Raw genomic sequence first — 72,089 nt, 5'->3', positions numbered from 1 at the left:
ATCCTTCCTAGAGTTTACCTTAAGCTTCCTTCCACTTGTTACAATTTGTGTTGTGTCTTTTAATTTTTGAATCATGTCAAGTTTTGTCTTAGTCATGTTATTCCATATATGTCATTACTTCTAGTAGTACTTTTGTTGTTTTGATTGTTTCTTGCTTTGGTGTCATATAATTTTCTGAATTGATGTTGATCCTTTGTGCATTTTCTTTTTAGAATTGAGTTCATACTTGTATTCTAGACCTATACAAGTTCCAATACATCATTTTCTATTATGTCTTTGCTAGTTCATCATTCTGTTTTTTATTCCTATTAGGATTCCTCTGTTTCTGAAAAAAGTGCTTACTGTTTTTCCTTATTGCAACTGATTTACGTACTGTAAAATTCTGAAATTCTGGATTTGAGATATTGAAAGTGTTAGAAAAGAATAGAAAAAAGAATCATTCAAAAATACGAAGTACACAAAAAATGATAAATAAAATAAAAAAAGTGTACAATTCTGCCGAAAAAAATACGGTAATCTGGCAGCGATTTTGAAAAATTTATTTTTCTCAATTGGCTTACTGTTTTTAATTGATTCCAGTGCCATTTTTGAGTTAACATCTTGAAGTTTCTGTGGTATAAATTTCATAATCCAGTTCGCTCTACAACGTTCCAGTTAAATCAGTGAATATCAAACACAGTTTGCATTAAAAAAAAATTTCCAGTAGCTAAATTTTTTTTTTGTTTTCTTCATCTACTCTAGTGCTTTTCCTTAGGTATTCTTTTGTGTGCCTACTTTTCTCATTGAGTTCTTTATTTTCTTGATTGTCTTTCATTCTTACTCTTTGAGTTTGTCTTACATATAGTTTTCCTTTTGCAATTACCTTTCCTTGCTTATACCTTTTCTTGTTTGTCTTTATTGTTTCTTTGGTTTTGTGGTGGTTTGCTCTTAAGATTGGTGTGCTTGCTTTGACATATTTCATTTGAGGATTCCAAGGCCTCAAGATCAGATTGGAGCAAGAACATTATTTCTTTGAGAGTGATATCTTTTTCAGCCTTAAATTCACTTCGGCAGTTTCAAGTGCAAAGCTCACTGTTTTTGCTAATTTTTTTTAACTTGTTTGCTGTTTTGTGTGCTTGCTGTTTTTTAATTACAAATGGCTGGATCTTCAAGTGATGCATCCTACAAGCAGAATTCTCCTTCCAAAGCTTCCATTCTTGGTGAATTACATGAAGCTCAAAGAACAATTAGAAGGTTGGAGGAGAAATTGCATAAGATGGAGGTCCAACAAACTAGACCATCTCCTTCTATCCATGATGGACATCATTCTCATAGACCATCTTCAAGAGCTTCTTCAAATGATGTTGGCCGTGAAGATGAGCATAGGAGAAGGAGACCTCCACCCCAAGTCCATGGACAAAGACATCATCACCAAGGGGAAAGAATTCACTACGGCAATGGCTTCTACCATGATGCAAAGTCCAAGCTTCCTTCGGTCAAACTACCTTGTTTTAATGGTTCTAGTGATCCAAATGTGTATTTAGATTGGGAGGCTAAGTGTGAACAAATTTTTGAGATCCATGAGATCCAAGATGAGCATAAGCTCAAGCTAGCCACCCTAGAGTTTAGTGATTATGCCATGAAATGGTGGCATGGGATTGTAAAGGACATTATCTATCACAAGGGTCCTCCCGTGGACTCTTGGAACTCTTTAAAGGATCATATGCGCGCTAGGTTTGTGCCCCCACATTTTAGGAAAGACCTCATGTTGAGACTCCAACGGTTTCAACAAGGCACGCTAAATGTGGATGAATATTATAAGGAGCTTGAGACGCTTGTGCTTAAAATTGAATTAGAAGAAAGTGAAGAAGCCATGGTTGCTAGGTTTGTGAGTGGTCTTAGGAAGGATATCCAAGACATTGTTGAGTTACAAGAGTATTCATCATTGGGCTCTTTAGTTCATCTTGCAATGAAGGTGGAAGCCCAACTTGCTAAGAAAAACTCTTTTAAAAATGCTTCCAATAATGGATACTACTCCAAGTCTTGGAGAAACAAAACTTCTTTTTCAAAACATCCTTCCAAAGATTCTTCTTTCAAACCCAAGGAATCTAAGCCATCAACATCTAGACCTAAGTCTCCCACTAGAACATCTAACACTAAATGCTTTAAATGTATGGGTTATGGTCATATTGCTGCAAATTGTCCTTCAAAACGAAGTATGTACATGCATGAGGGCATTGTAGTTAGTGAGCATGATTCGGATTCTTCAAAGCATTCATTGCATTCTCATACATCTAGTGAGGAAGAGAGTGAATGTCCACTTGAAGGGGACTTGTTAGTTGTGAGAAGACTTCTTGGACAAGTTTCACAACCTTTTGATGAAAGTCAAAGGGAAAATATTTTCCATACAAGATGTCTTATTCAAAACAACATTTGTTCCTTGATAGTGGATGGGGGTAGTTGTGCAAATGTGGCTAGTACAAGAGTAGTAGATAAGCTTGGATTGCCTACTATCTCTCATACAAAGCCCTATAAGTTACAATGGCTTAGTGAAGTAGGAGAAATAATTGTTAATAAACAAGTCCTCATCCATTTCTCCATTGGAAAATACAAAGATGAGGTATTATGTGATGTTATGCCCATGGAAGCCACTCATGTTCTTTTGGGAAGGCCTTGGCAATTTGATAGAAAAGTTTTACATGATGGCTTTACCAACAAATTATCTTTTGAATTCCATGGTCACAAGGTTACTTTAAAATCTCTCTCTCCAAGAGAAGTCCATGAGGACCAAGTTATCATGAAGAAAAAGAGGGAGAGTGAAAAAGATAAAAAAGATAAAAAAGATAAGAGTTCTAAGCCTACACTCCTTGTGTCTAGGCGTGACATTGAAAGGGAAATAGTGGCTCATCATCCTCTTTTTTTAGCCATCCCTAGAACTCTTAGCATAGAAACACTTGTTGATAGTCCTCATTGCTTGGGAAATTTGGTAGAAGAGTTCAAAGATGTATTTCAAGATCCTCCAAATGGACTTCCACCTTTGAGAGGGATTGAGCACCAAATTGATTTGATACCGGGCTCTTCTTTACCAAATCGTCCCGCATATAGGACCAATCCAAGTGAAACCAAGGAAATTCGCCAACAAGTTGAGGCTTTGATTGAAAAAGGGTGGGTGCAAGATAGCATGAGTCCTTGTGCTATGCCTATCATCTTAGTGCCAAAAAAGGATGGCACATGGCGAATGTGTTCGGATTGTAGGGCCATAAATAACATAACCATTAAGTATAGGCATCCCATACCTAGACTAGATGATTTGTTGGATGAATTACATGGTTCAAAAATCTTTTCAAAGATTGATCTTAAAAGCGGCTACAATCAAATCCGTATCAAACCGGGTGATGAATGGAAGACGGCTTTTAAGACCAACTTTGGTTTATATGAGTGGTTAGTTATGCCTTTTGGTTTAACTAATGCACCAAGTACCTTCATGCGCCTCATGCATCATGTTCTTAGACCTTTCATTGGTAAGTTTGTTGTGGTTTACTTTGATGACATTCTCATTTATAGCTTATCTTTGAATGACCATAGGTTGCATGTTAGGCAAGTTTTGGAAACCCTTAGGAAGGAACATTTGTATGCTAACCTTGCTAAATGTATGTTTGCTCTTGATCATATAGAATTCCTAGGGTTTGTTGTGAGTTATAAAGGGGTCCATGTGGACAAAACCAAGGTGGTGGCCATTCAAAATTGGCCTACACCGAAATCTTTGAATGAGGTCCGAAGTTTTCATGGGCTTGCTTCTTTCTATAGAAGATTTGTCCCAAACTTTGGTACCATTGCCGCACCACTCAATGACATAGTGAAAAAGGATGTGGTCTTTCATTGGGGAGAAGCACAACAAAATGCTTTTGATACTTTGAAAGAAAAATTGACTAATGCTCCCATCTTGGCCCTTCCTAATTTCACTAAGACATTTGAGATTGAGTGTGATGCTTCAAGCATAGGTATTGGGGCTGTTCTCCTTCAAGAGGGCCACCCCATAGCCTATTTTAGTGAGAAATTGAAGGGAAGTCATCTCAACTATTCCACCTATGATAAGGAATTATATGCACTTGTTAGGGCTTTGTTTACTTGGCAACACTATCTTTTTCCCAAAGAGTTTGTGATACATAGTGATCATGAATCTCTTAAATATTTGAAAAGCCAAAACAAACTTAACAAGAGGCATGCTAAGTGGGTGGAATTCATTGAGCAATTTCCTTATGTGATCAAACACAAGCAAGGCAAAATAAATATTGTGGCGGATGCTCTTTCTAGAAGATACACCTTGCTAAATCTTTTAACCTCTCAATATCTTGGTTTTGATCACATTAAGGAACTTTATCATGATGACCTTGATTTTTCTCTCCTCTATCAAGAGTGTCTTAAGGGAGGACACAAAGATTTTTTTATTCAAGATGGCTTTCTTTTTAAGGGAAAACGTCTTTGTGTTCCCCAATGCTCTATTAGATTATCTCTTGTTAGAGAAGCTCATGAGGGGGGCTTAATGGGACATTTTGGGGTTGCTAAAACTTTGGATGTGTTGCATGAACATTTCTTTTGGCCTCATATGCATAAACATGTTCATAGTTTGTGTGATAAATGCATAGCTTGCCGCAAAGCTAAATCTAAAATGCATCCCCATGGTCTTTATACTCCTCTTCCTATCCCTTCAATGCCTTGGGTAGATATATCTATGGATTTCATCTTAGGCTTACCCAAGACATCAAAGGGAAAGGACTCCATTTTTGTGGTAGTGGATCGTTTTTCAAAGATGGCTCACTTTATTCCTTGCCACAAAGTGGATGATGCATGCCACATTGCAAACCTCTTCTTCCAAGAAGTGGTTCGCTTGCATGGGATTCCTAGGTCTATAGTGTCCGATAGAGATCCTAAGTTCTTGAGTCACTTTTGGAAGACCTTGTGGGGCAAGCTTGGAACTAAGCTTTTATTTTCTACCACTTGCCACCCACAAACCGATGGTCAAACCGAGGTGGTGAATAGAACTTTGGGACAACTATTGAGATGCTTTATTTCGGGGAATCCTAGAATGTGGGAGAATTTACTACCCCATGTTGAGTTTGCATATAACCGAGTAGTAAATTCTACCACCTCCCATTCTCCTTTTGAGGTGGTCTATGGGTTTAATCCCCTAACACCTCTTGATCTTCTTCCTATTCCCCTTCTTGACGATGTCTTGTGCAAAGATGGGGATGAAAAGGCTTCTTTTGTGAAAACTTTGCATAAAGACATCAAGAAGAGAATTGAGAAGAAGGTTGGCAAGTATGCTGAACTTGCCAATAAGAGGAGAAAAACATTGTTGTTTGATGAGGGCGATTGGGTTTGGCTTCACTTGAGGAAGGATCGTTTTCCTACTCAAAGGAAGTCCAAACTAATGCCTCGAGGGGATGGACCTTTCCAAGTCCTCAAGAGGATTAATGACAATGCTTATGAGTTAGATATGCCTGATACATTCTTAGGTAGTCATACTTTTAATGTCAGCAATCTAACTCCTTTTTCTGTAGGTCTCCAGAATTCGTGGTCGAATTCTCTCCAACTCGGGGAGTATGATGGAGATCAAGCCCAAGAGAACATGGAGGCCACTCATCAAGCTCAAGAAGAGGTGGAGGCACAAATGGAGGACGCCCATGGAGGTCAAAGTCCACCTCAAAGGATTACAAGAAGCATGTTCAAAGCCTTGGGAGCTAGAGGACATTTATTTTCTCTTTTTGTAGTGTCTTTAGTTGAAGGTGCTTAGAGGGAAACCTTAGAAACCTCTTTTGTTATAGCATCTTTTAGGTTTTAAATAGGACCTTTAGGGGGGTGTATTAGTAGATAGGTGTAGGAGTAGAATAGGGGGTGCCAAAGTGAAGGAAGGGATCACACCTTCCTTGCTTAGGCAATTAGCGCCGGTTCTAGTGGCTTTTGGAGGGAATTTTTGAATTGTTTAGCTTTCATTTTTCAGCACCTTAGGCTATAAATAGAGGTGCCTTCCTTGTAAATTTCAGATTTGAATTTTATCTAAAGAAACTATACTCAAAATTGGAGTGAGCATTTGGAGAGCTTTGAGCTTCTTCTCTAGTCTTATCTTGAAGGACCATGGTTTCTTCAAGTGGCGGCTTCCACACTCATCTAGGAGCATCCATACTTCTAGTGGCGTGATCATCCAACCTATCTTCCATCTTCATGAGCATTCTCTTCTCCTTCCTTTCTTCTTCTTCAATTTGTTCATGTAGCTTTGAGTTTTGAGTTGTTTTTGTTTCGGTTCCTTTAAATTTCCAGCACCTATTTTCTGTTTGCTTCTTAATTCTGTTCGGTACTTTTGTTTTAAGTTCAATTCTGTTTGGTTTCTTCTTTTCCTTCTCCTTTGTTGATTCAATTTGACAATATTTGGTTCATCCAAATGAGTTTGGGATTTGGTACTTGTTATTGGTGAGTTCTTGATCTTAGAACCATGATCCAACTTCTAAGAAAGTGCCTCTATATTTTCCAGCTCAAGGTGATTCCTCAAAGTGTCAAGAATCTTGTTCTTTGTGGCTATTGGAATCACATCATGAACCCTGAAACTTGACCCGTGAACCCTGATCCCTGACCTCTAACCCCTGACCCCTGAACCTTGAACCCTGCACCCTGAACTCTAACTCCTGACCCCTGACCCCTGAACCTTGAACCCTGCACCCTGAACTCTAACTCCTGACCCCTGACCCCGGACCCATGATACCTGCACCAAACCAGACCAGACTAAACCAAACCAGAACGAACTGAACCGAACCGGATCGAACCAGACCGGACCGAACCATTCTGAACCGGACCAGACTGGACCGAACCATACCGGATCGAACCAAACCCAACCAGATTAGACCGAACCAAATTGGACCCTGTACCTTGAACCTCTAACCCTTAACCCTTAACCATGCACCTTGCACCATGCACTCTGCAATCTGAACCATGAACCCTGAACCCTGAACCATGAACCCTGAACCCTGAACCTTGAACCATGAACCCTGACTCGTGAACCCTGAACCCTGACCCGTGAACCTTGAACCCTGAACCCCACACCCTAAACCCTGCACCCTGAACCCTGCACTTTGAACCCTGACCCGTGAATCCTGAACCTTAAACCTGAACCTTGAAACCCTTGAATCTTGAATCTTGAAACCTGAACCTTGAACCCTGAACCCTGAACCCTAAACCTTGCACCCTGTATCATGCACCCTAACACCTAACCCCTGACCTCTAATCCCTGACCCCTGCACCCTGCACCCTGCACCTTGTACCCTAAACCCTGCACCTCGAACCCTGACCTCTGAACCGTGAACCCTGACCCCTGCACCCTGAACCCTGCACCTTGTATCATGCACCCTAACACCTAACCCCTGACCTCTAATCCCATTAGTCCCTAGACCCTCTAAACCCTACACCCTCTAGTCCCTAGACCCTAGACCCTCTAGACCCTAGACCCTCTAGACCCTAGACCCTCTGGTTTCGTTCGGACTACTCTGGTTTCGTTCGGTCCGGTCCGGTCCGGTTCTGTTGCGTCTGGTTCAGTTCAATCCAGTTCGGTTCGATTCAGTTCGGTCCGGTTTGGTTTGGTTCAATTCTATCCGGTCTGGTTCGGTTTGGGTCGGTTCTGTTCGATTTGGATCGGTTTGGTTTGGTTTGGTTTGGTTCGGTTAAGTTTGGTCTGGTTCGGTTTAGTTCGGTCTGGTCCGGTCTGGTTTGGTCTGGTTCGGTTGGGTTCGGTCCGGTTCGGTTTGGTTTCGTCTAGTTCGATTTGGTTTGCTTCTGTCTGATTCAGTCCGGTTCGGTTCGATTTGGCTCGGTCTGGTTCGGTCCGGTTCGGTTGGGTTCGGTTTGGTTTTGTTTGGTTTGGTTTGGTTTCGTCTAGTTCGGTTTGGTTCGGTTCGGTCTGATTCAGTCCGGTTCGGTCTGGTCCAGTTCGATTCGGTTCGGTCTGGTTCGGTTTGGTTCGGTCTGGTTCGCTTCGGTTTGGTTCGGTTTGAATCGGTTCAGTTAGGTTCGGATCAGTGTGGTTCGGTTTTGTTCAGTCTGGTCTGGTCTTGTTCGGTTCAGTTCGATCTGGTGCGATTTGGTTCGGTTCGGTTTGCTTTTGTGCGGTTTGGTTTGGTCTAGTTCGGTTTGGTTCAATTTGGTCCGGTTCGGTCTGGTCCGGTTCGGTTTAGTTTGGTTCGGTTCGGTCTGGTACGGTTCGGTTTGGTTCGATTCGGTTTGGTTTGGTCTAGTTCGGTTTGGTTTGGTTCGTTCGGGTTCGGTCTGGTTTGGTTTGGTTTGGTTTGATCTGAGTGATGTGGGACTAGTGAATGTAATAGAACAATCCTACATTTGTGTGTTAATGGAGGAAATTATATTTAAATTGTCCTTGGCCTTTACTTCTAAGCGATGTGGGACTATTGGATGTATTTGAACAACCCCAAATTTGTATGTTAATGGAAGAAATTATATTTAAATTGTCCCTGACCTCTAATCCTAAGCAATGTGGGACTAGTGAATGTATTGGAACAACCCCACATTTGTATGTTAATGGAGGAAATTATATTTAAATTGTCCTTGACCTCTAATCCTAAGCGATGTGGGACTTGTGAATGTATTAGAACAATCCTACATTTGTGTGTTAATGGAGGAAATTATATTTAAATTGTCCTTGGCCTTTACTCCTAAGCGATGTGGGACTATTGGATGTATTGGAACAACCTCACATTTGTATGTTAATGGAGGAAATCATATTTAAATTGTCTTTGACCTCTACTCCTAAACGATGTGGGACTAGTGAATGTATTAGAACAATCCTACATCTAATAGTCCCACATCGCTTAAGATTAGAGGCCAAGGACAATTTAAATATAATTTCCTCCATTAACATACAAATGTGGGGTTGTTCAAATACATCCAATAGTCCCACATCGCTTAGGAGTAGAGGCCAGGGACAATTTAAATATAATTTCCTCCATTAACACACAAATGTAGGATTGTTCTAATACATTCACAAGTCCCACATCACTCAGATCAAACCAAACCAAACCAAACCAGACCGAACCCGAACGAACCAAACCAAACCGAACTAGACCAAACCAAACCGAATCGAACCAAACCGAATCGTACCAGACCGAATCGAACCAAACTAAACCGAACCGGACCAGACCGAACCGGACCAAACTGAACCAAACCGAACTAGACCAAACCGAACTAGACCAAACCAAACCGCACAAGAGCAAACCGAACCGAACCAGATCGCTCCAGACCAGACTGAACAAAACCGAACCACACTGATCCGAACCTAACTGAACCGATTCAAACCGAACCAAACCAAACCGAACCAAACCAAACCAAACCAAACCCAAACGAACCGGACCGAACCAAATCGAACCGAATCGAACTGGACCAGACCGAACCGGACTGAATCAGACCGAACCGAACCAAACCGAACTAGACGAAACCAAACCGAACCGGACCGAACCCAACCGAACGAGACCAAACCAGACCGGACCAGACCGAACTAAACCTAACCAGACCAAACTTAACCGAACCAAACCGAACCAAACCAAACCGATCCGATCCAAATCGAACAGAACCGAAGCAAACCGAACCAGACCAGATAGAACCGAACCAAACCAAACAGGACCAAACTGAATCGAACCGAACAGGACTGAACCGAACCAGACGTAACGGAACCGGACCGGACCGGACCGAACGAAACCAGAGTGGTCCGAACGAAACCAGACCGAACCAGAAAGGACTAAACCAGACCAAACCGAACCAGACCGGACTGAACCGAACTGGACCAGACCGAAACAAATCGAACCGGACTAACCCTTAACCCTGATCCCTTAACTCTGATCCCTACAACCTGAACCCTGCACTCTGAACCCGGACTCGTGAACATTGAACCCTGAACCACGAACCCTGAACCCTGAACCATGAACCTTGACTCGTGAACCCTGAAACTTGACCTGTGAACCCTGACCCCTGAACCTTGAACCCTGCACCCTGAACTCTAACTCCTGACCCCTGACCCCGGACCCATGATACCTCAACCAAACCAGACCAGACTGAACCAAACCGAACCAGACCAGAACGAACTGAACCGAACCGGATCGAACCAGACCGGACCAGACTGGACCGAACCATACCAGATCGAACCAAACCCAACCAGATTGGACCGAACCAAATTGGACCCCGAACCTTGAACCTCTAACCCTTAACCCTTAACCATGCACCTTGCACCATGCACTCTGCAATCTGAACCATGAACCCTAAACCATGAACCATGAACCCTGAACCTTGAACCATGAACCCTGACTCGTGAACCCTGAACCCTGACCCGTGAACCTTGAACCCTGAACCCCACACCCTAAACCCTGCACCCTGAACCCTGCACTTTGAACCCTGACCTGTGAACCCTAAACCCTAAACCTGAACCTTGAAACCCTTGAATCTTGAAACCTGAACCTTGAACCCTGAACCCTGAACCCTGAACCCTGAACCCTGAACCCTAAACCTTGCACCCTGTATCATGCACCCTAACACCTAACCCCTGACCTCTAATCCTTGACCCCTGCACCCTGCACCTTGTACCCTAAACCCTGCACCTCGAACCCTGTCCTCTGAACCGTGAACCCTAACCCCTGCACCCTGAACCCTGCACCCTGTATCATGCACCCTAACACGTAACCCCTGACCTCTAATCCCTCTAGTCCCTACACCCTCTAGACCCTACACCCTCTAGTCCCTAGACCCTCTAGACCCTAGACCCTCTAGACCCTAGACCCTCTAGACCCTAGACCCTCTAGACCCTAGACCCTCTAGTCCCTAGAGCCTCTAGTCCCTAGACCCTCTAGACCCTAGACCCTCTAGACCCTAGACCCTCTGGTTTCGTTCGGACCACTCTGGTTTCGTTCGGTCTGGTCCGGTCCGGTTCTGTTGCGTCTGGTTCGGTTCAGTCCAGTTCGGTTCGATTCAGTTCGGTCCGGTTTGGTTTGGTTCAGTTCTATCCGGTCTAGTTCGGTTTGGGTCGGTTCTGTTCGATTTGGATCGGTTTGGTTTAGTTTGGTTCGGTTTGGTTCGGTTTAGTTCGGTCTGGTCCGGTCTGGTTTGGTCTGGTTCGGTTGGGTTCGGTCCGATTCGGTTTGGTTTCGTCTAGTTCAGTTTGGTTTGGTTCTGTCTGATTCAGTCCGGTTCGGTTCGATTTGGTTCGGTCTGGTTCGGTCCGGTTCGGTTGGGTTCGGTTTGGTTTTGTTTGGTTTGGTTTGGTTTCGTCTAGTTCGGTTTGGTTTGGTTCGGTCTGATTCAGTCCGGTTCGGTCTGGTCCAGTTCGATTCGGTTCGGTCTGGTTCGGTCTGGTTCGGTTTGGTTTGGTCTGGTTCGGTTTGGTTTGGTTCGGTTTGGTTTGGTTCGGTTTGAATCGGTTCAGTTAGGTTCGGATCAGTGTGGTTCGGTTTTGTTCAGTCTGGTCTGGTCTTGTTCGGTTCAGTTCGGTCTGGTGCGATCTGGTTCGATTCGGTTTGCTTTTGTGCGGTTTGGTTTGGTCAAGTTCGGTTTGGTTCAATTTGGTCCGGTTCGGTCTGGTCCGGTTCGCTTTAGTTTGGTTCGGTTCGGTCTGGTACGGTTCGGTTTGGTTCGATTCGGTTTGGTTTGGTCTAGTTCGGTTTGGTTTGGTTCGTTCGGGTTCGGTCTGGTTTGGTTTGGTTTGGTTTGATCTGAGTGATGTGGGACTAGTGAATGTAATAGAACAATCCTACATTTGTGTGTTAATGGAGGAAATTATATTTAAATTGTCCTTGGCCTTTACTTCTAAGCGATGTGGGACTATTGGATGTATTTGAACAACCCCACATTTGTATGTTAATGGAGGAAATTATATTTAAATTGTCCCTGACCTCTAATCCTAAGCAATGTGGGACTAGTGAATGTATTGGAACAACCCCACATTTGTATGTTAATGGAGGAAATTATATTTAAATTGTCCTTGACCTCTAATCCTAAGCGATGTGGGACTATTGGATGTATTTGAACAACCCCACATTTGTATGTTAATGGAGGAAATTATATTTAAATTGTCCCTGACCTCTAATCCTAAGCAATGTGGGACTAGTGAATGTATTGGAACAACCCCACATTTGTATGTTAATGGAGGAAATTATATTTAAATTGTCCTTGACCTCTAATCCTAAGCGATGTGGGACTTGTGAATGTATTAGAACAATCCTACATTTGTGTGTTAATGGAGGAAATTATATTTAAATTGTCCTTGGCCTTTACTTCTAAGCGATGTGGGACTATTGGATGTATTTGAACAACCCCACATTTGTATGTTAATGGAGGAAATTATATTTAAATTGTCCCTAACCTCTAATCCTAAGCAATGTGGGACTAGTGAATGTATTGGAACAACCCCACATTTGTATGTTAATGGAGGAAATTATATTTAAATTGTCCTTGACCTCTAATCCTAAGCGATGTGGGACTTGTGAATGTATTAGAACAATCCTACATTTGTGTGTTAATGGAGGAAATTATATTTAAATTGTCCTTGGCCTTTACTCCTAAGCGATGTGGGACTATTGGATGTATTGGAACAACCTCACATTTGTATGTTAATGGAGGAAATCATATTTAAATTGTCTTTGACCTCTACTCCTAAACGATGTGGGACTAGTGAATGTATTAGAACAATCCTACATCTAATAGTCCCACATCGGTTAAGATTAGAGGCCAAGGACAATTTATATATAATTTCCTCCATTAACATACAAATGTGGGGTTGTTCAAATACATCCAATAGTCCCACATCGCTTAGGAGTAGAGGCCAGGGACAATTTAAATATAATTTCCTCCATTAACACACAAATGTAGGATTGTTCTAATACATTCACAAGTCCCACATCACTCAGATCAAACCAAACCAAACCAAACCAGACCGAACCCTAACGAACCAAACCAAACCGAACTAGACCAAACCAAACCGAATCGAACCAAACCGAACCGTACCAGACCGAACCGAACCAAACTAAACCGAACCGGACCAGACCGAACCGGACCAAACTGAACCAAACCGAACTAGACCAAACCGAACCGCACAAGAGCAAACCGAACCGAACCAGATCGCACCAGACCGAACTAAATCGAACAAGACCAGACCAGACTGAACAAAACCGAACCACACTGATCCGAACCTAACTGAACCGATTCAAACCGAACCAAACCAAACCAAACCCAAACGAACCGGACCGAACCAAATCGAACCGAATCGAACTGGACCAGACCGAACCAGACTGAACCAGACCGAACCAAATCGAACCGAATCGAACTGGACCAGACCGAACCGGACTGAATCAGACCGAACCGAACCAAACCGAACTAGACGAAACAAAACCGAACCGGACCGAACCAAACCGAACGAGACCAAACCAGACCGGACCAGACCGAAGTAAACCGAACCAGACCAAACTTAACAGAACCAGACCAAACTTAACCGAACCAAACAAAACCGAACCGATCCAAATCGAACAGAACCGAACCAAACCGAACCAGACCGGATAGAACCGAATCGAACCAAACCAGACCAAACTGAATCGAACCGAACAGGATTGAATCGAACCAGACGTAACGGAACCGGACCGGACCGGACCGAACGAAACCAGAGTGGTCCGAACGAAACCAGACCGAACCAGAAAGGACTAAACCAGACCAAACCGAACCAGACCAGACTGAACCGAACTGGACCAGACCAAACCAAATCGAACCGGACTAACCCTTAACCCTGATCCCTTAACTCTGATCCCTGCAACCTGAACCCTGCACTCTGAACCCGGACTCGTGAACACTGAACCCTGAACCACGAACCCTGAACCATGAACCTTGACTCGTGAACCTTGAAACTTGACCCGTGAACCCTGACCCCTGACCTCTAACCCCTGACCCTTGAACTTTGAACCCTGCACCCTGAACTCTAACTCCTGACCCCTGACCCCGGACCCATGATACCTCAACCAAACCAGACCAGACTGAACCAAACCGAACCAGACCAGAACGAACTGAACCGAACCGGATCGAACCAGACCGGACCGAACCAGTCTAAACCCTAAACCCTAAACCCTAAACCCTAAACCATACCGGATCGAACCAAACCCAACCAGATTGGACCGAACCAAATTGGACCCTGAACCTTGAACCTCTAACCCTTAACCCTTAACCATGCACCTTGCACCATGCACTCTGCAATCTGAACCATGAACCCTGAACCATGAACCATGAACCCTGAACCCTGAACCTTGAACCTTGAACCATGAACCCTGACTCGTGAACCCTGAACCCTGAACCCTGAACCCTGACCCGTGAACCTTGAACCCTGAACCCCACACCCTAAACCCTACACCCTGAACCCTGCACTTTGAACCCTGACTCGTGAACCCTGAACCCTAAACCTGAACCTTGAAACCCTTGAATCTTGAAACCTGAACCTTGAACCCTGAACCCTGAACCCTGCACCCTAAACCTTGCACCCTGTATCATGCACCCTAACACCTAACCCCTGATCTCTAATCCCTGCACCCTGCACCTTGTACCCTAAACCCTGCACCTCGAACCCTGACCTTTGAACCCTGAACCCTGACCCCTGCACCCTGAACCCTACACCCTGTATCATGCACCCTAACACCTAACCCCTGACCTCTAATCCCTGACCCCTGCACCTTGCACCTCGAACCTTGACCTCTGACCCCTAAACCCTGACCCCTGAACCCTGAACCCTGCACCTTGCACCCTTGACCATGAACCCTGAACCTTGAACACTGCACCCTGCATCCTACATCCTAATCACTGACCCCTTAACCCGTACCCCCTGAACCCTGACCCTTAACCCTGAATCCTACATCCTAAACGCTGCACCCTGAAACCTGATCTCTGAACCCTAAGCTTTGAACCCTAAACCCTAAACCTGAACCTTGAAACCTGAACACTTGAAACTTGAAACCTGAACCTTGAACCCTGAAGCTGGAACCCTTAAACCAGGAACCCTGAACCTTAAACCCTTAAACCCCAAAACCCTTTGCTTTGAACCCTAAACCTTCAATCTTGAACCTTGAACCCTAAACCCTGAACCCTTGCACCTTGAAACATGAACCTTGAACCCTTAACCTTGCACCAGACAAGACTAAACCAAACCGAACCAGACAACAATGGACCGAACCAAAAAAGAAAGGACCGAACCAGACCAAACTGAACCAGACCGAACCGAACTGGACCGGACCGAACCAATCCGAACCTGACCAGATTAAATTGAACCAGACCCTTAACCTTGCACCCTGCACCTTGCACCCTGAACAATGAACCCTGAACACTGAACCGTGAACACTGAACCCTAAACTCTGAACCCTAAACCCTGAACAATAAACCCTAACTTGTGAACCCTGAACCCTAACCCATGAACCTTGAACCATGAACCCCACACCCTACACCCTGCACCCTGAACCCTGCACTATGAACACTAAACTGTGAACCCTGAACCCTGCACTTTGAACCCTGAACCTTGACCTTGCACCCTAAACCCTTCACCCTGCACCCTACACCCTGTACCCTATACCCTAACACCTTACCCCTGACCTCTGACCCCTAAACCTTGTACCTTGCACCCTAAACCCTGCACCCCGAACCCTGACCTTTGACCCTCGAACCCTGACCTTTGACCCTCGAACCCTGACCCTTGAACCCTGAACTTTGAACCCAGAAGCCTAAACCCTAAACCCTGGACCTTGAACACTGAACCTTGAACCCTGAACTATGCACCCTGCACCCTACACCCTGAACGCTGACCCCTTAATCTGTACCCCCTGAACCCTGACCCTTGACCCCTGAACCTACACCCTGAATAATGCACCCCGAAACCTGAACCCTGATCCCAGAACTTTGAACCCTAAACCCTAAACCTTGAGCATTGAACCCTGTACCCTTGAACCTTAAAACCTGAATCTTGAACCCTTAAACCCTGAACCCTGAACCTTAAATCCTAAAAGCCTAAGCTTTAAACCTTAAACCCTGAACCTTGAACCTTGAACCCTTAAACCTTAAAACATGAACCTTGAACCCTGAACCTTAAACCCTTAAACCCAAAAACCCTTATTATAATTAACTTAGTTAATTAGGTTAGTTATATATAGAGAGTTAAAACGACATGGTGTATAAAGGTACTACCAAGGGTATTACCACAGGTACTACCGAGGGTACTACCGAGGGTACTACCGAGGGTACTACCGTGGGTACTACCGTGGGTACTACCGAGGGTACTACCGTGGGTACTACCGAGCGTACTACCGTGGGCACTACCGTGGGTACTACCGAGGGTACTACCGTGGGTACTACCGCGGGTAATACCGTGGGTACTACCGTGGGTACTAAACCTTAAACCCTAAATCGGACCACACTTGACCGAACTGAACCAGACCCAACCAGACCAGACTAGACTAGTTCGAACAAAACTGGAGCCTAAACCCTGAACCCTCAATCCTTAACGCTCAACCCTTAACCCTTAACCCTTAACCTTGCACCCTGCACTCTGAACCCTGAACCACGCACCCTGAACCCTAAACCCTGCACGCTGCACCTTGCACTCTGTACCTTGCACCGTAACACCTGACCTCTGACCCCTGAACCCTACACCCTGCACAATAAACCCTGCTCCCCGAACCCTGACCTCTAACCCCCGACCCCTGAACCTTGAACTTTGAACCCTGAACCCTGAACCTTGAACTCTAAACCCTGCACCCTGCACCCTACACTCTGAACCCTGACCCTTGACCCCTGAACCCTGCACCCTGAATGCTGCACCCTGAAACCTGAACCCCAAACCCTGAGCTTTGAACACTAAACCCTGAACCCTGAAACCTGAACCTTGAAACCTGAACTTTGAACCCTGAACCTTGAACCCTTAAACCCTGAACCCTGAACCTTAAACCCTTAAACCCTTAGCTTTGAACCCTAAACCCTAAATCCTAAACCTTGAACCCTGAACCTTAAACCCTTAAACCTTGAACCCTGAACCTTAAACCCTTAAACCCAAAAACCCTTATTATAATTAGCTAGGTTAATTAGGTTAGTTATATATAGATAGTTAAAACGACATGGTGTATAAGGGTACTACAAAGGGTACTACCATGGGTACACCCGAGGGTTCTATCGTGGGTACTACCGAGGGTATTACCGTGGGCAGACCGAACAGAACCGGACCGGACCGAACAACACTTGACCGAACCAGAAAGGAACGAACCAGACCGGACCGAACCAAACCGAACCGGACTACACTAGACCGAACAAAACCAGGTAAGGAGGTATTGTGCTGAAAAAATTCACACTAGCACTTTCATATGTTATTTGCACCCAGGTAAGGAGGCACGTCCATAAACGAATCACAAAAAGAAGATACGGGGAAGAAAAGCCAAAACGTTTTGTTTTCGGAAAACCGGTTTTGTTCACTCTCAGTATAGGATTTACTACGCCTTAATCCTTGGGTATTTCGGTATGAAAATTTTACCAGACATTCGTCACTGTGTCTATTGAGTTTTGGCTGAGGTTTGAGCCCCAGATTCGTCCCACAAGATTGACAATAAATTTTTTATTCGTCACTGTGAGGGCTGGAGGGAAGGTTCGTTTGTGTGTGAAAATGTTTAATTTTTTTCGTGGGTGAATACTCATCTGTTTGACCTGAAATTTGTTGCGTTTTGTCCCAAATTCAGTGGAGATTCTTGGGTGGAATTTCAGGAAAACACTATTCTGGGAGAATTTTTCAAAAATTTTGTGCAAACCAAGGCTATCCTCTACCGAAAGTTGTGAAATTCCGGCCTAATTTCTGCAATTTCATTCTGGGTTCGTCTTGCGCTGAAAAAATTCACAGAAGCATTTTCATATGTTGTTTGCACCCAGGTAAGGAGGCACGTCCATAAAAGAATCACAAAAAGAAGATACGGGGAAGAAAAGTCAGGACGTTTTGTTTTCGGAAAACCGGTTTTGTTCACTAACGGTCTCGGACTTACTACGCATTACTCTTTGGGTATTTCGGTCTGAAATTTTTACCAGACATTCGTCACTGTGTCTGTTGAGTTTTGGGTGAGGTTTGAGCCCCAGATTTGTCCCACAAGATTGGTAATAAATTTTTTATTCGTCACTGCCAGGGGTGGAAGGAAGGTTCGTTTGCGTGTGAAACTGTTTGATTTTTTTCGTGAGTAAATACTCATTCGTTTGACCTGAAATTTGCTAGTTTTGTCCCAAATTCAGTTAAGATTTTTGGGTGGAATTTCAGGAAAAAACTATTCCGGGAGAATTTTTCAGAACTTTTGTGCAAACCAAGGCTATCCTCTACCGAAACTTGTGAAATTTTAGCCTAATTTCTGCAATTTCATTATGGATCCGTATTGTGCTGAAAAAATTCACAGAAGCACTTTCATATGTTGTTTGCACCCAGGTAAGGAGGCACGTCCATAAACGAATCACAAAAATAAGATACGGGGAAGAAAAGCATGACGTTTTGTTTTCGGAAAAGCGGTTTTGTTCACTCTCGGTCTGGGACTTACGACGCCTTACTCCTTGGGTATTTCGGTCTGAAATTTGTACCAGACATTCGTCACTGTGTCTGTTGAGTTTTGGCTGAGGTTTGAGCCCCAGATCCGTTCGACAAGATTGGCAATAAATTTTTTATTCGTCACTGCCATGGCTGGAAGGAAGGTTCGTTTCCGTGTGAAACTGTTTGATTTTTTTCGTGGGTGAATACTCATCCGTTTGACCTGAAATTTGTCGCATTTTGCCCCAAATTCAGTGGAAATTCTTGGGTGGAATTTCAGAGAAAACTATTCCGGGAGAATATTTCAGAAATTTTGTGCAAAGCAAGGCTATCCTCTACCGAAACTTGTGAAATTCCGGTCTACTTTATGCAATTTCATTCTAGGTCCGTATTGCACTCAAAAAATTCACAGAAGCACTTTCATTTGTTGTTTGCACCCAGGTAAGGAGGCACGTCCATAAATAAATCACAAAAAGAAGATACGGGAAAGAAAAGCCATGAGTTCTTGTTTTCGGAAAACCGGTTTTGTTCACTCTCGGCCTGGGACTTACTACGCCTTACTCCTTGGGTATTTTGGTCTGAAGTTTTTACCAGACATTCGTCACTGTGTCTGTTGAGTTTTGGCTGAGGTTCGAGCCTTAGATCCGTCCCATAAGATTGGCAATAAATTTTTTATTCGTCACTGCCAGGGCTGAAAGGAAGGTTCGTTTGTGTGTGAAACTGTTCGATTTTTTTCTGGGTGAATAGTCATCTGTTTGGCCTGAAATTTGTCGCGTTTTGTCCAAAATTCAGTAGAGATTCTTGGGTGGATTTTCAGGAAAAAACTATTCCGGGAGAATTTTTCAGAAATTTTTTGCAAACCAAGGTTATCCTCTACCGAAACTTGTGAAATTCCGGCCTAATTTGTGGAATTTCATTCTGGGTCCGTATTGCGCTGAAAAAATTCGCAGAAACACTTTCATATGTTGTTTGCACCCAGGTAAGGAGGCACGTCCATAAACGAATCACAAAAAGAAGATACGGGGAAGAAAAGCCAGGACGTTTTGTTTTTGGAAAACCGGTTTTGTTCACTCTCGGTCTGGGACTTACTACGCCTTACTCCTTGGGTGTTTTGGTATGAAATTTTTACCAGACATTCGTCACTATGTCTGTTGAGTTTTGGCTGAGGTTTGAGCCCCAGATTCGTTCCACAAGATTGAGAATAAATTTTTTATTCGTCACTGCCAGGGCTGAAAGGAAGGTTCGTTTGTGTGTGAAACTGTTTGATTTTTTTCGTGGGTGAATACTCATCTGTTTGACCTGAAATTTGTCGCCTTTTGTCTCAAATTCAATGGAGATTCTTGGGTTTAGGGGTTTAGGGGTGTACGGTTTAGGGCTTTAGGGTTTAAGGTTTAGGGTTTAGGGTTCATGGTTCATGGTCCAGGGTTATGGGTTCAGGGTTCAGAGTTCAGGGTTAAGGGTGCAGCGTTGAGGGTTAATGGTTAAGGTTTAAGAATTGATGGTTCAGGGTTCAGGGTTCAGGGTTCAGGGTTCCGTTCAGTTCGGACTAGTCTGGTTCGCTCTGGTTGGGTCTGGTTTTGTTCGGTCTAGTGTAGTTCGGTTCGGTCCGGTCTGGTTCGTTCCTTTCTGGTTCGGTCAAGTGTTGTTCGGTCCGGTCCGGTTCTGTTCGATCTGCCCACGGTAATACCCTCGGTAGTACCCACGATAGAACCCTCGGGTGTACCCACGGTAGTACCCTTTGTAGTACCCTTATACACCATGTCGTTTTAACTATCTATATATAACTAACCTAATTAACTAAGCTAATTATAATAAGGGTTTTTGGGTTTAAGGGTTTAAGGTTCAGGGTTCAAGGTTTAAGGGTTTAAGGTTCAGGGTTCAAGGTTTAGGATTTAGGGTTTAGGGTTGAAAGCTAAGGGTTTAAGGGTTTAAGGTTCAGGGTTCAAGGTTTAAGGGTTCAAGGTTCAGGGTTCAAGGTTCATGTTTCAAGGTTCAAGGGTTCATGGTTCAAGGTTCAGGGTTCATGGTTTAGTGTTCAAAGCTCAGGGTTCGGGGTTCAGGTTTCAGGGTGCAGCATTCAGGGTGCAGGGTTCAGGGGTCAAGGGTCAGGGTTCAGAGTGTAGGGTGCAGGGTGCAGGGTTTAGGGTTCAAGGTTCAGGGTTCAGGGTTCAGGGCTCAAAGTTCAAGGTTCAGGGGTCGGGGGTCGGGGGTTAGAGGTCAGGGTTCGGGGAGCAGGGTTTATTGTGCAGGGTGTAGGGTTATGGGGTCAGGGGTCAGGTGTTACGGTGCAGGGTACAGAGTGCAAGGTGCAGCGTGCAGGGTTCAGGGTTCAGGGTGCGTGGTTCAGGGTTCAGAGTGCAGGGTGCAAGGTTAAGGGTTAAGGGTTAAGGGTTAAGGGTTGAGCGTTAAGGATTGAGGGTTCAGGATTCAGGCTCCAGTTCTGTTCGAACTAGTCTAGTCTGGTCTGGTTGGGTCTGGTTCAGTTCGGTCAAGTGTGGTCCGATTTAGGGTTTAGGGTTTAGTACCCACGGTAGTACCCACGGTATTACCCGTGGTAGTACCCACGGTAGTACCCGCGGTAGTACCCACGGTAGTACCCACGGTAGTTGATGGAGGAGGGCCCAAGCTCACCACACGATGAAAGCCAAGCCTCCAAGACTAGACGGTCTAGCCTATGATGAGGAGCGTCTAGACTCAAAAAGGAGCGTCTAGCCCATGAAGAGGAGCGTCTAGCCCATGATGAGGAGCGGCTACATAAGGAGCGTCTAGGCCATGATGAGGATTCCTTCTAGACCATCTAGCTTCACATACACATGGGTCAAAGCTACGGTTTTGGGAAGAGAAGACCTTTGTAATTGTTACATAAAGGCCCATTAGGGGTGCTTAGTAATTAGAGTAGTGTAGAAAGCATATTTGTGTGAACATTCTAGAAAGACCATGGAGGGGGGGGGGGGTGAGCATAAAAACTAGACACACCCCTCCCCATGTGCTCATTTGTGCACCCATGTGCTTCACATTTACATTTCATTTGGCTAGCATTAGGGTTGCATTATGGTCCTCCTTAGCCTATAAAAGGAGGAGCCTACACCTTGTATTTTCAAGTTTATTGTGAGTAAAGTTATGCTGCCCATTTGTGCTCAACTTTGCTTCTCCCTAGAATCCTAGGCTCTAAACTTCAATTCCTTCATCTTTTCCCTTGAGCTGGCCGAACCACTCAATACCCATACCTATCATGCACCTACAAGATCAACACCACTCTTAGGAGGATCTTGCTCACTCTCATTCATTGCTTCCGCCCCATACTCTACATTGATTCAAGAAGAACTTCATGAAAATGCCATCATTTGGTATCATGAGCTTTGGTTCTTCAAGATGAGTAGCTCCTTGTCTTTTAAATTTTAGTTCTTCTTTATTTCATATTGTCATTTACTTTCCTTACTTGTCTTGCTGTTTTTTACATTTTAATTTGTTCTTGGTGTGCTTTGTGGAAGATCCAACCGAAGCACTCTTGTTCATTTGATCTTGAACAAGTTCTTGTGCAATTTGTGATAGGATTCCATACACCTTTGTGTTGCTATTTTCTTTTAGGCTTTTGAGTCTTTATTGCTTTCCTTATTTGGTTCATATTATGCTTTGAGTCTTTAATTTTCTGAATCTATACATGTTTTGTCAAGTCATGTTCATCCATATTGTCAACAATTCATAGTAGTCCTTTTATTTGGCTTAATTGTTTCTTGATTTTGGGTCTCTTTATTTGCTTGAATCTGCTGTTCTTTGCTCCTTTGGTGCCTTTTTAATTTTTAGTTTGAGTTCATATTGTGTTTATATCATACACAATTCTATTTCACAAATTTCCATTGTGTCTAAACTTTGGTATCTTGCTGTTTTTGTTTCCAGTTTTCAGGTTCCCCTGTTTTCACCTTCTCTGTTTTGGCTGTTTTAACCCAGAAAAATATTTCCACCCATAGGAAAATTTTTATTCTCTGGAAAATGCAAGTTTAAAGTGTTATAGAAAGGACAAAAAAAGAATTAGGTCAAAAGAAGCAACAGAAAAAAAATGATAAATCTTTTAAGATCAGAGTGCAAATCTGAAGCGCTCCAGCTGGCCTAACCGAACACCAATTTTGCAAAATTTATTAAAAAACAATGGTGCATCCGTTTTGAGTGAATCCAAATCCAGATTTTAGATAAGATCCTGAATATCTTGCATAACAAATTTCAGAGCCAAATTCTAAAAATACAGCTCAGCATAAATCGGGGAACAAACACGTTTTCTGGCCCACAACATTTTCCAGTGGTGCTGTTTTTTTATTTGGTCATCTAATCTAGTGCTTTTCTTTAGGAATTCTTTTGTGTGCCAACCTTTAATTGAGTACCTTTATTTGTTTGCTTTACTTAATTGACTCTCTTTCTAGTTGTCACAATCTAAATCCTTTTGGTGGTACTGTTTTATTCAATTAAATTTGTTTCTTGCTTTTGTTCTTTGACCTCTAATTTGGGTGCTGGAATTTAATTCTTCTTTGGTGCTTATGTGAATGGGAACTTGATTTGGTTAAGGTTTAGCCCTTTGCTAGGTGCTGGAAATTGGAGGATTAAAGGCCATCATTCTAAGGAGAAGACAAGGCCAAAGCCGAAACAAGCATTCTTGAGAAAACACTACAAACACTTGGAAGATCAACAAGCAAAGACAACAAGGAAGTGCACTAACCAAAAGAGGATCAACAAAGGGAGTTCTCTTATTTCCTTTGCAACTTGGTTTATTGTTAATTACCTTGTTAATTACGTTTAGACGGTGAGTGTGTCTTCAAGGGCTCAAAGTGTCCAAGAAGCCTCACCTAGGGCCGAATAGTATAGCATTCTTGATTAGTAATTGTTACTTGTTTGTAATTGCCTTTTCTTTTGCTTAGTTAAGTGACGCTTTGCATGGTTATTTTGTTAAGTTTGTGTTAAACCGACTAGCTTTGTTGATTAGTAGCTTGCATTGTTTTCTTGCATTGAAAAAAAAAATTGATTTCTCAACTTATTTGTGTTCTAAGTGTTTCACTAAGAGAAAGTCTTGTGTGAAGATATTGGAGGATAGTTTTTGGCAAGGAAAAGACTTGGTATTTAAGTAGTCCTTTGTGACTCACCTCCCTTACCTGGAAAACTACCTTCTTTAACTTTCCTAAACTTTCTCAAAGTAAAACACCTATATACACAAAGCTTTAGCCATGTCTTCTTCTTCTCATTCTACAAAGTCTATTGGAAGTGAATTAAAATCTTTAAAAACTCTTTTGAAAGAAGTTTCACAAACTGTGCAATCAATTGCATATAGACAATTGGAGAGTGAGACTAAACTTAATGTTTTGACTAAAGCAAAGGATGAGAAGTCTCACATTCTAAAAAAATTACCTTCTCATGCATATATCTCTAAAGATCATGATTCTTTTGGGGAGGGAAGCATTAGAGTAAATGATTATTATCAAGCACCCCCTAGAAGACATAGAGGAGATAGAAAAGAACAAGAAAACCCAAGAGAGGTTAGGGTAGACCAACCCCATTTCCATGGAAAAGAAAATATAGAAGCTTGCCTAGATTGGGAAATGAGGGTAGAAAAATTGTTTGCTTCCCATAAAGAAAGAAAGGAAAGAAAAATACAAAAGAAGAGAGGGGAAGTCGAAAGGGAAGCTAAAGAAAAAGAAGAAAAAGAAAAGCATGAGAAGACCCTTGAAGAACAAAAGGCGTGGGAGAAGAGTGTTCCTTCCCACAAGGTCATTCAACAAGACCAAAGATTTAAAAATACCTTTGAAAATATGTGTCTTGTTAAACAACCTCAAAGCCTTACCTTTTGTAAAGGAACACTTGCAAGCCTAAGTGAAAAAGAAGAGTCTTTAAAAGAAGCTTGCATAGATAAAAATGAAATAGATTATTTCTCATATGTGCTAGGATATCACCAAGTGAATGTCAAGTTTTTTATAAGCATCTACAAAAACAATTTTTTATGTGAAGTAGTGCCTAAAGAAACTTGTCATGTCTTATTGAGACAACCATTGCAAAGTGTACAAATCCTTATAAACAATGGTTGTCACAACGAGACTATCCTTACACATAAGAGAAAAAGTCTTCATGAAGGAGAACTCATGGGACAAATTAGAGTCGATAAAACTCTAGAGCTTTTAAAAGGAAAACTTTTGTCCCCCATGAGAAAAGAAGTTCAAAGACATTACCTTAGGTACAATTCTTGTTTTCAAAATACGCCCAAGGCAATGTCTCATAAACTCTATACTCCTTCACCTTTTGCAAATGATCCTTGGGAAGATATAAATTTCCTATTAAAACTCCCTAGGACAACAAAAGGTTGTGATTCAATCTTCATGGTTATGGATAAACTCTTCTCTAGAGAAGTGATACATCTTCATGGTTTATCTTCAAGCATAGTGTTGAATAGAGTTCCAAATTTCGCAAACCATGATTTGAGGATTTCCTTTGGAAAACTTGCAACTAAATTGCACACTTTAAATTCTTATCATCCTCAAACGCATGGTCAAAATATATTTGAAAATCTAGCTCTTTCTACTATGCCTAGAATAATCATGAAGTGCCCACACAACTCTAGAGGTGAGCAAACATACCATAAAGTAGTTCACAAAACTACTTATATTTCTACTTTTAAAGTTATGTGTGGGTTCAATCATCTTTCTCCTTTTAAGTTGTTACCATCTTCTATAGGATTTATGCCTAAAGAGAAAGTAACCACAAATGAACCTTTTAAAATACATAAGATGATTAGAGACCACACACAACCATTAAAAGATAAACTTTGTCCAAGGTTGCCAAAACCAAAAGAAAAGCAAAAATGGCAACCTAGTAAAATTAATTTGCAAACTAACACCTATGCCTTATTTGATTATTTCTATAGGTGGACGTTTGATCCAGGAGGACAAGCTTTGGCAAAGCAAAAGGTTGCTATCCGAGATCAAGTCTGTAGATCTGAGGATAGATCTTTTCCCGAAGGAGGAGATGATGGACACCATCTAGCCACAACCATCCCCCTAGTTGAAGAAAAAGCTTTGGATTTGAGGACAAATCCTTTTCAAGAGGGAGGGGATGATGGAGGAGGGCCCAAGCTCACCACACGATGAAAGCCAAGCCTCCAAGACTAGACGGTCTAGCCTATGATGAGGAGCGTCTAGACTCAAAAAGGAGCGTCTAGCCCATGAAGAGGAGCGTCTAGGCCATGATGAGGAGCGGCTACATAAGGAGCGTCTAGGCCATGATGAGGATTCCTTCTAGACCATCTAACTTCACATACACATGGGTCAAAGCTACGGTTTTGGGAAGAGAAGACCTTTGTAATTGTTACATAAAGGCCCATTAGGGGTGCTTAGTAATTAGAGTAGTGTAGAAAGCATATTTGTGTGAACATTCTAGAAAGACCATGGAGGGGGGGGGGGGTGAGCATAAAAACTAGACACACCCCTCCCCATGTGCTCATTTGTGCACCCATGTGCTTCACATTTACATTTCATTTGGCTAGCATTAGGGTTGCATTATGGTCCTCCTTAGCCTATAAAAGGAGGAGCCTACACCTTGTATTTTCAAGTTTATTGTGAGTAAAGTTATGCTGCCCATTTGTGCTCAACTTTGCTTCTCCCTAGAATCCTAGGCTCTAAACTTCAATTCCTTCATCTTTTCCCTTGAGCTGGCCGAACCACTCAATACCCATACCTATCATGCACCTACAAGATCAACACCACTCTTAGGAGGATCTTGCTCACTCTCATTCATTGCTTCCGCCCCATACTCTACATTGATTCAAGAAGAACTTCATGAAAATGCCATCAGTAGTACCCTCGGTAGTACCCACGGTAGTGCCCAAGGTAGTACGCTCGGTAGTACGCTCGGTAGTGCCCACGGTAGTACCCTCGGTAGTGCCCACGGTAGTACCCTCGGTAGTGCCCACGGTAGTACCTCAGTAGTGCCCACGGTAGTACCTCAGTAGTGCCCACGGTAGTACCCTCGGTAGTACCCTCGGTAGTACCCACGGTAGTACCCTCGGTAGTACCCTCGGTAGTACCCTCAGTAGTACCTGTGGTAGTACCCTTGGTAGTACCCTTATACACCATGTCGTTTTAACTATCTATATATAACTAACCTAATTAACTAAGTTAATTATAATAAGGGTTTTTGGGTTTAAGGGTTTAAGGTTCATGGTTAAAGGCTCATGTTTTAAGGTTCAAGGTTCAGGGTTTAGGGTTTAAAGCTTAGGGTTTTAGGATTTAAGGTTCAGGGTTCAGGGTTTAAGGGTTCAAGATTCAGGTTTTAAGGTTCAAGGGTACATGGTTCAATGCTCAAGGTTTAGGGTTTAGGGTTCAAAGTTCAGGGATCAGGGTTCAGGTTTCGGGGTGCAGCATTCAGGGTGTAGGTTCAGGGGTCAAGGGTCAGGGTTCGGGGGGTACAGATTAAGGGGTCAGCGTTCAGGGTGTAGGGTGCAGGGTGCATAGTTCAGGGTTCAAGGTTCAGTGTTCAAGGTCCAGGGTTTAGGGTTTAGGCTTCAGGGTTCAAAGTTCAGGGTTCAAGGGTCAGGGTTCGAGGGTCAAAGGTCAAGGTTCGGGGTGCAGGGTTTAGGGTGCAAGGTACAAGGTTTAGGGGTCAGAGGTCAGGGGTAAGGTGTTAGGGTATAGGGTACAGGGTGGAGGGTGGAGGGTGCAGGGTGAAGGGTTTAGGGTGCAAGGTCAAGGTTCAGGGTTCAAAGTGCAGGGTTCAGGGTTCAGGGTTCAGGGTGTTGGGTACAGGGTTAAGGGTTCAGGGTTCACAGTTTAGTGTTCATAGTGCAGGGTTCAGGGTGCAGGGTGTAGGGTGTGGGGTTCATGGTTCAGGATTCATGGGTTAGGGTTCAGGGTTCACAAGTTAGGGTTTATTGTTCAGGGTTTAGGCTTCAGGGTTCAGAGTTTAGGGTTCATGGTTCAGTGTTCACGGTTCAGTGTTCATTGTTCAGGGTTCAGGGTGCAAGGTGCAGGGTGCAGGGTGCAAGGTTAAGGGTTAAGGGTTAAGGGTTAGAGGTTCAGGGTTCAGGGTTCAGGGTCCGGTTTGGTTCGGTCCGATTTGGTTGGGTTTGGTTCGATCCGGTCTGGTTCAGTTTAATCTGGTCCGGTTCGGATTGGTTCGGTTCAGTCCAGTTCGGTTCGGTCTGGTTCAGTTTGGTCTGGTTCGGTCCTTTCTTTTTTGGTTCGGTCCATTGTTGTCTGGTTCGGTTTGGTTTAGTCTTGTCTGGTGCAAGGTTAAGGGTTCAAGGTTCATGTTTCAAGGTGCAAGGGTTCAGGGTTTAGGGTTCAAGGTTCAAGATTCAAGGTTTAGGGTTCAAAGCAAAGGGTTTTGGGGTTTAAGGGTTTAAGGTTCAGGGTTCATGGTTTAAGGGTTCCAGGTTCAGGGTTCAAGGTTCAGGTTTCATGTTTCAAGGGTTCAGGTTTCAAGGTTCAGGTTTAGGGTTTAGGGTTCAAAGCTTAGGGTTTAGAGATCAGGTTTCAGGGTGCAGCGTTTAGGATGTAGGATTCAGGGTTAAGGGTCAGGGTTCAGGGGGTACGGGTTAAGGGGTCAGTGATTAGGATGTAGGATGCAGGGTGCAGTGTTCAAGGTTCAGGGTTCGTGGTCAAGGGTGCAGGGTGCAGGGTTCAGGGTTAAGGGGTCAGAGGTCAGGGTTCGAGGTGCAGGGTTTAGGGTACAAGATGCAGGGTGCAGGGGTCAGGGATTAGAGGTCAGGGGTTAGGTGTTAGGGTGCATGAATAAAAAATTTATTGCCAATCTTGTGGGACGAATCTGGGGCTCAAACCATAGCCAAAACTCAATAGACACAGTGAGGAATGTCTGGTAAAAATTTCAGACAAAAATACCCAAGGAGTAAGGCGCAGTAAGTCCCAGACCGAGAGTGAACAAAACCGGTTTTCCGAAAACAAAACGTCCTGGCTTTTCTTCCCCGTATCTTCTTTCTGTGATCCGTTTATGGACGTTCCTCCTTGCCTGGGTGCAAACAACCTACGAAAGTGCTTGTGTGAATTTTTTCAGCGCAGGGCGGACCCAGAATGAAATTGCAGAAATTAGGCCCGAATTTCACAAGTTTCGGTAGAGGATAGCCTTGGTTTTTACAAAATTTCTGAAAAATTCTTCCGGAATGGTTTTTTCCTGAAATTCCACCCAAGAATCTCCACTGAATTTGGGACAAAACGGGACAAATTTCAGGTCAAACGGATGAGTATTCACCCAAAAAAGAATCAAACAGTTTCGCACACAAACGAACCTTCCTTTCAGCCCTGGCAGTGACGAATAAAAAATTTATTGCCAATCTTGTGGGACGAATCTGGGGCTCAAACCTCAGCCAAAACTCAATAGACACAGTGACGAATGTGTGGTAAAAATTTCAGACCAAAATACCCAAGCAGTAACGCGCAGTAAGTCCCAGACCGAGAGTGAACAAAATCGGTTTTCCGAAAACAAAACGTCCTGGCTTTTCTTCCCCGTATCTTCTTTCTGTAATCCGTTTATGGACGTTCCTCCTTGCCTGTGTGCAAACAACATACGAAAGTGCTTGTGTGAATTTTTTTCAGCGCAGTGCGGACCCAGAATGAAATTGCAGAAATTAGGCCGGAACTTCACAATTTCGGTAGAGGATAGCCTTGGTATTTACAAAATTTCTGAAAAATTCTTCCGGAATGGTTTTTTTCCTGAAATTCCACCCAGGAATATCCACTGAATTTGGGACAAAACGGGACAAATTTCAGGTCAAACGGATGAGTATTCACCACGAAAAGAATCAAACAGTTTCGCACACAAACGAACCTTCCTTTCAGCCCTGGCAGTGACGAATAAAAAATTTATTGCCAATCTTGTGGGACGAATCTGGGGCTCAAACCTCAGCCAAAACTCAATAGACACAGTGACGAATGTGTGGTAAAAATTTCAGACCAAAATACCCAAGGAGTAAGGCGCAGTAAGTCCCAGACCGAGAGTGAACAAAATCGGTTTTCCGAAAACAAAACGTCCTGGCTTTTCTTCCCCTATCTTCTTTCTGTGATCCGTTTATGGACGTTCCTCCTTTCCTGGATGCAAAGAACATACGAAAGTGCTTGTGTGAATTTTTTCAGCGCAGTGCGGACCCAGAATGAAATTGCAGAAATTAGGCCGGAATTTCACAAGTTTCGGTAGAGGATAGCCTTGGTGTTTACAAAATTTCTGAAAAATTCTTCCGGAATGGTTTTTTCCTGAAATTCCACCCAAGAATCTCCACTGAATTTGGGACAAAACGAGACTAATTTCAGGTCAAACGGATGAGTATTCACCCACGAAAAGAATCAAACAGTTTCGCACACAAACGAACCTTCCAATAAGCCCTGGCAGTGACGAATAAAAAATTTATTGCCAATCTTGTGGGACGAATCTGGGGCTCAAACCTCAGCCAAAACTCAAAAGACACAGTGACGAATGTCTGGTAAAAATTTCAGACCAAAATACCCAAGGAGTAAGGCGCAGTAAGTCCCAGACCGAGAGTGAACAAAACCGGTTTTCCGAAAACAAAACGTCCTGGCTTTTCTTCCCCGTATCTTCTTTCTGTGATCCGTTTATGGACGTTCCTCCTTGCCTGGGTGCAAACAACATACGAAAGTGCTTGTGTGAATTATTTCAGCGCAGTGCGGACCCAGAATGAAATTGCAGAAATTAGGCCGGAATTTCACAAGTTTCGGTAGAGGATAGCCTTGGTGTTTACAAAATTTCTGAAAAATTCTTCCGGAATGGTTTTTTCCTGAAATTCCACCCAAGAATCTCCACTGAATTTGGGACAAAACGGGACATATTCCAGGTCAAACGGATGAGTATTCACCCACGAAAAGAATCAAAGAGTTTCGCACACAAATGAAACTTCCATTCAGCCCTGGCAGTGACGAATAAAAAATTTAGTGCCAATCTTGTGGGACGAATCTGGGGCTCAAACCTCAGCCAAAACTCAATAGACACAGTGACGAATGTCTGGTAAAAATTTCAGACCAAAATACTAAAGGAGTAAGGCGCAGTATGTCCCAGACCGAGAGTGAACAAAACCTGTTTCCCGAAAACAAAACGTCCTGACTTTTCTTCCCCGTATCTTCTTTCTGTGATCCGTTTATGGACGTTCCTCCTTCCCTGGGGGCAAACAACATACGAAAGTGCTTGTGTGAATTTTTTTCAGCGCAGTGCGGACCCAGAATGAAATTGCAGAAATTAGGCCGGAACTTCACAATTTCGGTAGAGGATAGCCTTGGTGTTTACAAAATTTCTGAAAAATTCTTCCGGAATGGTTTTTTCCTGAAATTCCACCCAAGAATCTCCACTGAATTTGGGACAAAACGGGACATATTCCAGGTCAAACGGATGAGTATTCACCCACGAAAGGAATCAAACAGTTTCGCACACAAATGAAACTTCCATTCAGCCCTGGCAGTGACGAATAAAAAATTTATTGCCAATCTTGTGTGACGAATCTGTGGCTCAAACCTCAGCCAAAACTCAATAGACACAGTGACGAATGTCTGGTAAAAATTTCAGACCAAAATACCCAAGAAGTAAGGCGCAGTAAGTCCCAGACCGAGAGTGAACAAAACCGGTTTTCCGAAAACAAAACGTCCTAGCTTTTCTTCCCCGTATCTTCTTTCTGTGATCCGTTTATGGACGTTCCTCCTTGCCTGGGTGCAAACAACATACGAAAGTGCTTGTTTGAATTTTTTTCAGCGCATTGCGGACCCAGAATGAAATTGCAGAAATGAGGCCGGAACTTCACAATTTCGGTAGAGGATAGCCTTGGTGTTTACAAAATTTCTGAAAAATTCTTCCGGAATGGTTTTTTCCTGAAATTCCACCATAGAATCTCCATTGAATTTGGGAAAACCGGGACAAATTTCAGGTCAAATAGATGAGTATTCACCCACGAAAAGAATCAAACAGTGTCGCACACAAATGAAACTTCCAATAAGTCCTGGCAGTGACGAATAAAAAATTTATTTCTAATCTTGTGGGACGAATCTGGGCTCAAACCTCAGCCAAAACTCAATAGACACAGTGACAATGTCTGGTAAAAATTTCAGACCAAAATACCCAAGGAGTAAGGCGCAGTAAGTCCCAGACCGAGAGTGAACAAAACCGGTTTTTCGAAAACAAAACGTCCTGGCTTTTCTTCCCCGTATCTTCTTTCTGTGATCCGTTTATGGATGTTCCTCCTTGCCTGGGTGCAAACAACATACGAAAGTGCTTGCGTGAATTTTTCTCAGCGCAGTGCGGACCCAAAATGAAATTGCAGAAATTAGGCCGGAATTTCACAAGTTTCGGTAGAGGATAGCCTTGGTGTTTACAAAATTTCTGAAAAATTCTTCCGGAATGGTTTTTTCCTGAAATTCCACCCAAGAATCTCCATTGAATTTGGGAAAAAAAGGGAAAAATTTCAGGTCAAACGGATGAGTATTCACCCACGAAAAGAATCAAACAGTTTCGCACACAAACGAACCTTCCTTTCAGCCCTGGCAGTGACGAATAAAAAATTTATTGCCAATCTTGTGGGACGAATCTGGGGCTCAAACCTCAGCCAAAACTCAATAGACACAGTCACGAATGTCTGGTAAAAATTTCAGACCAAAATACCCAAGGAGTAAGGCGCAGTAAGTCCCAGACCGAGAGTGAACAAAACCGGTTTTCCAAAAACAAAACGTCCTGGCTTTTCTTCCCCGTATCTTCTTTCTGTGATCCGTTTATGGACGTTCCTGCTTGCCTGGGTGCAAACAACATACGAAAGTGCTTGTGTGAATTTTTCTCAGCGCAGTGCGGACCCAAAATGAAATTGCAGAAATTAGGCCGGAATTTCACAAGTTTCGGTAGAGGATAGCCTTGGTGTTTACAAAATTCTGAAAAATTGTTCCGGAATGATTTTTTCCTGAAATTCCACCCAAGAATCTCCACTGAATTTGGGAAAAAACGGGACAAATTTCAGGTCAAACGGATGAGTATTCACCCACGAAAAGAATCAAACAGTTTCGCACACAAATGAAACTTCCATTCAGCCCTGGCAGTGACGAATAAAAAATTTATTGCCAATCTTGTGGGACGAATCTGGGGCTCAAACCTCAGCCAAAACTCAATAGACACAGTCACGAATGTCTGGTAAAAATTTCATACCAAAATACCCAAGGAGTAAGGCGCAGTAAGTCCCAGACCGAAAGTGAACAAAACCGGTTTTCCGAAAACAAAACGTCCTGCCTTTTCTTCCCCGTATCTTCTTTCTGTGATCCGTTTATGGACGTTCCTGCTTGCCTGGGTGCAAACAACATACGAAAGTGCTTGTGTGAATTTTTTCAGCGCAGTACGGACCCATAATTAAATTGCAGTAATTAGGCCGGAACTTCACAAGTTTCGGTAGAGGATAGCCTTGGTTTTTACAAAATTTCTGAAAAATTCTTTCGGAATGGTTTTTTCCTGAAATTCCACCCAAGAATCCCCACTGAATTTGGGACAAAACGGGACAAATTTCAGGTGAAACGGATGAGTATTCACCCACGAAAAGAATCAAAGAGTTTCGCACACAAACGAACCTTCCTTTCAGCCCTGGCAGTGACGAATAAAAAATTTATTGCCAATCTTGTGGGACGAATCTGGGCTCAAACCTCAGCCAAAACTCAATAGACACAGTGACGAATGTGTGGTAAAAATTTCATACCAAAATACCCAAGGAGTAAGGCGCAGTAAGTCCCAGACCGAGAGTGAACAAAACCGGTTTTCCGAAAACAAAACGTCCTGGCTTTTCTTCCCCGTATCTTCTTTATGTGATCCATTTATGGACGTTCCTCCTTGCCTGGGTGCAAACAACATACGAAAGTGCTTGTGTGAATTTTTTTCAGCGCAGTTTGGACTCCAGAATGAAATTGGAGAAATTAGGCTGGAATTTCACAAGTTTCGGTAGAGGATAGCCTTGGTTTTTCCAAAATTTCTGAAAAATTCTTCCGGAATGGTTTGTTTCCTGAAATTCCACCCAAGAATCTCCACTAAATTTAGGACAAAACGGGACAAATTTCAGGTGAAACGGATGAGTATTCACCCACGAAAAAAATCAAACAGTTTCACACACAGACGAACCTTCCTTTCAGCCCTGGCAGTGACGAATAAAAAATTTATTGCCAATCTTGTGGGACGAATATGGGGCTCAAACCTCCGCCAAAACTCAATAGACACAGTGACGAGTGTCTGGTAAAAATTTCTGACCAAAATGCCCAAGGAGTAAGGCGCAGTAAGTCCCAGACCGAGAGTGAACAAAACCGGTTTTCCGAAAACAAAACGTCCTGGCTTTTCTTCCCCGTATCTTCTTTTTGTGGTTCGTTTATGGACGTTCATCCTTGCTTGGGTGCAAAAAACATACGAAAGTCCTTGTGTGAATTTTTGCAGCGCAGTACGGACCCAGAATGAAATTGCAGAAATTAGGCCGGAACTTCACAAGTTTCGGTAGAGGATAGCCTTGGTTTTTACAAAATTTCTGAAAAATTCTTCCGGAATGGTTTTTTCCTGAAATTCCACCCAAGAATCTCCACTGAATTTGAGACAAAACGGGACAAATTTCAGGTCAAACGGATGAGTATTCACCCACGAAAAGAATCAAACAGTTTCGCACACAAACGAACCTTCCTTTCAGCCCTGGCAGTGACGAATAAAAAATTTATTGCCAATCTTGTGGGACGAATCTGGGGCTCAAACCTCAGCCAAAACTCAATAGTCACAGTGACGAGTGTCTGGTAAAAATTTCAGACCAAAATACCCAGAGAGTGAGGCGCAGTAAGTCGCAGACCGAGAGTGAACAAAACCGGTTTTCCGAAAACAAAACGTCCTGGCTTTTCTTCCCCGTATCTTCTTTTTGTGGTTCGTTTATGGACGTTCATCCTTGCCTGGGTGCAAACAACATACGAAAGTGCTTGTGTGAATTTTTTTCAGCGCAGTACGGACCCCAGAATGAAATTGCAGAAATTAGGCCGGAATTTCACAAGTTTCGGTAGAGGATAGCCTTGGTTTTTACAAAATTTCTGAAAAATTCTTCCGGAATGCTTTTTTCCTGAAATTCCACCCAAGAATCTCCACTGAATTTGGGACAAAACGGGACAAATTTCAGGTCAAACGGATGAGTATTCACCCACGAAAAAAATGAAACAGTTTCACACACAGACGATCTTCCTTTCAGCCCTGGCAGTGACGAATAAAAAATTTATTGCCAATCTTGTGGGACGAATCTGGGGCTCAAACCTCAGCCAAAACTCAAAAGACACAGTGACGAGTGTCTGGTAAAAATTTCAGACCAAAATACCCAGGGAGTAAGGCACAGTAGGTACCAGACCGAGAGTGAAAAAACCGGTTTTCCGAAAACAAAACGTCCTGGCTTTTCTTCCCCGTATCTTCTTTTTGTGGTTCGTTTATGGACGTTCATCCTTGCCTGGGTGCAAACAACATACGAAAGTGCTTGTGTGAATTTTTTTCAGCGCAGTACGGATCCCAGAATGAAATTGCAGAAATTAGGCCGGAATTTCACAAGTTTCGGTAGAGGATAGCCTTGATTTTTACAAAATTTCTGAAAAATTCTTCCGTAATGGTTTTTTCCTGAAATTCCACCCAAGAATCTCCACTGAATTTGGGACAAAACGGGACAAATTTCAGGTCAAACGGATGAGTATTCACCCATGAAAAGAATCAAACAGTTTCGCACACAAACGAACCTTCCTTTCAGCCCTAGCAGTGACGAATAAAAAATTTATTGCCAATCTTGTGGGACGAATCTGGGGCTCAAACCTCAGCCAAAACTCAATAGACACTGTGACGAGTGTCTGGTAAAAATTTCAGCTCAAGATACCCAGGGAGTAAGGCGCAGTAAGTCCCAGACCGAGAGTGAACAAAATTGGTTTTCCGAAAACAAGCGTCCTGGCTTTTCTTCCCCGTATCTTCTTTTTGTGGTTCGTTTATGGACGTTCATCCTTGCCTGGGTGCAAACAACATACGAAAGTGTTTGTGTGAATTTTTTTCAGCGCAGTACGGACCCCAGAATGAAATTGCAGAAATTAGGCCAGAATTTCACAAGTTTCGCCCGCCTTGGTTTTTACAAAATTTCTGAAAAATTCTTCCGGAATGGTTTTTTCCTGAAATTCCACCCAAGAATCTCCACTGAATTTGGGCCAAAACGGGACAAATTTTAGGTCAAACGGATGAGTATTCACCCACGAAAAAATCAAACAGTTTCACACACAGACGAACCTTCCTTTCAGCCCTGGCAGTGACGAATAAAAAATTTATTGCCAATCTTGTGGGACGAATCTGGGGCTCAAACCTCCGCCAAAACTCAATAGACACAGTGACGAGTGTCTGGTAAAAATTTCAGACCAAAATACCCAGGGAGTAAGGCGCAGTAAGTCCCAGACCGAGAGTAAACAAAACCGGTTATCCGAAAACAAAACGTCCTGGCTTTTCTTCCCCGTATCTTCTTTTTGTGGTTCGTTTATGGACGTTCATCCTTGCCTGGGTGCAAACAACATACGAAAGTGTTTGTGTGAATTTTTTTCAGCGCAGTACGGACCCCAGAATGAAATTGCAGAAATTAGGCCAGAATTTCACAAGTTTCGCCCGCCTTGGTTTTTACAAAATTTCTGAAAAATTCTTCCGGAATGGTTTTTTCCTGAAATTCCACCCAAGAATCTCCACTGAATTTGGGCCAAAACAGGACAAATTTCAGGTCAAACGGATGAGTATTCGCCCACGAAAAAAATCAAACAGTTTCACACACAGACGACCTTCCTTTCAGCCCTGGCAGTGACGAATAAAAAATTTATTGCCAATCTTGTGGGACGAATCTGGGGCTCAAACCTCAGCCAAAACTCAATAGACACAGTGACGAGTGTCTGGTAAAAATTTCAGACCAAAATACCCAGGGAGTAAGGCGCAATAAGTCCCAGACCGAGAGTGAACAAAACCGGTTTTCCGAAAACAAAACGTCCTGGCTTTTCTTCCCCGTATCTTCTTTTTGTGGTTCGTTTATTGACGTTCCTCCTTGCCTGGGTGCAAACAACATAAGAAAGTGCTTGTGTGAATTTTTTTCAGCGCAGTACGGACCCCAGAATGAAATTGCAGAAATTAGGCCGGAATTTCACAAGTTTCGGTAGAGGATAGCCTTGGTTTTTACAAAATTTCTGAAAAATTCTTCCGGAATGGTTTTTTCCTGAAATTCCACCCAAGAATCTCCACTGAATTTGGGACAAAACGGGACAAATTTCAGGTCAAACGGATGAGTATTCACCCACGAAAAGAATCAAACAGTTTCGCACACAAACGAACCTTCCTTTCAGCCCTAGCAGTGACGAATAAAAAATTTATTGCCAATCTTGTGGGACGAATCTGGGGCTCAAACCTCAGCCAAAACTCAATAGACACAGTGACGAGTGTCTGGTAAAAATTTCAGATCAAAATACCCAGGGAGTAAGGCGCAGTAAGTCCCAGACCGAGAGTGAACAAAACTGGTTTTCCGAAAACAAAGCGTCCTGGCTTTTCTTCCCCGTATCTTCTTTTTGTGGTTCCTTTATGGACGTTCCTTCTTGCCTGGGTGCAAACAACATACGAAAGTGCTTGTGTGAATTTATTTCAGCGCAGTACGGACCCCAGAATGAAATTGCAGAAATTAGGCCAGAATTTCACAAGTTTCGCCCGCCTTGGTTTTTACAAAATTTCTGAAAAATTCTTCCGGAATGGTTTTTTCCTGAATTTCCACCCAAGAATCTCCACTGAATTTGGGACCAAACGGGACAAATTTCAGGTCAAACGGATGAGTATTCACCCACGAAAAGAATCAAACAGTTTCGCACACAAACGAACCTTCCTTTCAGCCCTAGCAGTGACGAATAAAAAATTTATTGCCAATCTTGTGGGACGAATCTGGGGCTCAAACCTCAGCCAAAACTCAATAGACACAGTGACGAGTGTCTGGTAAAAATTTTAGATAAAAATACCCAGGGAGTAAGGCGCAGTAAGTCCCAGACCGAGAGTGAACAAAACTGGTTTTCCGAAAACAAAGCGTCCTGGCTTTTCTTCCCCGTATCTTCTTTTTGTGGTTCCTTTATGGACGTTCCTTCTTGCCTGGGTGCAAACAACATACGAAAGTGCTTGTGTGAATTTTTTTCAGCGCAGTACGGACCCCAGAATGAAATTGCAGAAATTAGGCCAGAATTTCACAAGTTTCGCCCGCCTTGGTTTTTACAAAATTTCTGAAAAATTCTTCCGGAATGGTTTTTTCCTGAATTTCCACCCAAGAATCTCCACTGAATTTGGGAGAAAACGGGACAAATTTCAGGTCAAACGGATGAGTATTCACCCACGAAAAGAATCAAACAGTTTCGCACACACACGAACCTTCCTTTCAGCCCTAGCAGTGACGAATAAAAAATTTATTGCCAATCTTGTGGGACGAATCTGGGGCTCAAACCTCAGCCAAAACTCAATAGACACAGTGACGAGTGTCTGGTAAAAATTTCAGATCAAAATACCCAGGGAGTAAGGCGCAGTAAGTCCCAGACCGAGAGAGAACAAAACTGGTTTTCCGAAAACAAAGGGTCCTGGCTTTTCTTCCCCGTATCTTCTTTTTGTGGTTCGTTTATGGACGTTCCTCTTTGCCTGGGTGCAAACAACATACGAAAGTGCTTGTGTGAATTTTTTTCAGCGCAGTACGGACCCCAGAATGAAATTGCAGAAATTAGGCCGGAATTTCACAAGTTTCGCCCGCCTTGGTTTTTACAAAATTTCTGAAAAATTCTTCAGGAATGGTTTTTTCCTGAATTTCCAACCAAGAATCTCCACTGAATTTGGGACAAAACGGGACAAATTTCAGGTCAAACGGATGAGTATTCACCCACGAAAAAAATCAAACAGTTTCACACACAGATGACCTTCCTTTCAGCCCTGGCAGTGACGAATAAAAAATTTATTGCCAATCTTTGTGGGACGAATCTGGGGCTCAAACCTCAGCCAAAACTCAATAGACACAGTGACGAGTGTCTGGGAAAAGTTTCAGACCGAAATACCCAGGGAGTAAGGCGTAGTAAGTCCCAGACCGAGAGTGAACAAAACCGGTTTTCCGAATACAAAACGTCCTGGCTTTTCTTCCCCGTATCTTCTTTTTGTGGTTCGTTTATGGACGTTCATCCTTGCCTGGGTGCAAACAACATACGAAAGTGCTTGTGTGAATTTTTTTCAGCGCAGTACGGACCCCAGAATGAAATTGCAGAAATTAGGCCGGAATTTCACAAGTTTCGGTAGAGGATAGCCTTGGTTTTTACAAAATTTCTGAAAAATTCTTCCGGAATGCTTTTTTCCTGAAATTCCACCCAAGAATCTCCACTGAATTTGGGACAAAACGGGACAAATTTCAGGTCAAACGGATGAGTATTCACCCACGAAAAAAATGAAACAGTTTCACACACAGACGATCTTCCTTTCAGCCCTGGCAGTGACGAATAAAAAATTTATTGCCAATCTTGTGGGACGAATCTGGGGCTCAAACCTCAGCCAAAACTCAAAAGACACAGTGACGAGTGTCTGGTAAAAATTTCAGACCAAAATACCCAGGGAGTAAGGCACAGTAGGTACCAGACCGAGAGTGAAAAAACCGGTTTTCCGAAAACAAAACGTCCTGGCTTTTCTTCCCCGTATCTTCTTTTTGTGGTTCGTTTATGGACGTTCATCCTTGCCTGGGTGCAAACAACATACGAAAGTGCTTGTGTGAATTTTTTTCAGCGCAGTACGGACCCCAGAATGAAATTGCAGAAATTAGGCCGGAATTTCACAAGTTTCGGTAGAGGATAGCCTTGATTTTTACAAAATTTCTGAAAAATTCTTCCGTAATGGTTTTTTCCTGAAATTCCACCCAAGAATCTCCATTGAATTTGGGACAAAACGGGACAAATTTCAGGTCAAACGGATGAGTATTCACCCACGAAAAAAATCAAACAGTTTCACACACAGAAGAACCTTCCTTTCAGCCCTGGCAGTGACGAATGAAAAATTTATTGCCAATCTTGTGGGACGAATCTGGGGCTCAAACCTCAGCCAAAACTCAATAGACACAGTGACGAGCGTCTGGTAAAAATTTCAGACCAAAATACCCAGGGAGTAAGGTGCAGTAAGTCCCAGACAGAGAGTGAACAAAACCGGTTTTCAGAAAACAAAGCGTCCTGGCTTTTCTTCCCCGTATCTTCTTTTTGTGGTTCGTTTATGGACGTTCCTCCTTGCCTGGGTGCAAACAACATAGGAAAGTGCTTGTGTGAATTTTTTTCACGCAGTACGGACCCCAGAATGAAATTGCAAAAATTAGGCCGGAATTTCACAAGTTTCGGTAGAGGATAGCCTTGGTTTTTACAAAATTTCTGAAAAATTCTTCTGGAATGGTATTTTCCTGAAATTCCACCCAAGAATCTCCATTGAATTTGGGACAAAACGGGACAAATTTCAAGTCAAACGGATGAGTATTCACCCACGAAAAAAATCAAACAGTTTCACACACGGACGAACCTTCCTTTCAGACCTGGCAGTGACGAATAAAAAATTTATTGCCAATCTTGTGGGACGAATCAGGGGCTCAAACCTCAGCCAAAACTCAACAAACACAGTGACGAGTGTCTGGTAAAAATTTCAGACCAAAATACCCAGGGAGTAAGGCGCAGTAAGTCCCAGACCGAGAGTGAACAAAACCGGTTTTCATAAAACAAAACGTCCTGGCTTTTCTTCCCCGTATCTTCTTTTTGTGGTTCGTTTATGGACGTTCCACCTTGCCTGGGTGCAAACAACATACGAAAGTGCTTGTGTGAATTTTTTTCAGCGCAGTACGGACCCCAGAATTAAATTGCAGAAATTAGGCCGGAATTTCAGAAGTTTCGGTAGAGGATAGCCTTGGTTTTTACAAAATTTCTGAAAAATTCTTTCGGAATGGTTTTTTTCCTGAAATTCCACCCAAGAATCTCCACTGAATTTGGGACAAAACGGGACAAATCTCAGGTCACACGGATGAGTATTCACCCACGAAAAGAATCAAACAGTTTCGCACACGGACGAACCTTCCTTTCAGTCCTGGCAGTGACGAATAAAAAATTTATTGCCAATCTTGTGGGACGAATCTGGGGCTCAAACCTTAGCCAAAACTCAATAGACACAGTGACGATTGTCTGGTAAAAATTTCAGTCCAAAATACCCAGGGAGTAAGGCGCAGTAAGTCCCAGACCGAGAGTGAACAAAACCGGTTTTCAGAAAACAAAGCGTCCTGGCTTTTCTTCCCCGTATCTTCTTTTTGTGGTTCGTTTATGGACGTTCCTCCTTGCCTGGGTGCAAACAACATTCGATAGTGCTTGTGTGAATTTTTTTCAGCGCAGTACGGACCCAGAATGAAATTGCATAAATTAGGCCAAAATTTCACAAGTTTCGCCCGCCTTGGTTTTGACAAAATTTCTGAAAAATTTTTCTGGAATGGTTTTTTCCTGAAATTCCACCCAAGAATCTCCACTGAATTTGGGACAAAACGGGACAAATTTCAGGTCAAACGGATGAGTATTCACCCACGAAAAAAATCAAACAGTTTCACACACAGACGACATTCCTTTTAGCCCTGGCAGTGACGAATAAAAAATTTATTGCCAATCTTGTGGGACGAATCTGGGGCTCAAACCTCAGCCAAAACTCAATATACACAGTGACGAGTGTCTGGTAAAAATTTCAGACCAAAATACCCAGGGAGTAAGGCGCAGTAAGTCCCAGACCGAGAGTGAACAAAACCGGTTTTCCGAAAACAAAACGTCCTGGCTTTTCTTCCCCGTATCTTCTTTTTGTGGTTCGTTTATGGGCGTTCCTCCTTGCCTGGGTGCAAACAATATACGAAAGTGCTTGTGTGAATTATTTTCAGCGCAGTACGGACCCCAGAATGAAATTGCAGAAATTAGGTCGGAATTTCACAAGTTTCGGTAGAGGATAGCCTTGGTTTTTACAAAATTTCTGAAAAATTCTTCCGGAATGGTTTTTTTCCTGAAATTCCACCCAAGAATCTCCACTGAATTTGGGACAAAACGGGACAAATCTCAGGTCACACGGATGAGTATTCACCCACGAAAAGAATCAAACAGTTTCGGACACGGACGAACCTTCCTTTTAGCCCTGGCAGTGACGAATAAAAAATTTATTGCCAATCTTGTGGGACGAATCTGGGGCTCAAACCTTAGCCAAAACTCAATAGACACAGTGACGAGTGTCTGGTAAAAATTTCAGACCAAAATACCCAGGGAGTAAGGCGCAGTAAGTCCCAGACCGAGAGTGAACAAAACCGGTTTTCAGAAAACAAAGCGTCCTGGCTTTTCTTCCCCGTATCTTCTTTTTGTGGTTCGTTTATGGACGTTCCTCCTTGCCTGGGTGCAAACAACATACGAAAGTGCTTGTGTGAATTTTTTTCAGCGCAGTACGGACCCCAGAATGAAATTGCAGAAATTAGGCCGAAATTTCACAAGTTTCGCCCGCCTTGGTTTTTACAAAATTTCTGAAAAATTCTTCCGGAATGGTTTTTTCCTGAAATTCCACCCAAGAATCTCCACTGAATTTGGGACAAAACGGGACAAATTTCAGGTCAAACGGATGAGTATTCACCCACGAAAAAAATCAAACAGTTTCACACACAAACGAACCTTCCTTTCAGCCCTGGCAGTGACGAATAAAAAATTTATTGCCAATCTTGTCGGACAAATCTGGGGCTCAAACCTCTGCCAAAACTGAATAGACACAGTGACGAGTGTCTGGTAAAAATTTCATACCAAAATACCCAGGGAGTAAGGCGCAGTAAGTCCCAGACCGAGAGTGAACAAAACCGGTTTTCCGAAAACAAAATGTCCTGGCTTTTCTTCAATGTATCTTCTTTTTGTGGTTCGTTTATGGACGTTCCTCCTTGCCTGGGTGCAAACAACATACGAAAGTGCTTGTCTGAATTTTTTCAGCGAAGTACAGACCCCAGAATGAAATTGCAGAAATTAGGCCGGAATTTCACAAGTTTCGGTAGAGGATAGCCTTGGTTTTTACAAAATTTCTGAAAAATTCTTCCGAAATGGTTTTTTCCTGAAATTCCAGCCAAGAATCTCCACTAAATTTGGGACAAAACGGGACAAATTTCAGGTCAAACGGATGAGTTTTCACCCACGAAAAAAATCAAACAGTTTCACACACAGACGAACCTTCCTTTCAGCCCTGGCAGTGGCGAATAAAAACTTTATTGCCAATCTTGTGGGACGAATCTGGGGAGAAAACCTCTGCCAAAACTGAATAGACACAGTGACGAGTGTCTGGTAAAAATTTCATACCAAAATACCCAGGGAGTAAGGCGCAGTAAGTCCCAGACCGAGAGTGAACAAAACCGGTTTTCCGAAAACAAAACGTCCTGGCTTTTCTTCCCCGTATCTTCTTTTTGTGGTTCGTTTATGGACGTTCCTCCTTGCCTGGGTGCAAACAACATACGAAAGTGGTTGTGTGAATTTTTTTCAGCGCAGTACGGACCCCAGAATGAAATTGCAGAAATTAGGCCGAAATTTCACAAGTTTCGCCCGCCTTAGTTTTTACAAAAATTCTGAAAAATTCTTCCGGAATGGTTTTTTCCTGAAATTCCACCCAAGAATCTCCACTGAATTTGGGACAAAACGGGACAAATTTCAGGTCAAACGGATGAGCTTTCACCCACGAAAAAAATCAAACAGTTTCACACACAGACGAACCTTCCTTTCAGCCCTGGCAGTGACGAATAAAAAATTTATTGCCAATCTTGTGGGACGAATCTGGGGCTCAAACCTCTGCCAAAACTGAATAGACACAGTGACGAGTGTCTGGTAAAAATTTCATACCAAAATACCCAGGGAGTAAGGCGCAGTAAGTCCCAGACCGAGAGTGAACAAAACCGGTTTTCCGAAAGCAAAACGTCCTGGCTTTTCTTCCCCGTATCTTCTTTTTGTGGTTCGTTTATGGACGTTCCTCCTTGCCTGGGTGCAAACAACATACGAAAGTGCTTGTGTGAATTTTTTTCAGCGCAGTACGGATCCCAGAATGAAATTGCAGAAATTAGGCCGGAATTTCACAAGTTTCGCCCGCCTTGGTTTTTACAAAATTTCTGAAAAATTCTTCCGGAATGGTTTTTTCCTGAAATTCCACCCAAGAATCTCCACTGAATTTGGGACAAAACGGGACAAATTTTAGGTCAAACGGATGAGTATTCACCCACGAAAAAAATCAAACAGTTTCACACACGGACGAACCTTCCTTTCAGCCCTGGCAGTGACGAATAAAAAATTTATTGCCAATCTTGTGGGACGAATCTGGGGCTCAAACCTCAGCCAAAACTCAATATACACAGTGACGAGTGTCTGGTAAAAATTTCAGACCAAAATACCCAGGGAGTAAGGCGCAGTAAGTCCCAGACCGAGAGTGAACAAAACCGGTTTTCCGAAAACAAAACGTCCTGGCTTTTCTTCCCCGTATCTTCTTTTTGTGGTTCGTTTATGGGCGTTCCTCCTTGCCTGGGTGCAAACAATATACGAAAGTGCTTGTGTGAATTTTTTTCAGCGCAGTACGGACCCCAGAATGAAATTGCAGAAATTAGGCCGGAATTTCACAAGTTTCGGTAGAGGATAGCCTTGGTATTTACAAAATTTCTGAAAAATTCTTCCGGAATGGTTTTTTCCTGAAATTCCACCCAAGAATCTCCACTGAATTTGGGACAAAACGGGACAAATTTCAGGTCAAACGGATGAGTATTCACCCACGAAAAAAATCAAACAGTTTCACACACAGACGAACCTTCCTTTCAGCCCTGGCAGTGACGAATAAAAAATTTATTGCCAATCTTGTGGGACGAATCTGGGGCTCAAACCTCTGCCAAAACTGAATAGACACAGTGACGAGTGTCTGGTAAAAATTTCATACCAAAATACCCAGGGAGTAAGGCGCAGTAAGTCCCAGACCGAGAGTGAACAAAACCGGTTTTCCGAAAGCAAAACGTCCTGGCTTTTCTTCCCCGTATCTTCTTTTTGTGGTTCGTTTATGGACGTTCCTCCTTGCCTGGGTGCAAACAACATACGAAAGTTCTTGTGTGAATTTTTTTCAGCGCAGTACGGACCCAGAATGAAATTGCAGAAATTAGGCCGGAATTTCACAAGTTTCGGTAGAGGATAGCCTTGGTATTTACAAAATTTCTGAAAAATTCTTCCGGAATGGTTTTTTCCTGAAATTCCACCCAAGAATCTCCACTGAATTTGGGACAAAACGGGACAAATTTCAGGTCAAACGGATGAGTATTCACCCACGAAAAAAATCAAACAGTTTCACACACGGACGAACCTTCCTTTCAGCCCTGGCAGTGACGAATAAAAAATTTATTGCCAATCTTGTGGGACGAATCTGGGGCTCAAACCTCAGCCAAAACTCAATAAACACAGTGACGAGTGTCTGGTAAAAATTTCAGACCAAAATACCCAGGGAGTAAGGCGCAGTAAGTCCCAGACCGAGAGTGAACAAAACCGGTTTTCCGAAAACAAAACGTCCTGGTTTTTCTTCCACGTATCTTCTTTTTGTGGTTCGTTTATGGACGTTCCTCCTTGCCTGGGTGCAAACAACATACGAAAGTGCTTGTGTGAATTTTTTTCAGCGCAGTACGGACCCCAGAATGAAATTGCAGAAATTAGGCCGAAATTTCACAAGTTTCGCCCGCCTTAGTTTTTACAAAATTTCTGAAAAATTCTTCCGGAATGGTTTTTTCCTGAAATTCCACCCAAGAATCTCCACTGAATTTGGGACAAAACGGGACAAATTTCAGGTCAAACGGATGAGTATTCACCCACGAAAAAAATCAAACAGTTTCACACACAGACGAACCTTCCTTTCAGCCCTGGCAGTGACGAATAAAAAATTTATTGCCAATCTTGTGGGACAAATCTGGGGCTCAAACCTCTGCCAAAACTGAATAGACACATTGACGAGTGTCTGGTAAAAATTTCATACCAAAATACCCAGGTAGTAAGGCGCAGTAAGTCCCAGACCGAGAGTGAACAAAATCGGTTTTCCGAAAACAAAATGTCCTGGCTTTTCTTCACTGTATCTTCTTTTTGTGGTTCGTTTATGGACGTTCCTCCTTGCCTGGGTGCAAACAACATACGAAAGTGCTTGTATGAATTTTTTCAGCGAAGTACAGACCCCAGAATGAAATTGCAGAAATTAGGCCGGAATTTCACAAGTTTCGGTAGAGGATAGCCTTGGTTTTTACAAAATTTCTGAAAAATTCTTCCGAAATGGTTTTTTCCTGAAATTCCAGCCAAGAATCTCCACTAAATTTGGGACAAAACGGGACAAATTTCAGGTCAAACGGATGAGTTTTCACCCACGAAAAAAATCAAACAGTTTCACACACAGACGAACCTTCCTTTCAGCCCTGGCAGTGGCGAATAAAAACTTTATTGCCAATCTTGTGGGACGAATCTGGGGCTCAAACCTCTGCCAAAACTGAATAGACACAGTGACGAGCGTCTGGTAAAAATTTCATACCAAAATACCCAGGGAGTAAGGCGCAGTAAGTCCCAGACCGAGAGTGAACAAAACCGGTTTTCCGAAAACAAAACGTCCTGGCTTTTCTTCCCCGTATCTTCTTTTTGTGGTTCGTTTATGGACGTTCCTCCTTGCCTGGTTGCAAACAACATACGAAAGTGCTTGTGTGAATTTTTTTCAGCGCAGTACGGACCCCAGAATGAAATTGCAGAAATTAGGCCGAAATTTCACAAGTTTCGCCCGCCTTAGTTTTTACAAAAATTCTGAAAAATTCTTCCGGAATGGTTTTTTCCTGAAATTCCACCCAAGAATCTCCACTGAATTTGGGACAAAACGGGACAAATTTCAGGTCAAACGGATGAGCTTTCACCCACGAAAAAAATCAAACAGTTTCACACACAGACGAACCTTCCTTTCAGCCCTGGCAGTGACGAATAAAAAATTTATTGCCAATCTTGTGGGACGAATCTGGGGCTCAAACCTCTGCCAAAACTGAATAGACACAGTGACGAGTGTCTGGTAAAAATTTCATACCAAAATACCCAGGGAGTAAGGCGCAGTAAGTCCCAGACCGAGAGTGAACAAAACCGGTTTTCCGAAAGCAAAACGTCCTGGCTTTTCTTCCCCGTATCTTCTTTTTGTGGTTCGTTTATGGACGTTCCTCCTTGCCTGGGTGCAAACAACATACGAAAGTGCTTGTGTGAATTTTTTTCAGCGCTGTACGAACCCCAGAACGAAATTGTAGAAATTAGGCCGGAATTTCACAAGTTTCGGTAGAGGATAGCCTTGGTTTTTGCAAAATTTATGAAAAATTCTTCCGCAATGGTTTTTTCCTGAAATTCCACCCAAGAATCTCCACCGAATTTGGGACAAAACGGGACAAATTTCAGGTCAAACGGATGAGTATTCACCCACGAAAAAAATCAAACAGTTTCACACACAGACGAACCTTCCTTTCAGCCCTGGCAGTGACGAATAAAAAATTTATTGCCAATCTTGTGGGACGAATCTGGGGCTCAAACCTCAGCCAAAACTCAATAGACACAGTGACGAGTGTCTGGTAAAAATTTCAGACCAAAATACCCAAGGAGTAAGGCGCAGTAAGTCCCAGACCTAGAGTGAACAGAACCGGTTTTCCGAAAACAAAACGTCCTGGCTCTTCTTCCCCGTATCTTCTTTTTGTGATCCGTTTATGGACGTTCCTCCTTGCCTGGGTGCAAACAACATACGAAAGTGCTTGTGTGAATTTTTTTCAGCGCAGTACGGACCCAGAATGAAATTGCAGAAATTAGGCCGGAATTTCACAAGTTTCGGTAGAGGATAGCCTTGGTTTTATCAAAATTTCTGAAAAATTCTTCCGGAATGGTTTTTTCTGAAATTCCACCCAAGAATCTCCACCGAATTTGGGACAAAACGGGACAAATTTCAGGTCAAACGGATGAGTATTCACCCACGAAAAAAATCAAACAGTTTCACACACAGACGAACCTTCCTTTCAGCCCTGGCAGTGACGAATAAAAAATTTATTGCCAATCTTGTGGGACGAATCTGGGGCTCAAACCTCAGCCAAAACTCAATAGACACAGTGACGAATGTCTAGTAAAAATTTCAGACCAAAATACCCAAGGAGTAAGGCGCAGTAAGTCCCAGACCTAGAGTGAACAGAACCGGTTTTCCGAAAACAAAACGTCCTGGCTTTTCTTCCCCGTATCTTCTTTATGTGATCCATTTATGGACGTTCCTCCTTGCCTGGGTGCAAACAACATACGAAAGTTCTTGTGTGAATTTTTTTCAGCGCAGTACGGACCCAGAATGAAATTGCAGAAATTAGGCCGGAATTTCACAAGTTTCGGTAGAGGATAGCCTTGGTTTTTGCAAAATTTATGAAAAATTCTTCCGGAATGGTATTTTCCTGAAATTCCACCCAAGAATCTCCACTGAATTTGGGACAAAACGGGACAAATTTCAGGTCAAACGGATGAGTATTCACCCACGAAAAAAATCAAACAGTTTCACACACGGACGAACCTTCCTTTCAGCCGCGGCATAGACGAATGAAAAATTTATTGCCCATCTTGTGGGACGAATCTGGGGCTCAAACCTCAGCCAAAACTCAATAGACACAGTGACGAATGTCTGGTAAAAATTTCATACCAAAATACCCAAGGAGTAAGGCGCAGTAAGTCCCAGACCGAGAGTGAACAAAACCGGTTTTCCGAAAACAAAACGTCCTGGCTCTTCTTCCCCGTATCTTCTTTTTGTGATCCGTTTATGGACGTTCCTCCTTGCCTGGGTGCAAACAACATACGAAAGTGCTTGTGTGAATTTTTTTCAGCGCAGTACGGAACCAGAATGAAATTGCAGAAATTAGGCCGGAATTTCACAAGTTTCGGTAGAGGATAGCCTTGGTTTTTGCAAAATTTCTGAAAAATTCTTCCGGAATGGTTTTTTCCTGAAATTCCACCCAAGAATCTCCACCGAATTTGGGACAAAACGGGACAAATTTCAGGTCAAACGGATGAGTATTCACCCACGAAAAAAATCAAACAGTTTCACACACAGACGAACCTTCCTTTCAGCCCTGGCAGTGACGAATAAAAAATTTATTGCCAATCTTGTGGGACGAATCTGGGGCTCAAACCTCAGCCAAAACTCAATATACACAGTGACGAGTGTCTGGTAAAAATTTCAGACCAAAATACCCAGGGAGTAAGGCGCAGTAAGTCCCAGACCGAGAGTGAACAAAACCGGTTTTCCGAAAACAAAACGTCCTGGCTTTTCTTCCCCGTATCTTCTTTTTGTAGTTCGTTTATGGACGTTCCTCCTTGCCTGGGTGCAAACAACATACGAAAGTGCTTGTGTGAATTTTTTTCAGCGCTGTACGAACCCCAGAACGAAATTGTAGAAATTAGGACGGAATTTCACAAGTTACGGTAGAGGATAGCCTTGGTTTTTACAAAATTTCTGAAAAATTCTTCCGGAATGGTTTTTTCCTGAAATTTCACCCAAGAATCTCCACTGAATTTGGGACAAAACGGGACAAATTTCAGGTCAAACGGATGAGCTTTCACCCACGAAAAAAATCAAACAGTTTCACACACAGACGAACCTTCCTTTCAGCCCTGGCAGTGACGAATAAAAAATTTATTGCCAATCTTGTGGGACGAATCTGGGGCTCAAACCTCTGCCAAAACTGAATAGACACAGTGACGAGTGTCAGGTAAAAATTTCAGACCAAAATACCCAGGGAGTAAGGCGCAGTAAGTCCCAGACCGAGAGTGAACAGAACCGGTTTTCCGAAAATAAAACGTCCTGGCTCTTCTTCCCCGTATCTTCTTTTTGTGATTCGTTTATGGACGTTCCTCCTTGCCTGGGTGCAAACAACATACGAAAGTGCTTGTGTGAATTTTTTTCAGCGCAGTACGGACCCCAGAATGAAATTGCAGAAATTAGGCCGGAATTTCACAAGTTTCGGTAGAGGATAGCCTTGGTTTTTGCAAAATTTATGAAAAATTCATCCGCAATGGTTTTTCCCTGAAATTCCACCCAAGAATCTCCACCGAATTTGGGACAAAACGGGACATATTTCAGGTCAAACGGATGAGTATTCACCCACGAAAAAAATCAAACAGTTTCACACACAGACGAACCTTCCTTTCAGCCCTGGCAGTGACGAATAAAAAATTTATTGCCAATCTTGTGGGACGAATCTGGGGCTCAAACCTCAGCCAAAACTCAATAGACACAGTGACGAGTGTCTGGTAAAAATTTCAGACCAAAATACCCAAGGAGTAAGGCGCAGTAAGTCCCAGACCGAGAGTGAACAGAACCGGTTTTCCGAAAACAAAACGTCCTGGCTTTTCTTCCCCGTATCTTCTTTTTGTGATTCGTTTATGGACGTTCCTCCTTGCCTGGGTGCAAACAACATACGAAAGTTCTTGTGTGAATTTTTTTCAGCGCAGTACGGACCCAGAATGAAATTGCAGAAATTAGGCCGGAATTTCACAAGTTTCGGTAGAGGATAGCCTTGGTTTTTGCAAAATTTATGAAAAATTCTTCCGCAATGGTTTTTTCCTGAAATTCCACCCAAGAATCTCCACCGAATTTGGGACAAAACGGGACAAATTTCAGGTCAAACGGATGAGCATTCACCCACGAAAAAAATCAAACAGTTTCACACACAGACGAACCTTCCTTTCAGCCCTGGCAGTGACGAATAAAAAATTTATTGCCAATCTTGTGGGACGAATCTGGGGCTCAAACCTCAGCCAAAACTCAATAGACACAGTGACGAGTGTCAGGTAAAAATTTCAGACCAAAATACCCAAGGAGTAAGGCGCAGTAAGTCCCAGACCTAGAGTGAACAGAACCGGTTTTCCGAAAACAAAACGTCCTGGCTCTTCTTCCCCGTATCTTCTTTTTGTGATCCGTTTATGGACGTTCCTCCTTGCCTGGGTGCAAACAACATACGAAAGTGCTTGTGTGAATTTTTTTCAGCGCAGTACGGACCCAGAATGAAATTGCAGAAATTAGGCCGGAATTTCACAAGTTTCGGTAGAGGATAGCCTTGGTTTTATCAAAATTTCTGAAAAATTCTTCCGGAATGGTTTTTTCTGAAATTCCACCCAAGAATCTCCACCGAATTTGGGACAAAACGGGACAAATTTCAGGTCAAACGGATGAGTATTCACCCACGAAAAAAATCAAACAGTTTCACACACAGACGAACCTTCCTTTCAGCCCTGGCAGTGACGAATAAAAAATTTATTGCCAATCTTGTGGGACGAATCTGGGGCTCAAACCTCAGCCAAAACTCAATAGACACAGTGACGAATGTCTAGTAAAAATTTCAGACCAAAATACCCAAGGAGTAAGGCGCAGTAAGTCCCAGACCTAGAGTGAACAGAACCGGTTTTCCGAAAACAAAACGTCCTGGCTTTTCTTCCCCGTATCTTCTTTATGTGATCCATTTATGGACGTTCCTCCTTGCCTGGGTGCAAACAACATACGAAAGTTCTTGTGTGAATTTTTTTCAGCGCAGTACGGACCCAGAATGAAATTGCAGAAATTAGGCCGGAATTTCACAAGTTTCGGTAGAGGATAGCCTTGGTTTTTGCAAAATTTATGAAAAATTCTTCCGGAATGGTATTTTCCTGAAATTCCACCCAAGAATCTCCACTGAATTTGGGACAAAACGGGACAAATTTCAGGTCAAACGGATGAGTATTCACCCACGAAAAAAATCAAACAGTTTCACACACGGACGAACCTTCCTTTCAGCCGCGGCATAGACGAATGAAAAATTTATTGCCCATCTTGTGGGACGAATCTGGGGCTCAAACCTCAGCCAAAACTCAATAGACACAGTGACGAATGTCTGGTAAAAATTTCATACCAAAATACCCAAGGAGTAAGGCGCAGTAAGTCCCAGACCGAGAGTGAACAAAACCGGTTTTCCGAAAACAAAACGTCCTGGCTCTTCTTCCCCGTATCTTCTTTTTGTGATCCGTTTATGGACGTTCCTCCTTGCCTGGGTGCAAACAACATACGAAAGTGCTTGTGTGAATTTTTTTCAGCGCAGTACGGACCCAGAATGAAATTGCAGAAATTAGGCCGGAATTTCACAAGTTTCGGTAGAGGATAGCCTTGGTTTTTGCAAAATTTCTGAAAAATTCTTCCGGAATGGTTTTTTCCTGAAATTCCACCCAAGAATCTCCACCGAATTTGGGACAAAACGGGACAAATTTCAGGTCAAACGGATGAGTATTCACCCACGAAAAAAATCAAACAGTTTCACACACAGACGAACCTTCCTTTCAGCCCTGGCAGTGACGAATAAAAAATTTATTGCCAATCTTGTGGGACGAATCTGGGGCTCAAACCTCAGCCAAAACTCAATATACACAGTGACGAGTGTCTGGTAAAAATTTCAGACCAAAATACCCAGGGAGTAAGGCGCAGTAAGTCCCAGACCGAGAGTGAACAAAACCGGTTTTCCGAAAACAAAACGTCCTGGCTTTTCTTCCCCGTATCTTCTTTTTGTAGTTCGTTTATGGACGTTCCTCCTTGCCTGGGTGCAAACAACATACGAAAGTGCTTGTGTGAATTTTTTTCAGCGCTGTACGAACCCCAGAACGAAATTGTAGAAATTAGGACGGAATTTCACAAGTTACGGTAGAGGATAGCCTTGGTTTTTACAAAATTTCTGAAAAATTCTTCCGGAATGGTTTTTTCCTGAAATTTCACCCAAGAATCTCCACTGAATTTGGGACAAAACGGGACAAATTTCAGGTCAAACGGATGAGTATTCACCCACGAAAAAAATCAAACAGTTTCACACACAGAAGAACCTTCCTTTCAGCCCTGGCAGTGACGAATAAAAAATTTATTGCCAATCTTGTGGGACGAATCTGGGGCTCAAACTTCAGCCAACACTCAATAGACACAGTGACGAGTGTCTGGTAAAAATTTCAGACCAAAATACCCAAGGAGTAAAGCGCAGTAAGTCCCAGACCGAGAGTGAACAGAACCGGTTTTCCGAAAACAAAACGTCCTGGCTTTTCTTCCCCGTATCTTCTTTTTGTGATTCGTTTATGGACGTTCCTCCTTGCCTGGGTGCAAACAACATACGAAAGTGCTTGTGTGAATTTTTTTCAGCGCAGTACGGACCCAGAATGAAATTGCAGAAATTAGGCCGGAATTTCACAAGTTTCGGTAGAGGATAGCCTTGGTTTTTGCAAAATTTATGAAAAATTCTTCCGCAATGGTTTTTTCCTGAAATTCCACCCAAGAATCTCCACCGAATTTGGGACAAAACGGGACAAATTTCAGGTCAAACGGATGAGTATTCACCCACGAAAAAAATCAAACAGTTTCACAGACAGACGAACCTTCCTTTCAGCCCTGGCAGTGACGAATAAAAAATTTATTGCCAATCTTGTGGGACGAATCTGGGGCTCAAACCTCAGCCAAAACTCAATAGACACAGTGACGAGTGTCAGGTAAAAATTGCAGACCAAAATACCCAAGGAGTAAGGCCCAGTAAGTCCCAGACCGAGAGTGAACAGAACCGGTTTTCCGAAAACAAAACGTCCTGGCTTTTCTTCCCCGTATCTTCTTTTTGTGATTCGTTTATGGACGTTCCTCCTTGCCTGGGTGCAAACAACATACGAAAGTGCTTGTGTGAATTTTTTTCAGCGCAGTACGGACCCAGAATGAAATTGCAGAAATTAGGCCGGAATTTCACAAGTTTCGGTAGAGGATAGCCTTGGTTTTTGCAAAATTTATGAAAAATTCTTCCGCAATGGTTTTTTCCTGAAATTCCACCCAAGAATCTCCACCGAATTTGGGACAAAACGGGACAAATTTGAGGTCAAACGGATGAGTATTCACCCACGAAAAAAATCAAACAGTTTCACACACAGACGAACATTCCTTTCAGCCCTGGCAGTGACGAATAAAAAATTTATTGCCAATCTTGTGGGACGAATCTGGGGCTCAAACCTCAGCCAAAACTCAATAGACACAGTGACGAGTGTCTGGTAAAAATTTCAGACCAAAATACCCAAGGAGTAAAGCGCAGTAAGTCCCAGACCGAGAGTGAACAGAACCGGTTTTCCGAAAACAAAACGTCCTGGCTTTTCTTCCCCGTATCTTCTTTTTGTGATTCGTTTATGGACGTTCCTCCTTGCCTGGGTGCAAACAACATACGAAAGTGCTTGTGTGAATTTTTTTCAGCGCAGTACGGACCCAGAATGAAATTGCAGAAATTAGGCCGGAATTTCACAAGTTTCGGTAGAGGATAGCCTTGGTTTTTGCAAAACTTATGAAAAATTCTTCCGCAATGGTTTTTTCCTGAAATTCCACCCAAGAATCTCCACCGAATTTGGGACAAAACGGGACAAATTTCAGGTCAAACGGATGAGTATTCACCCACGAAAAAAATCAAACTGTTTCACACACAGACGAACCTTCCTTTCAGCCCTGGCAGTGATGAATAAAAAATTTATTGCCAATCTTGTGGGACGAATCTGGGGCTCAAACCTCAGCCAAAACTCAATAGACACAGTGACGAGTGTCAGGTAAAAATTGCAGACCAAAATACCCAAGGAGTAAGGCGCAGTAAGTCCCAGACCGAGAGTGAACAGAACCGGTTTTCCGAAAACAAAACGTCCTGGCTTTTCTTCCCCGTATCTTCTTTTTGTGATTCGTTTATGGACGTTCCTCCTTGCCTGGGTGCAAACAACATACGAAAGTGCTTGTGTGAATTTTTTTCAGCGCAGTACGGACCCAGAATGAAATTGCAGAAATTAGGCCGGAATTTCACAATTTCGGTAGAGGATAGCCTTGGTTTTATCAAAATTGCTGAAAAATTCTTCCGGAATGGTTTTTTCCTGAAATTCCACCCAAGAATCTCCACCGAATTTGGGACAAAACGGGACAAATTTCAGGTCAAACGGATGAGTATTCACCCACGAAAAAAATCAAACAGTTTCACACACAGACGAACCTTCCTTTCAGCCCTGGCAGTGACGAATAAAAAATTTATTGCCAATCTTGTGGGACGAATCTGGGGCTCAAACCTCAGCCAAAACTCAATAGACACAGTGACGAGTGTCTGGTAAAAATTTCAGACCAAAATACCCAAGGAGTAAGGCGCAGTAAGTCCCAGACCGAGAGTGAACAGAACCGGTTTTCCGAAAACAAAACGTCCTGGCTTTTCTTCCCCGTATCTTCTTTTTGTGATTCGTTTATGGACGTTCCTCCTTGCCTGGGTGCAAACAACATACGAAAGTGCTTGTGTGAATTTTTTTCAGCGCAGTACGGACCCAGAATGAAATTGCAGAAATTAGGCCGGAATTTCACAAGTTTCGGTAGAGGATAGCCTTGGTTTTTGCAAAATTTATGAAAAATTCTTCCGGAATGGTTTTTTCCTGAAATTCCACCCAAGAATCTCCACCGAATTTGGGACAAAACGGGACAAATTTCAGGTCAAACGGATGAGTATTCACCCACGAAAAAAATCAAACAGTTTCACACACAGACGAACCTTCCTTTCAGCCCTGGCAGTGACGAATAAAAAATTTATTGCCAATCTTGTGGGACGAATCTGGGGCTCAAACCTCAGCCAAAACTCAATAGACACAGTGACGAGTGTCTGGTAAAAATTTCAGACCAAAATACCCTAGGAGTAAGGCGCAGTAAGTCCCAGACCGAGAGTGAACAGAACCGGTTTTCCGAAAACAAAACGTCCTGGCTTTTCTTCCCCGTATCTTCTTTTTGTGAATCGTTTATGGACGTTCCTCCTTGCCTGGGTGCAAACAGCATACGAAAGTGCTTGTGTGAATTTTTTTCAGCGCAGTACGTGTTGGGTTTAATAGTGCCAAAGTTCAAGAGGGGGGGTGAATTGACCTTTTAACACTTCTTCGCAGAAACAGTGTTTAACCCAGTTTTACAGAAAATAAATTGATTTATGTGAAAATGAACAGATTTATTTCAGCACTGTTTTTCTGATTGAAACGATTTTAATACAGCAAGGTTAATCACAAGACTGTGCAGTGAGAATTTCCAGCAGCACACACAGATATCAGATTTGAAAAAATAGTGAAATACAAAAAACAGCAAGCTTCAATTTCAAGCAAGTGATTAAGGTTCAATTGATAGCATGCTAGTTAATTGAGTGACCTTTGCAAACAAGCTGTTCCAGTGGCTTTTAACAGACTATGAGTGTTCTTCTTGATGTCAAGAAATTTTCCAGAAATTAAGAACAATGAATCACAAAACAGCAAGCTTCAATTTTAAGCAATTGTTTAAGGTTCAATTAATAGCATTGACAGTTTCTTGAGCAGCCTATCACAGTCAATCTGTTCCAATGATTTTTAGCAGATTTTATATGTTCTTATCAGATTCAAACACCTTTTTCAGAGATCAAGAACAGTATGCACAGTGCCCAGAAAGAACAGATTTATTTTCAATTGAACAGATTTATTTCTTTGCTGTTTTATCAATTATGCAGAAACGAAATTGCAGAGAGAGAGAGAGAATGAACACAAGCAATTATACTGGTTCACTCAACCTGAGCTACATCCAGTCTTCACCAACAACAGGTGGAATTCACTAACACACAGTACAATCAAGTACACTTCCCACTGTTCTTGAAACCTACAAGAACTTAGGTACTCTTGCTGAAAAAACCTATTTCAGCACTCATACACACACATCCACTCTCCAAGAACACCTATCAAGAAGAGGATTCAACCAAACTATTACAAGTAATAAGAAGTGAAACGACTACACCTGATTGAGGTAACAAAGATCAGCCTTAAACCAGTAGGCAAGATTGCTAGAACAGTAGCTGCACCTCACACCAAGCTTTTGGAACCAAACCAAGAACAAGCACTTTTTGATTTTTGAAATCTTTGAAGAACAAATGCTAATCCTTGAAAACACTTAACTCTCTGCTGTCAAAACTTGTTTTTTGCAAAAGTATGAACTGTTTGAATCGATGTTAAACTCAGAAAACAAGTTTGCATTTTATAGAAAGCCAGCTTATAACAGAATTTTGAAAAACAGTTAAAGCTGTTATAAAATGAACAGATTGAAAATAAAATAAACTGATTTATTTTCAAAAGCAGTTAGAGAATCTGTTAAGTGAGGAGACTTAGTCAACCATTCTGGTGCTGAGATAAAACTGAAAAAACGTTTAAGTATGATATGGCACCAGAGGTAAAAAAGAATCTATTCATTTACAGATGAACAGATTTATTTTTCAAAACGAAAACAGAGGAAGATTAACTATTTGAAACTCAGTCGTTTTGAAAAGAAGAAGACTCAGTCAAAATACCTGATGCACAAAATCAAATTTTTACAAGACTTTAGCCAAGGCATCAGTGATGAAAATGAATCTGTTTATTTAGAAAAGAACAGATTTATTTTTATGCAGTAAAACGTGTTTTTGTGTAAAACATGTGAAAAACAGTTTTAGAAAACTCATGCTTGTTCTTATCACATGGCCAGTGGTTATGAGGTGAGTTACTCAGCAAAAAGCTACTCTTAGACAACCTCTAAGCACTAACTAAGACACACTTAAAGCAAAGAACAAAATACATGGAAAGTACATAAATGTCTTCATCAAACACAACATACAAGTCTTCATCAAACACAATCTTGAAGGGGCAGCAACCATCTTCAACAGTACGGACCCAAAATGAAATTGCAGAAATTAGGCCGGAATTTCACAAGTTTCGGTAGAGGATAGCCTTGGTTTTTGCAAAATTTCTGAAAAAATTTTCCGGAATGGTTTTTTCCTGAAATTCCACCCAAGAATCTCCACCGAATTTGGGACAAAACGGGACAAATTTCAGGTCAAACGGATGAGTATTCACCCACGAAAAAAATCAAACAGTTTCACACACAGACGAACCTTCCTTTCAGCCCTGGCAGTGACGAATAAAAAATTTATTGCCAATCTTGTGGGACGAATCTGAGGCTCAAACCTCAGCCAAAACTCAATAGACACAGTGACGAGTGTCTGGTAAAAATTTCAGACCAAAATACCCAAGGAGTAAAGCGCAGTAAGTCCCAGACCGAGAGTGAACAGAACCGGTTTTCCGAAAACAAAACGTCCTGGCTTTTCTTCCCCGTATCTTTTTTTTGTGATTCGTTTATGGACGTTCCTCCTTGCCTGGGTGCAAACAACATACGAAAGTGCTTGTGTGAATTTTTTTCAGCGCAGTACGGACCCAGAATGAAATTGCAGAAATTAGGCCGGAATTTCACAAGTTTCGGTAGAGGATAGCCTTGGTTTTTGCAAAATTTCTGAAAAATTCTTCCGGAATGGTTTTTTCCTGAAATTCCACCCAAGAATCTCCACCGAATTTGGGACAAAACGGGACAAATTTCAGGTCAAACGGATGAGTATTCACCCACGAAAAAAATCAAACAGTTTCACACACAGACGAACCTTCCTTTCAGCCCTGGCAGTGACGAATAAAAAATTTATTGCCAATCTTGTGGGACGAATCTGGGGCTCAAACCTCAGCCAAAACTCAATAGACACAGTGACGAGTGTCTGGTAAAAATTTCAGACCAAAATACCCAAGGAGTAAGGCGCAGTAAGTCCCAGACCGAGAGTGAACAGAACCGGTTTTCCGAAAACAAAACGTCCTGGCTCTTCTTCCCCGTGTCTTCTTTTTGTGATCCGTTTATGGACGTTCCTCCTTGCCTGGGTGCAAACAACATACGAAAGTGCTTGTGTGAATCTTTTTCAGCGCAGTACGGACCCAGAATGAAATTGCAGAAATTAGGCCGGAATTTCACAAGTTTCGGTAGAGGATAGCCTTGGTTTTTGCAAAATTTCTGAAAAATTCTTCCGGAATGGTTTTTTCCTGAAATTCCACCCAAGAATCTCCACCGAATTTGGGACAAAACGGGACAAATTTCACGTCAAACGGATGAGTATTCACCCACGAAAAAAATCAAACAGTTTCACACACAGACGAACCTTACTTTCAGCCCTGGCAGTGACGAATAAAAAATTTATTGCCAATCTTGTGGGACGAATCTGGGGCTCAAACCTCAGCCAAAACTCATTAGACACAGTGATGAGTGTCTGGTAAAAATTTCAGACCAAAATACCCAAGGAGTAAGGCGCAGTAAGTCCCAGACCGAGAGTGAACAGAACCGGTTTTCCGAAAACAAAACGTCCTGGCTTTTCTTCCCCGTATCTTCTTTTTGTGATTCGTTTATGGACGTTCCTCCTTGACTGGGTGCAAACAACATACGAAAGTGCTTGTGTGAATTTTTTTCAGCGCAGTACGGACCCATAATGAAATTGCAGAAATTAGGCCGGAATTTCACAAGTTTCGGTAGAGGATAGCCTTGGTTTTTGCCAAATTTCTAAAAAATTCTTCCGGAATGGTTTTTTCCTGAAATTCCACCCAAGAATCTCCACCGAATTTGGGACAAATTTCAGGTCAAACGGATGAGTATTCACCCACGAAAAAAATCAAACAGTTTCACACACAGACGAACCTTCCTTTCAGCCCTGGCAGTGACGAATAAAAAATTTATTGCCAATCTTGTGGGACGAATCTGGGGCTCAAACCTCAGCCAAAACTCAATAGACACAGTGACGAGTGTCTGGTAAAAATTTCAGACCAAAATACCCAAGGAGTAAGGCGCAGTAAGTCCCAGACCGAGAGTGAACAGAACCGGTTTTCCGAAAACAAAACGTCCTGGCTTTTCTTCCCCGTATCTTCTTTTTGTGATTCGTTTATGGACGTTCCTCCTTTCCTGGGTGCAAACAACATACGAAAGTGCTTGTGTGAATTTTTTTCAGCGCAGTACGGACCCAGAATGAAATTGCAGAAATTAGGCCGGAATTTCACAAGTTTCGGTAGAGGATAGCCTTGGTTTTTGCAAAATTTATGAAAAATTCTTCCGGAATGGTTTTTTCCTGAAATTCCACCCAATAATCTCCACCGAATTTGGGACAAAACGGGACAAATTTCAGGTCAAACGGATGAGTATTCACCAACAAAAAAAATCAAACAGTTTCACACACAGACGAACCTTCCTTTCAGCCCTGGCAGTGACGAATAAAAAATTTATTGCCAATCTTGTGGGACGAATCTGGGGCTCAAACCTCAGCCAAAACTCAATAGACACAGTGACGAGTGTCTGGTAAAAATTTCAGACCAAAATACCCAAGGAGTAAGGCGCAGTAAGTCCCAGACCGAGAGTGAACAGAACCGGTTTTCCGAAAACAAAACGTCCTGGCTTTTCTTCCCCGTATCTTCTTTTTGTGATTCGTTTATGGACGTTCCTCCTTTCCTGGGTGCAAACAACATACGAAAGTGCTTGTGTGAATTTTTTTCAGCGCAGTACGGACCCAGAATGAAATTGCAGAAATTAGGCCGGAATTTCACAAGTTTCGGTAGAGGATAGCCTTGGTTTTTGCAAAATTTATGAAAAATTCTTCCGGAATGGTTTTTTCCTGAAATTCCACCCAATAATCTCCACCGAATTTGGGACAAAACGGGACAAATTTCAGGTCAAACGGATGAGTATTCACCAACAAAAAAAATCAAACAGTTTCACACACAGACGAACCTTCCTTTCAGCCCTGGCAGTGACGAATAAAAAATTTATTGCCAATCTTGTGGGACGAATCTGGGGCTCAAACCTCAGCCAAAACTCAATAGACACAGTGACGAGTGTCTGGTAAAAATTTCAGACCAAAATACCCAAGGAGTAAGGCGGAGTAAGTCCCAGACCGAGAGTGAACAGAACCGGTTTTCCGAAAACAAAACGTCCTGGCTTTTCTTCCCCGTATCTTCTTTTTGTGATTCGTTTATGGACGTTCCTCCTTGCCTGGGTGCAAACAACATACGAAAGTGCTTGTGTGAATTTTTTTTCAGCGCAGTACGGACCCCAGAATGAAATTGCAGAAATTAGGCCGGAATTTCACAAGTTTCGGTAGAGGATAGCCTTGGTTTTTGCAAAATTTATGAAAAATTCTTCCGGAATGGTTTTTTCCTGAAATTCCACCCAAGAATCTCCACCGAATTTGGGACAAAACGGGACAAATTTCAGGTCAAACGGATGAGTATTCACCCACGAAAAAAATCAAACAGTTTCACACACAGACGAACCTTCCTTTCAGCCCTGGCAGTTACGAATAAAAAATTTATTGCCAATCTTGTGGGACGAATCTGGGGCTCAAACCTCAGCCAAAACTCAATAGACACAGTGACGAGTGTCTGGTAAAAATTTCAGACCAAAATACCCAAGGAGTAAGGCGCAGTAAGTCCCAGACCGAGAGTGAACAGAACCGGTTTTCCGAAAACAAAACGTCCTGGCTTTTCTTCCCCGTATCTTCTTTTTGTGATTCGTTTATGGACGTTCCTCCTTGCCTGGGTGCAAACAACATACGAAAGTGCTTGTGTGAATTTTTTTCAGCGCAGTACGGACCCAGAATGAAATTGCAGAAATTAGGCCGGAATTTCACAAGTTTCGGTAGAGGATAGCCTTGGATCTTGCAAAATTTATGAAAAATTCTTCCGGAATGGTTTTTTCCTGAAATTCCACCCAATAATCTCCACCGAATTTGGGACAAAACGGGACAAATTTCAGGTCAAACGGATGAGTATTCACCCACGAAAAAAATCAAACAGTTTCACACACAGACGAACCTTCCTTTCAGCCCTGGCAGTGACGAATAAAAAATTTATTGCCAATCTTGTGGGACGAATCTGGGGCTCAAACCTCAGCCAAAACTCAATAGACACAGTGACGAGTGTCTGGTAAAAATTTCAGACCAAAATACCCTAGGAGTAAGGCGCAGTAAGTCCCAGACCGAGAGTGAACAGAACCGGTTTTCCGAAAACAAAACGTCCTGGCTTTTCTTCCCCGTATCTTCTTTTTGGGAATCGTTTATGGACGTTCCTCCTTGCCTGGTTGCAAACAGCATACGAAAGTGCTTGTGTGCATTTTTTTCAGCGCAGTACGGACCCAGAATGAAATTGCAGAAATTAGGCCGGAATTTCACAAGTTTCGGTAGAGGATAGCCTTGGTTTTTGCAAAATTTATGAAAAATTCTTCCGGAATGGTTTTTTCCTGAAATTCCACCCAAGAATCTCCACCGAATTTGGGACAAAACGGGACAAATTTCAGGTCAAACGGATGAGTATTCACCCACGAAAAAAATCAAACAGTTTCACACACAGAAGAACCTTCCTTTCAGCCCTGGCAGTGACGAATGAAAAATTTATTGCCAATCTTGTGGGACGAATCTGGGGCTCAAACCTCAGCCAAAACTCAATAGACACAGTGACGAGTGTCTGGTAAAAATTTCAGACCAAAATACCCAAGTAGTAAGGCGCAGTAAGTCCCAGACCGAGAGTGAACAGAACCGGTTTTCCGAAAACAAAACGTCCTGGCTTTTCTTCCCCGTATCTTCTTTTTGTGATTCGTTTATGGACGTTCCTCCTTGCCTGGTTGCAAACAACATACGAAAGTGCCTGTGTGAATTTTTTTCAGCGCAGTACGGACCCCAGAATGAAATTGCAGAAATTAGGCCGGAATTTCACAAGTTTCGTTCGCCATGGTTTTTACAAAATTTCTGAAAAATTCTTCCGGAATGGTTTTTTCCTGAATTCCACTCAAGAATCTCCACTGAATTTGGGACAAAACGGGACAAATTTCAGGTCAAACGGATGAGTATTCACCCACGAAAAAAATCAAACAGTTTCACACACAGAATAAACCTTCCTTTCAGCCCTGGCAGTGACGAATGAAAAATTTATTGCCAATCTTGTGGGACGAATCTGGGGCTCAAACCTCAGCCAAAACTCAATAGACACAGTGACGAGTGTCTGGTAAAAATTTCAGACCAAAATACCCAAGTAGTAAGGCGCAGTAAGTCCCAGACCGAGAGTGAACAGAACCGGTTTTCCGAAAACAAAACGTCCTGGCTTTTCTTCCCCGTATCTTCTTTTTGTGATTCGTTTATGGACGTTCCTCCTTGCCTGGGTGCAAACAACATACGAAAGTGCTTGTGTGAATTTTTTTTCAGCGCAGTACGGACCCCAGAATGAAATTGCAGAAATTAGGCCGGAATTTCACAAGTTTCGGTAGAGGATAGCCTTGGTTTTTGCAAAATTTCTGAAAAATTCTTCCGGAATGGTTTTTTCCTGAAATTCCACCCAAGAATCTCCACCGAATTTGGGACAAAACGGGACAAATTTCAGGTCAAACGGATGAGTATTCACCCACGAAAAAAATCAAACAGTTTCACACACAGACGAACCTTCCTTTCAGCCCTGGCAGTGACGAATAAAAAATTTATTGCCAATCTTGTGGGACGAATCTGGGGCTCAAACCTCAGCCAAAACTCAATAGACACAGTGACGAGTGTCTGGTAAAAATTTCAGACCAAAATACCCAAGGAGTAAGGCGCAGTAAGTCCCAGACCGAGAGTGAACAGAACCGGTTTTCCGAAAACAAAACGTCCTGGCTCTTCTTCCCCGTGTCTTCTTTTTGTGATCCGTTTATGGACGTTCCTCCTTGCCTGGGTGCAAACAACATACGAAAGTGCTTGTGTGAATTTTTTTCAGCGCAGTACGGACCCAGAATGAAATTGCAGAAATTAGGCCGGAATTTCACAAGTTTCGGTAGAGGATAGCCTTGGTTTTTGCAAAATTTCTGAAAAATTCTTCCGGAATGGTTTTTTCCTGAAATTCCACCCAAGAATCTCCACCGAATTTGGGACAAAACGGGACAAATTTCAGGTCAAACGGATGAGTATTCACCCACGAAAAAAATCAAACAGTTTCACACACAGACGAACCTTCCTTTCAGCCCTGGCAGTGACGAATAAAAAATTTATTGCCAATCTTGTGGGACGAATCTGGGGCTCAAACCTCAGCCAAAACTCAATAGACACAGTGACGAGTGTCTGGTAAAAATTTCAGACCAAAATACCCAAGGAGTAAGGCGCAGTAAGTCCCAGACCGAGAGTGAACAGAACCGGTTTTCCGAAAACAAAACGTCCTGGCTCTTCTTCCCCGTGTCTTCTTTTTGTGATTCGTTTATGGACGTTCCTCCTTGCCTGGGTGCAAACAACATACGAAAGTGCTTGTGTGAATTTTTTTCAGCGCAGTACGGACCCAGAATGAAATTGCAGAAATTAGGCCGGAATTTCACAAGTTTCGGTAGAGGATAGCCTTGGTTTTTGCAAAATTTCTGAAAAATTCTTCCGGAATGGTTTTTTCCTGAAATTCCACCCAAGAATCTCCACCGAATTTGGGACAAAACGGAAAAAATTTCAGGTCAAACGGATGAGTATTCACCCACGAAAAAAATCAAACAGTTTCACACACAGACGAACCTTCCTTTCAGCCCTGGCAGTGACGAATAAAAAATTTATTTCCAATCTTGTGGGACGAATCTGGGGCTCAAACCTCAGCCAAAACTCAATAGACACAGTGACGAGTGTCTGGTAAAAATTTCAGACCAAAATACCCAAGGAGTAAGGCGCAGTAAGTCCCAGACCGAGAGTGAACAGAACCGGTTTTCCGAAAACAAAACGTCCTGGCTCTTCTTCCCCGTGTCTTCTTTTTGTGATCCGTTTATGGACGTTCCTCCTTGCCTGGGTGCAAACAACATACGAAAGTGCTTGTGTGAATTTTTTTCAGCGCAGTACGGACCCAGAATGAAATTGCATAAATTAGGCCGGAATTTCACAAGTTTCGGTAGAGGATAGCCTTGGTTTTTGCAAAATTTCTGAAAAATTCTTCCGGAATGGTTTTTTCCTGAAATTCCACCCAAGAATCTCCACCGAATTTGGGACAAAACGGGACAAATTTCAGGTCAAACGGATGAGTATTCACCCACGAAAAAAATCAAACAGTTTCACACACAGACGAACCTTCCTTTCAGCCCTGGCAGTGACGAATAAAAAATTTATTGCCAATCTTGTGGGACGAATCTGGGGCTCAAACCTCAGCCAAAACTCAATAGACACAGTGACGAGTGTCTGGTAAAAATTTCAGACCAAAATACCCAAGGAGTAAGGCGCAGTAAGTCCCAGACCGAGAGTGAACAGAACCGGTTTTCCGAAAACAAAACGTCCTGGCTCTTCTTCCCCGTGTCTTCTTTTTGTGATTCGTTTATGGACGTTCCTCCTTGCCTGGATGCAAACAACATACGAAAGTGCTTGTGTGAATTTTTTTCAGCGCAGTACGGACCCAGAATGAAATTGCAGAAATTAGGCCGGAATTTCACAAGTTTCGGTAGAGGATAGCCTTGGTTTTTGCAAAATTTCTGAAAAATTCTTCCGGAATGGTTTTTTCCTGAAATTCCACCCAAGAATCTCCACCGAATTTGGGACAAAACGGGACAAATTTCAGGTCAAACGGATGAGTATTCACCCACGAAAAAAATCAAACAGTTTCACACACAGACGAACCTTCCTTTCAGCCCTGGCAGTGACGAATAAAAAATTTATTGCCAATCTTGTGGGACGAATCTGGGGCTCAAACCTCAGCCAAAACTCAATAGACACAGTGACGAGTGTCTGGTAAAAATTTCAGACCAAAATACCCAAGGAGTAAGGCGCAGTAAGTCCCAGACCGAGAGTGAACAGAACCGGTTTTCCGAAAACAAAACGTCCTGGCTCTTCTTCCCCGTGTCTTCTTTTTGTGATCCGTTTATGGACGTTCCTCCTTGCCTGGGTGCAAACAACATACGAAAGTGCTTGTGTGAATTTTTTTCAGCGCAGTACGGACCCAGAATGAAATTGCAGAAATTAGGCCGGAATTTCACAAGTTTCGGTAGAGGATAGCCTTGGTTTTTGCAAAATTTCTGAAAAATTCTTCCGGAATGGTTTTTTCCTGAAATTCCACCCAAGAATCTCCACCGAATTTGGGACAAAACGGGACAAATTTCAGGTCAAACGGATGAGTATTCACCCACGAAAAAAATCAAACAGTTTCACACACAGACGAACCTTCCTTTCAGCCCTGGCAGTGACGAATAAAAAATTTATTTCCAATCTTGTGGGACGAATCTGGGGCTCAAACCTCAGCCAAAACTCAATAGACACAGTGACGAGTGTCTGGTAAAAATTTCAGACCAAAATACCCAAGGAGTAAGGCGCAGTAAGTCCCAGACCGAGAGTGAACAGAACCGGTTTTCCGAAAACAAAACGTCCTGGCTCTTCTTCCCCGTGTCTTCTTTTTGTGATCCGTTTATGGACGTTCCTCCTTGCCTGGGTGCAAACAACATACGAAAGTGCTTGTGTGAATTTTTTTCAGCGCAGTACGGACCCAGAATGAAATTGCATAAATTAGGCCGGAATTTCACAAGTTTCGGTAGAGGATAGCCTTGGTTTTTGCAAAATTTCTGAAAAATTCTTCCGGAATGGTTTTTTCCTGAAATTCCACCCAAGAATCTCCACCGAATTTGGGACAAAACGGGACAAATTTCAGGTCAAACGGATGAGTATTCACCCACGAAAAAAATCAAACAGTTTCACACACAGACGAACCTTCCTTTCAGCCCTGGCAGTGACGAATAAAAAATTTATTGCCAATCTTGTGGGACGAATCTGGGGCTCAAACCTCAGCCAAAACTCAATAGACACAGTGACGAGTGTCTGGTAAAAATTTCAGACCAAAATACCCAAGGAGTAAGGCGCAGTAAGTCCCAGACCGAGAGTGAACAGAACCGGTTTTCCGAAAACAAAACGTCCTGGCTCTTCTTCCCCGTGTCTTCTTTTTGTGATTCGTTTATGGACGTTCCTCCTTGCCTGGGTGCAAACAACATACGAAAGTGCTTGTGTGAATTTTTTTCAGCGCAGTACGGACCCAGAATGAAATTGCAGAAATTAGGCCGGAATTTCACAAGTTTCGGTAGAGGATAGCCTTGGTTTTTGCAAAATTTCTGAAAAATTCTTCCGGAATGGTTTTTTCCTGAAATTCCACCCAAGAATCTCCACCGAATTTGGGACAAAACGGGACAAATTTCAGGTCAAACGGATGAGTATTCACCCACGAAAAAAATCAAACAGTTTCACACACAGACGAACCTTCCTTTCAGCCCTGGCAGTGACGAATAAAAAATTTATTGCCAATCTTGTGGGACGAATCTGGGGCTCAAACCTCAGCCAAAACTCAATAGACACAGTGACGAGTGTCTGGTAAAAATTTCAGACCAAAATACCCAAGGAGTAAGGCGCAGTAAGTCCCAGACCGAGAGTGAACAGAACCGGTTTTCCGAAAACAAAACGTCCTGGCTCTTCTTCCCCGTGTCTTCTTTTTGTGATCCGTTTATGGACGTTCCTCCTTGCCTGGGTGCAAACAACATACGAAAGTGCTTGTGTGAATTTTTTTCAGCGCAGTACGGACCCAGAATGAAATTGCAGAAATTAGGCCGGAATTTCACAAGTTTCGGTAGAGGATAGCCTTGGTTTTTGCAAAATTTCTGAAAAATTCTTCCGAAATGGTTTTTTCCTGAAATTCCACCCAAGAATCTCCACCGAATTTGGGACAAAACGGGACAAATTTCAGGTCAAACGGATGAGTATTCACCCACGAAAAAAATCAAACAGTTTCACACACAGACGAACCTTCCTTTCAGCCCTGGCAGTGACGAATAAAAAATTTATTGCCAATCTTGTGGGACGAATCTGGGGCTCAAACCTCAGCCAAAACTCAATAGACACAGTGACGAGTGTCTGGTAAAAATTTCAGACCAAAATACCCAAGGAGTAAGGCGCAGTAAGTCCCAGACCGAGAGTGAACAGAACCGGTTTTCCGAAAACAAAACGTCCTGGCTCTTCTTCCCCGTGTCTTCTTTTTGTGATTCGTTTATGGACGTTCCTCCTTGCCTGGGTGCAAACAACATACGAAAGTGCTTGTGTGAATTTTTTTCAGCGCAGTACGGACCCAGAATGAAATTGCAGAAATTAGGCCGGAATTTCACAAGTTTCGGTAGAGGATAGCCTTGGTTTTTGCAAAATTTCTGAAAAATTCTTCCGGAATGGTTTTTTCCTGAAATTCCACCCAAGAATCTCCACCGAATTTGGGACAAAACGGGACAAATTTCAGGTCAAACGGATGAGTATTCACCCACGAAAAAAATCAAACAGTTTCACACACAGACGAACCTTCCTTTCAGCCCTGGCAGTGACGAATAAAAAATTTATTGCCAATCTTGTGGGACGAATCTGGGGCTCAAACCTCAGCCAAAACTCAATAGACACAGTGACGAGTGTCTGGTAAAAATTTCAGACCAAAATACCCAAGGAGTAAGGCGCAGTAAGTCCCAGACCGAGAGTGAACAGAACCGGTTTTCCGAAAACAAAACGTCCTGGCTCTTCTTCCCCGTGTCTTCTTTTTGTGATCCGTTTATGGACGTTCCTCCTTGCCTGGGTGCAAACAACATACGAAAGTGCTTGTGTGAATTTTTTTCAGCGCAGTACGGACCCAGAATGAAATTGCAGAAATTAGGCCGGAATTTCACAAGTTTCGGTAGAGGATAGCCTTGGTTTTTGCAAAATTTCTGAAAAATTCTTCCGGAATGGTTTTTTCCTGAAATTCCACCCAAGAATCTCCACCGAATTTGGGACAAAACGGGACAAATTTCAGGTCAAACGGATGAGTATTCACCCACGAAAAAAATCAAACAGTTTCACACACAGACGAACCTTCCTTTCAGCCCTGGCAGTGACGAATAAAAAAGTTATTGCCAATCTTGTGGGACGAATCTGGGGCTCAAACCTCAGCCAAAACTCAATAGACACAGTGACGAGTGTCTGGTAAAAATTTCAGACCAAAATACCCAAGGAGTAAGGCGCAGTAAGTCCCAGACCGAGAGTGAACAGAACCGGTTTTCCGAAAACAAAACGTCCTGGCTCTTCTTCCCCGTGTCTTCTTTTTGTGATCTGTTTATGGACGTTCCTCCTTGCCTGGGTGCAAACAACATACGAAAGTGCTTGTGTGAATTTTTTTCAGCGCAGTACGGACCCAGAATGAAATTGCATAAATTAGGCCGGAATTTCACAAGTTTCGGTAGAGGATAGCCTTGGTTTTTGCAAAATTTCTGAAAAATTCTTCCGGAATGGTTTTTTCCTGAAATTCCACCCAAGAATCTCCACCGAATTTGGGACAAAACGGGACAAATTTCAGGTCAAACTGATGAGTATTCACCCACGAAAAAAATCAAACAGTTTCACACACAGACGAACCTTCCTTTCAGCCCTGGCAGTGACGAATAAAAAATTTATTTCCAATCTTGTGGGACGAATCTGGGGCTCAAACCTCAGCCAAAACTCAATAGACACAGTGACGAGTGTCTGGTAAAAATTTCAGACCAAAATACCCAAGGAGTAAGGCGCAGTAAGTCCCAGACCGAGAGTGAACAGAACCGGTTTTCCGAAAACAAAACGTCCTGGCTCTTCTTCCCCGTGTCTTCTTTTTGTGATCCATTTATGGACGTTCCTCCTTGCCTGGGTGCAAACAACATACGAAAGTGCTTGTGTGAATTTTTTTCAGCGCAGTACGGACCCAGAATGAAATTGCATAAATTAGGCCGGAATTTCACAAGTTTCGGTAGAGGATAGCCTTGGTTTTTGCAAAATTTCTGAAAAATTCTTCCGGAATGGTTTTTTCCTGAAATTCCACCCAAGAATCTCCACCGAATTTGGGACAAAACGGGACAAATTTCAGGTCAAACGGATGAGTATTCACCCACGAAAAAAATCAAACAGTTTCACACACAGACGAACCTTCCTTTCAGCCCTGGCAGTGACGAATAAAAAATTTATTGCCAATCTTGTGGGACAAATCTGGGGCTCAAACCTCAGCCAAAACTCAATAGACACAGTGACGAGTGTCTGGTAAAAATTTCAGACCAAAATACCCAAGGAGTAAGGCGCAGTAAGTCCCAGACCGAGAGTGAACAGAACCGGTTTTCCGAAAACAAAACGTCCTGGCTCTTCTTCCCCGTGTCTTCTTTTTGTGATCCGTTTATGGACGTTCCTCCTTGCCTGGGTGCAAACAACATACGAAAGTGCTTGTGTGAATTTTTTTCAGCGCAGTACGGACCCAGAATGAAATTGCAGAAATTAGGCCGGAATTTCACAAGTTTCGGTAGAGGATAGCCTTGGTTTTTGCAAAATTTCTGAAAAATTCTTCCGGAATGGTTTTTTCCTGAAATTCCACCCAAGAATCTCCACCGAATTTGGGACAAAACGGGACAAATTTCAGGTCAAACGGATGAGTATTCACCCACGAAAAAAATCAAACAGTTTCACACACAGACGAACCTTCCTTTCAGCCCTGGCAGTGACGAATAAAAAAGTTATTGCCAATCTTGTGGGACGAATCTGGGGCTCAAACCTCAGCCAAAACTCAATAGACACAGTGACGAGTGTCTGGTAAAAATTTCAGACCAAAATACCCAAGGAGTAAGGCGCAGTAAGTCCCAGACCGAGAGTGAACAGAACCGGTTTTCCGAAAACAAAACGTCCTGGCTCTTCTTCCCCGTGTCTTCTTTTTGTGATCTGTTTATGGACGTTCCTCCTTGCCTGGGTGCAAACAACATACGAAAGTGCTTGTGTGAATTTTTTTCAGCGCAGTACGGACCCAGAATGAAATTGCAGAAATTAAGCCGGAATTTCACAAGTTTCGGTAGAGGATAGCCTTGGTTTTTGCAAAATTTCTGAAAAATTCTTCCGGAATGGTTTTTTCCTGAAATTCCACCCAAGAATCTCCACCGAATTTGGGACAAAACGGGACAAATTTCAGGTCAAACGGATGAGTATTCACCCACGAAAAAAATCAAACAGTTTCACACACAGACGAACCTTCCTTTCAGCCCTGGCAGTGACGAATAAAAAATTTATTGCCAATCTTGTGGGACGAATCTGGGGCTCAAACCTCAGCCAAAACTCAATAGACACAGTGACGAGTGTCTGGTAAAAATTTCAGACCAAAATACCCAAGGAGTAAGGCGCAGTAAGTCCCAGACCGAGAGTGAACAGAACCGGTTTTCCGAAAACAAAACGTCCTGGCTCTTCTTCCCCGTGTCTTCTTTTTGTGATCCGTTTATGGACGTTCCTCCTTGCCTGGGTGCAAACAACATACGAAAGTGCTTGTGTGAATTTTTTTCAGCGCAGTACGGACCCAGAATGAAATTGCAGAAATTAGGCCGGAATTTCACAAGTTTCGGTAGAGGATAGCCTTGGTTTTTGCAAAATTTCTGAAAAATTCTTCCGGAATGGTTTTTTCCTGAAATTCCACCCAAGAATCTCCACCGAATTTGGGACAAAACGGGACAAATTTCAGGTCAAACGGATGAGTATTCACCCACGAAAAAAATCAAACAGTTTCACACACAGACGAACCTTCCTTTCAGCCCTGGCAGTGACGAATAAAAAATTTATTTCCAATCTTGTGGGACGAATCTGGGGCTCAAACCTCAGCCAAAACTCAATAGACACAGTGACGAGTGTCTGGTAAAAATTTCAGACCAAAATACCCAAGGAGTAAGGCGCAGTAAGTCCCAGACCGAGAGTGAACAGAACCGGTTTTCCGAAAACAAAACGTCCTGGCTCTTCTTCCCCGTGTCTTCTTTTTGTGATCCGTTTATGGACGTTCCTCCTTGCCTGGGTGCAAACAACATACGAAAGTGCTTGTGTGAATTTTTTTCAGCGCAGTACGGACCCAGAATGAAATTGCATAAATTAGGCCGGAATTTCACAAGTTTCGGTAGAGGATAGCCTTGGTTTTTGCAAAATTTCTGAAAAATTCTTCCGGAATGGTTTTTTCCTGAAATTCCACCCAAGAATCTCCACCGAATTTGGGACAAAACGGGACAAATTTCAGGTCAAACGGATGAGTATTCACCCACGAAAAAAATCAAACAGTTTCACACACAGACGAACCTTCCTTTCAGCCCTGGCAGTGACGAATAAAAAATTTATTGCCAATCTTGTGGGACGAATCTGGGGCTCAAACCTCAGCCAAAACTCAATAGACACAGTGACGAGTGTCTGGTAAAAATTTCAGACCAAAATACCCAAGGAGTAAGGCGCAGTAAGTCCCAGACCGAGAGTGAACAGAACCGGTTTTCCGAAAACAAAACGTCCTGGCTCTTCTTCCCCGTGTCTTCTTTTTGTGATCCGTTTATGGACGTTCCTCCTTGCCTGGGTGCAAACAACATACGAAAGTGCTTGTGTGAATTTTTTTCAGCGCAGTACGGACCCAGAATGAAATTGCAGAAATTAGGCCGGAATTTCACAAGTTTCGGTAGAGGATAGCCTTGGTTTTTGCAAAATTTCTGAAAAATTCTTCCGGAATGGTTTTTTCCTGAAATTCCACCCAAGAATCTCCAC

The sequence above is a fragment of the Phaseolus vulgaris genome, chromosome 10 (genome assembly GCF_051622355.1).
Source record: "Phaseolus vulgaris cultivar YP4 chromosome 10, ASM5162235v1, whole genome shotgun sequence".
NCBI lineage: Eukaryota > Viridiplantae > Streptophyta > Magnoliopsida > Fabales > Fabaceae > Phaseolus > Phaseolus vulgaris.
This window is presented reverse-complemented; position numbering follows the sequence as displayed.